Raw genomic sequence first — 72,089 nt, 5'->3', positions numbered from 1 at the left:
AAAATCGCAGTGAAACTCGGTTTGGAGGCAATTAATATCTGTCACCTCAGCCAAAGTGTTCCATTTTATTTTCCAAAACTCAAAAACTCACCTTGGTCGTGTTACCTGTAGATTTCTAAGCTTCAAATGCCTATTTGTTTTGTTTTTTATTTCATCATTGCTACTCTGTCCAAACTCTTGTTTGTATTGCGTCAGAATACAAAATTTGGGATTAAGAAGGAAAAACCGTGTCAGACCCAGAAAACATTTAGGAAATTGCCACTCAAGAAACCAAAAGTCAGCTGAGGAACTCACAACAATGACAGCAAGCCAGAATTGGAGAAAGACAACAGCTGTGCCCTGATTGAAAGAGAACCTTCCTGTTGTGCCCTGAACTCAATATGCCAGCCTCAAAAGCAAAGCTCACATCAGAAAATTCATTACAAACCATGATAAATAAGAAAAATGAGAAAAAAGCCAAAGAAATGCAGGAGTTCTTAGGGATATTGGGCTTGAATTATGGCCATGTAAACGGCTGTTTCCAGATACATCCACACCTCCCAACTGAGTGTCTTTGGTTTCTGAATGAATTAACAAAAAAATCGCAGTGAAACTCGGTTTTGGAGGCAATTAATATCTGTCACCTCAGCCAGAGTGTTCAATTTTATTTTCATAAACACAAAAACTTACCTTGCTCGTGTTACATGTACATATATAAGCTTCAAATGCCTATTTGTTGTGTTTTTTATTTCATAATGGCTACTCTGTCCAAACTCTTGTTTGTATTACGTCAGAATAGAAAATTTGGAAAGGAAGAAGGCAAAACCAACTCAGACCCAGAAAACATGTAGGAAATTGCCGCTAAAGAAACCAAAAACAGCTGAGGCACGCAAAACAATGACAGCAAGCCAGAATTGCAACAAGCCAACAGCTGTGTCCTGTTTGAAAAAGACCATTGATCCGGTGCCCTGAACTCAATATGCCAGCCTCAAAACCAAAGCTCACATCAGAAAATTCATTACAAACCATGATAAATCAGAAAAATGAGAAAAAAGCCAAAGAAATGCACGAGTACTTAGTGATATTTGGCTGGATTTAGACACAAGGAAACTGGCTGTTTAAAGATTCATCCCCCCCTTCCACTGACTGACTTTGGAATTCTGATTGATTTCACCTCAAAATTGCACTCACACTCAATTTGGAGGGAATTAGAATCTGTCCCCTCAGCAGAAGGGTTCCATGTCATTTTCCAAAACACAGAAACTCATCTTGATCACGTTGCCAGTAGATTTCTAATCCTGAAAGGGCAATTTCTGTGTTTTTTTTTTCTTTCATAATGGCTACTCTGTCGAAATCTTGCTTGTATTGCATCAGAATACAAAATATGGGAATAAGAAGGCAAAACCGACTCAGACCCAGAAAACATTAAGGAAATTGCCGCTCAAGAAACCACAAATCGGCTGAGGTTCCCAAAACAATGACAGCAAGCCAGAATTGGAGCAAGCCAACAGCTGTGCCCTGATTGAAAAAGAACCTTCCTCTTGTGCCCTGAACTCAATATGCCAGCCTCAAAACCAAAGCTCACATCAGAAAATTCATTACAAATCATCATAAATAAGAAAAAAGAGAAAAAAGCCAAAGAAATGCAAGAATCCATAATCATAGTGGCTTGAATTAGTTGCAAAGAAACCAGCTGTTCCCGGATTCATCCACCCCTCCAGCTGACTGCCTGTGGAAGTCTCACTGAATTAACCTGAAAATCGCAGTAAGACTCAGTTTGGAGGCAATAATATCAGTCACCTCAGCCAAAGTGTTCCATTTGATTTTCCAAATCACAAAAACTCACCTTGGTCGTGTTACCCTTAGATTCATAAGCTTCAAACGCTACTTTGTTTTTTTTTTTTTTTTTTTTTTTTTTTTATTTCATGATGGCTACTCTGTCCAAACTCTTGTTTGTATTGCGTCAGAATACAAAGTGTGGGAAGGAAGAAGGGAAAACCAACTCAGACCTAGAAAACATTTAGGAAATTGCCGCTCAAGAAACCACAAATCGGCTGAGGCACCCAAAACCTTGAAAGCAAGACAGAATTGGAGCAAGCCAACAGCTGTGCCCTGATTGAACAAGACCATTAATCCAGTGCCCTGAACTCCATATTCCATCCTCAAAACCAAAGCTCACATCAGAAAATTCATTACAAACCATGATAAATAAGGGAAATCTGAGAAAGCCAAAGAAATTCAACAGTCCTTTGTGGTATTTGGCTGGATTTAGACACAAAGAAACTGGTTGTTTAAAGATTCATCCCCCCTTCCACAGACAGACTTTGGAATTCTGATTGAATTCACCTCAAAATCGCACTCACACTCAATTTGGAGGGAATTAGAATCTGTCCCCTCAGCAGAAGTGTTCCATGTCATTTTCCAAAACACAGAAACTCATCTTGGTCGAGTTGCCTGCAGATTTCTAATCCTGAAAGGGCAATTTGCTGTGTTATATTTTCTTTCATAATGGCTACTCCGCCAAAATCTTGCTTGTATTGCATCAGAATACAAAATTTGGGAAGGAAGAAGGCCAAACCGACTGAGACCCAGAAAACATTTAGGAAATTGCCGCTCAAGAAACCACAAATCGGCTGAGGCACCCAAAACAATGACAGCAAGCCAGAATTGCAGCAAGCCAACATCTGTGCCCTGATTGAAAAAGAACCTTCCTCTTGTGCCCTGAGCTCAATATACCAGCCTCAAAACCAAAGCTCACATCAGAAAATTCATTACAAACCATGATAAATAAGAAAAATGAGAAAAAAGCCAAAGAAATGCAGGAGTTCTTAGTAATATTGGGCTTGATTTATTGCCATGTAAATGGCTGTTTCCAGATTCATCCACACCTCCCAGCTGAGTATCTGTGGTTTCTGACTGAATTAACCTGAAAATCGCAGTGAAACTCGGTTTGGAGGCAATTAATATCTGTCACCTCAGCCAAAGTGTTCCATTTTATCTTCCAAAACTCAAAAACTCACCTTAGTCTTCTTACCTGTAGATTTCAAAACTTCAAATGCCTATTTGTTTTGTTTTTTATTTCATAATGGCTACTCTGCCCAAGCTCTTGTTTGTATTGCGTCAGAATACAAAATTTGGCAAGGAAGAAGGCAAAACCAACTCAGACCCAGAAAACATTTAGGAAATTGCTGCTCAACAAACCAAAATTGAGCTGAGGCACCCAAAACAATGACAGCAAGCCAGAATTGGAGCAAGCCAACAGCTGTGCCCTGTTTGAAAAAGACCATTCCTCCAGTACCCTGAACTCCATATTCCAGCCTCAAAACCAAAGCTCACATCAGAAAATTCATTACAAACCATGATAAATAAGGGAAATGAGAAAAAGCCAAAGAAATGCAAGCCTGTGGAATCCTAACTGAATTAACTGAATTAATCTGAAAATCGCAGTGAAACTCGGTTTTGGAGGCAATTAATATCTGTCACCTCAGCCAGAGTGTTCAATTTTAATTTCGAAAACAAAAAATCATACCTTGGTCTTGTGACCAGTACATATATAAGCTTCAAATGCATATTTGTTGTGTTTTTTATTTCATAATGGCTACTCTGTCCAATCTCTTGTTTGTATTACGCCAGAATACAAAATTTGGGAAGGAAGAAGGCAAAACCTACTCAGAGCCAGAAAACATGTAGGAAATTCCCGTTCAAGAAACCACAAATGGGCTGAGGCACCCAAAACCTTGAAAGCAAGCCAGAATTGGAGCAAGCCAACAGCTGTGCCCTGATTGAACTAGACCATTAATCCAGTGCCCTGAACTCCATATTCCAGCCTCAAAACCAAAGCTCACAAAAAAAAAAATCATTACAAACAATGATAAATAAGGGAAATCTGAGAAAGCCAAAGTAATTCAAGAGTCCTTTGTGGTATTTGGCTGGATTTAGACAGAAGGAAACAGGCTTTTTCCGGATTCATCCCCCCCTTCCACAGACTGACTTTGGAATTCTGACTCAATTCACCTCAAAATCGCACTCACACTCAATTTGGAGGGAATTAGTATCTGTCCCCTCAGCAGAAGTGTTCCATGTCATTTTCCAAAACACAAAAACTCATCTTAGTCATGTTGCCTGTAGACTTCTAATCCTGAAAGGGCAATTTACTGTGTTTTTTTTTTTTTTTCTTTCATAATGGCTACTCTGTCCAAAATCTTGCTTGTATTGCGTCAGAATACAAAATTTGGGAATAAGAAGGCAAATCCGACTCAGACCCAGAAAACATTTAGGAAACTGCAGAAAAAGAATCCACAAATCAGCTAAGGAATCCAAAACAATGACAGCAAGCAGAACTGGAGCACGCCAACAGCTGTGCCCTGATTGAAAAAGAACCTTCCTCTTGTGCCCTAAACTCAATATGCCAGCCACAAAACCAAAGCTCACATCAGAAAATTCATTTCAAACCATGATAAATAGGAAAAATCAGAAAAAAGCCAAAGAAATGCAAGTTTTCTTAGTGATATTGGGCTTGATTTATTCCTAAGTAAACAGCTGTTTCCAGATTCATCCACAACTCCCAGCTGAGTGAATAGGGATTCTGATTGAATTAACCTCAAAATGGCAGTGAAATTCGGTTTGGAGACAATTAATATCTGTCACCTCAGCCAAAGTGTTCCATTTTATTTTCCAAAACACAAAAACTCACCAAAAGTCAGCTGAGGCACCCAAAACAAGGACAGCAAGCCAGAATTGGAGCAGGCCAACAGCTGTGCCCTGTTTGAAAAAGACCATTCCTCCGGTGCCCTGAACTCAATATGCCAGCCTCAAAACCAAAGCTCACATCCGAAAATTCATTACAAACCATGATAAATAAGAAAACGGAGAAAAAAGCCAAAAAATGCAAGAATCCATAATGATATTGGGCTTGAGTTAGTCGCAGGGAAACCGGCTGTTCCCGGATTCATCCACCCCTTCAGCGGACTGCCTGTGGAATTCTGACTGAATTAACCTGAATATCGCAGTGAAACTCAGTTTGGAGGCAATTAATATCTGTCACCTAGCCAAAGTGTTCCATTGTATTTTCCAAAACACAAAAACTCCCCTTGGTCGTGTTACCTGTAGATTTCTAAGCTTAAAACGCCTATTTGTAGTGTTTTTTTATTTCATAATGGCTACTTTAAACAAACTCTTGTTTGTATTGCGTCAGAATACAAAATTTGGGAAGGAAGAAGGCAAAATCAACTCAGACCCAGAAAACATGTAGGAAATTGCCGCTCAAGAAACCACAAATCGGCTGAGGCACTCAAAGCAATGACAGCAAGCCAGAATTAGAGCAGACTAACAGCTGTGCCCTGATTGAAAAAGAACCTTCCCCTTGTGCCCTGAACTCCATTTTGCAGCCTCAAAACCAAAGCTCACATCAGAAAATTCATTACAAACCATGATAAATAAGAAAAATGAGAAAAAAGCCAAAGAATTGCAAGAATCCATAATGATATTGGGCTTGATTTAGTCGCAAGGAAACCGGTTGTTCCCGGATTCATCCACCCCTCCAGCTGACAGCCTGTGGAATTCTGAATGAATTAACCTGAAAATCACATTGAAACTCTTTTTGGAGGCAATTAATATCTGTCACCTCAGCCAAAGTGTTCCATTTGATTTTCCAAAACACAAAAACTCACCTTGGTCGTGTTACCTGTAGTTTTCTAAGCTTCAAACGCCTATGTGTTGTGTTTTTTATTTCATAATGGCTACTCTACCCAAACTCTTCTTTCTATGGCGTCAGAATACAAAATTTGGGAAGGAAGAAGGCAAAACCAACTCAGACCCAGAAAACATGTAGGAAATTGCCGCTCAAGAATCCACAAATCGGCTGAGGCACTCAAAAGAATGACAGCAAACCAGAATTGGAGCAGGCCAACAGCTGTGCCCTGTTTGAAAAAGACCATTCCTCCATTACTCTGAACTCCATATTGCAGCCTCAAAACCAAAACTCACATCAGAAAATTCATTAGAAACGATGATAAATATGAAAACGAAGAAAAAAGCCAAAGAAATGCAAGAATCCATAATGCTATTGGGCTTGATTGAGTCGCAAAGAAACCGGTTGTTCCCGGATTCATCCACCCCTCCAGCTGACAGCCTGTGGAATTCTGACTGAATTAACCTGAAAATCGCATTGAAACTCTTTTTGGAGGCAATTAATATCTGTCACCTCAGCCAAAGTGTTCCATTTGATTTTCCAAAACACAAAAACTCACCTTGGTCGTGTTACCTGTAGATTTCTAAGCTTCAAACGCCTATTTGTTGTGTTTTTTATTTCATAATGGCTACTCTGCTGAAACTCTTGTTTGTATTGCGTCAGAATACAAAATTTGACAAGGAAGAAGGCAAAAGCAACTCAGACCCAGAAAACATTCAGAAAATTTGCGCTCAAGAAACCACAAATTGGCTGAGGCACCCAAAATAAAATGACAGCAAGCCAGAATTGGAGCAGGCCAACAGCTGTGCCCTGTTTGAAAAGGACCATTCCTCCGGTGCCCTGAACTCAAAATGCCAGCCTCAAAACCAAAGCTCACATCCGAAAATTCATTACAAACCATGATAAATAAGAAAGATGAGAAAAAAGCCAAAGAAATGCAAGAATCCACAATGATATTGGGCTTGATTTAGTCGCAAGGAAACCATCTTTCCCGGATTCATCCACCCCTCCAGCTGACTGCTTGTGGAATTCTGACAGAATTAACCTGAAAATCGCAGTGAAACTCAGTTTGGAGGCAATTAATATGTGTCACCTCAGCCAAAGTGTTCCATTTGATTTTCCAAAACACAAAATCTCACCTTGGTCGTGTTACCTGTAGATTTCTAAGCTTCAAACTCCTATTTCTTGTGTTTTTTTTTATTTCATAATGGCTACTCTGTCCAACCTCTTGTTTGTATGGCGTCAGAATACAAAATTTGGAAGGAAGAAGGCAAAACCAACTCTGACCCAGAAAACATTTAGGAAATTGCCACTCAATACACCAAAAATCAGCTGAGGCACCCAAAACAATGACAGCAAGCCAGAACTGGAGCAAGCAAATGGCTGTGCCCTGTTTGAAAAAGAACCTTCCTCTTGTGCCCTGAACTCCATATTGCAGACTCAAAACCAAAGCTCACATCAGAAAATTCACTACAAAGCATGATACATAAGAAAAATGAGAAAAAAGCCAAAGAAATGCAAGAATCCACAATGATATTGGGCTTGATTTAGTCTCAAGGAAATCAGCTCTTCCCAGATTCATCCCCCCCTCCAGCTGACTACCTGTGGAATTCTGACTGCATTAACCTGAAAATCACAGTGAAACTCAGTTTGGAAGCAATTAATATCTGTCACCTCAGCCAAAGTGTTCCATTTGATTTTCCAAAACACAAAAACTCACCATGGTCGAGTTACCTGTAGATTTCTAAGCTTCAAAAGCATATTTGTTGTGGTTTTTATTTCATAATGGCTACTTTAACCAAACTCTTTTTTGTATTGCGTCAGAATACAAAATTTGGGAAGGAAGAAGGCAAAACCAACTCAGACCCAGAAAACATTTAGGAAATTGCCGCTCAAGAAACCAAAAGTCAGCAGAGGTACCCAAACCAATTACATTAAACCAGAATTGGAGCAAGCAAAGAGCTGTGCCCTGATTGAAAAAGAACCATCCTCCTCTGCCCTGAACTCCATCTTCCAGACTCAAAACCAAAGCTCACATCAGAAAATTCATTACACACCATGATAAATTAGAAAAATGAGAATAAATCCAAAGAAATGCAAGATTCCATAATGATATTAGGTTTGATTTAGTCGCAAGGAAACCGGTTGTTCCCAGATTCATCCACCCCTCCAGCTGACTGCCTGTGGAATTCTGACTGAATTAACCTGAAAATCACAGTGAAACTCAGTTTGGAGGCAATTAATATCTGTCACCACAGCCAAAGTGTTCCATTTTAAATTCCAAAACACAAAAACTCACCTTGGTCATGTTACCAGTAGATGTCTAAGCTTCAAACGCCTATTTGTTGTGTTTTTTATTTCATAATGGCTACTCTGTCTAAACTCTTGTTTGTATTGCGTCAGAAGCAACATTTGAAGGAAGAAGGCAAAACCAACTCAGACCCAGAAAACATTTAGGAACTTGCCGCTCAAGAAAGCAAACTCAGCTGAGGCCCCCAAACCAATGACAGTAAGCCAGAATTGGAGCAAGCAAAGGTCTGTGCCCTGATTGAATATGGCCATTCCTCCGGTGCCCTGAACTCCATCTTGCAGAATCAAAACCAAAGCTCACATCAGAAAATTCATTACAAACCATCATAAATAAGAAAAATGAGAAAAAAGCCAAAGAAATGCAAGAATCCATAATGATATTGGGCTTGATTCAGTCGCAAGGAAACCGGCTGTTCCCAGATTCATCCACCCCTCCATCTGGCTACCTGTGGAATTCGACTGAATTAACCTGAACATCGCAGTGAAACTCAGTTTGGAGGCAATTAATATCTGTCACCTCAGTCAAAGTGTTCCATTTGATTTTCCAAAACACAAAAACTCACCTTGGTCGTGTTTTCTGTACATGTATAACCTTGAAATGCTTGTTTGTTGTGTTTTTTATTTCATAATGGCTACTCTGCTGAAACTCTTGTTTGTATTGCATCAGAATACAAAATTTGGGAAGGAAGAAGGAAAAACCAACTCAGACCCAGAAAACATTTAGGAAAATGCCACTCAAGAAACCACAAATCGGCTGAGGCACCCAAAACAATGACAGCAAGCCAGAATTGGAGCAAGCCAACAGCTATGCCCTGATTGAAAATGACCATTCCTCTTGTGCCCTGAACTCCATATGCCAGCCTCAAAACCAAAGCTCACATCAGAAAATTCATTACAAACCATGATAAATAAGAAAAAGGAGAAAAAAGAAATGCAAGAATCCATAATGATATTGGGCTTGATTTAGTCGCAAGGAAACCGGCTGTTCCCGGATTCATCTACCCCTCCAGGTGACTGCCTGTGGAATTCTGACTGAATTAACCTGAATATCGCAGTGAAACTCAGTTTGGAGGCAATTAATATCTGTCACCTAGCCAAAGTGTTCCATTTGACTTTCCAAAACACAAAAACTCACCTTGGTCGTGTTACCTGTAGATTTCTAAGCTTCAAACGCCTATTGGTTGTGTTTTTCATTCCATAATGGCTACTCTGTCCAAACTCTTGTTTGTATGCCGTCAGAATACAAAATTTGGGAAGGAAGAAGGCAAAACCAACTCAGACCCAGAAAACATTTAGGAAATTTCCACTCAAGAAATAAAAGTCAGCTGAGGCTCCCAAAATAATGACAGCAAGCCAGAATTGGAGCAAGCCAATAGCTGTGCCCTGATGGAAAAAGGCCATTCCTCCGGTGCCCTGAACTCCATATTGCAGCTTCAAAACCAAAGCTGACATCAGAAAATTCATTACAAACCATGATAAATAAGACAAATGAGAAAAAAGACAAAGAAATGCAAGAAACCATAATGATATAGGGCTGGATTTATTCGCAAGGATACCGGCTGTTCCCAGTTCATCCACCCCTCCAGCTGACTGCCTGTGGAATTGTGACTGAATTCACCTGAAAATCGCAGTGAAACTCAGTTTGGAGGCAATTTATATCTGTCACCTCAGCCAACGTGTTCCATTTGATTTTCCAAAACACAAAACCTCACCTTGGTCATGTTACCTGTAGATTTCTAAGCTTCAAATGCCTATTTGCTGTGTTTTTCATTACAAAATGGCTGCTCTGCCCAAACTCTTGTTTGTATTGCGTCAGAATACAAAATTTGGGAAGGAAGAAGGCAAAACCAACTCAGACCCTGAAAACATGCAGGAAATTGCTGCTCAAGAAACCAAAAGTCAGCTGAGGCACTCAAAACAATGACAGCAAGCCAGAATTGGAGCAGGCCAACAGCTGTGCCCTGTTTGAAAAAGGCCATTCCTCCGGTGCCCTGAACTGCATATTGCAGCCTCAAAACCAAATCTCACATCAGAAAATTCATTACAAACCTTGATAAATAAAAAATGAGAAAAAATCCAAAGAAATGCAAGAATCCATAATGATATTAGGTTTGTTTTATTCGCATGGAAACCGGCTGTTCCCAGATTCATCCACCCCTCCAGCTGACTGCCTGTGGAATTCTGACTGAATTAACCTGAAAATCGCAGTGAAACTCAGTTTGGTAGCAATTAATATCTGTCACCTCAGCCAAAGCGTTCCATTTTATGTTCCATAACACAAAAACTCACCATGGTCGTGCTACCTGTAGATTTCTAAGCTTCAAAATCCTATTTCTTGTGGTTTTTATTTCATAATGGCTACTGTGCCCAAACTCTTGTTTGTATGGCATCAGAAAAGATAATTTGGGAAGGCAGACAGCAAAACCAACTCAGACCCAGAAAACCCATAATGATATTGGGCTGGATTTATTCGCAAGGATACTGGCTGTGCCCAGATTCATCCACCCCTACAGCTGACTGCCTGTGGAATTGTGACTGAATTCACCTGAAGTCAGCCGCGGCACCCAAAACAATGACGGGAAGCAAGAATTGGAGCAGGCCAACAGCTGTGCCCTGTTTGAAAAAGACCATTCCTCTTGTGCCCTGAACTCCATATGCCAGCCTCAAAACCAAAGCTCACATCAGAAAATTCATCACGAACCATGATAAATAAGAAAAAGGAGAAAAAAGCCAAAGAAATGCAAGAATCCATAATGATATTCAGCTTGATTTCCTCACAAGGAAACCGGCTGTTCCCGGATTCATCCACCGCTCCTGCTGATTGCCTGTGGAATTCTGACGGAATTCACCTGAAAATCGCAGTGAAACTCAGTTTGGAGGCAATTAATATCTGTCTCCTCAGGCAAAGTGTTCCATTTGATTTTCCAAAACACAAAAACTCACCTTGGTCGTGTTACCTGTAGATTTCTAAGCTTCAAACGCCTATTTGCTGTGTTTTTCATTACAAAATGGCTACTCTGCCCAAACTCTTGTTTGTATTGTGGCAGAATACAAAATTTGGGAAGGAAGAAGGCAAAACCAACTCAGACGCAGAAAACATTTAGGATATTGCCGCTCAAGAAACCACTAATCGGCTGAGGCATTCAAAACAATGACAGCAAGCCAGAATTGGAGCAGGCCAAGAGCTGTGCCCTGTTTGAAAAAGACCATTCCCAGCTGGCTCCGCGGCTCATTAAGCTAATCCTCCACCTAGCGGCCCCAGCACACCAGGTTCTAGTCCCGTTCTGGGTGCGGATTCTGTCCCGGTTGCCCCTCTTCCAGGCCAGCCCTCTGCTGTGGCCAGGGAGTGCAGTGGAGGATGGCCCAAGTGCTGGGGCACTGCACCCCATGGGAGACCAGGAAAAGCACCTGGCTCCTGGTTCCTGCAATCGGATCAGCGCGGTGCGCCCGCCGCAGCACACTGGCCGCGGCGGCCATTGGAGGGTGAACCAACGGCAAAGGAAGAAATTTCTCCCTGTCTCTCTCTCTCACTGTCCACTCTGCCTGTCAAGAAAAAAAAAAAAAAAGGAAAAAGACCATTCCCCCGGATCCTGAACTCCATATTGCAGCTTCAAAACCAAAGCTCACCTCAGAAAATTCATTACAAACCATGATAAATAAGAAAAATAAGAAAAAGGCCAAAGAAATGCAAGAATCCATTATGATATTGGGCTTGATTCACTCGAAGGAAACAGGCTGTTCCAGGATTCATCCACCCCTGCAGCTGACTGCCTGTGGTATTCTGACTGAATTAACCTGAAAATCACAGTGAAACTCAGTTTGGAGGCAATTAATATCTGTCACCTCAGCCAAAGTGTTCCATTTGATTTTCCAAAACACAAAAACTCACCTTGGTCGTGTTACCTGTAGATTTCTAAGCTTCAAACGGTTATTTGTTGTGTTTTTTATTTCATAATACCTACTCGGTCCAAACTCTTGTTTGTATTGCATCAGAATACAAAATTTGGGAAGGAAGAAGGCAAAACCAACACAGACCCAAAAAACATCTAGTAAATTGACACACTAGAATCCACAAATTTGCTGAAGCACTCAAAACATTGACAGCAAGCCAGAATTGGAGGAGGCCAACAGCTGTGCCCTGATTGAAAAGAACCATCCTCTTGTTCCCTGAACCCAATATGCCAGCCTTAAAACCAGAGCTCACATCAGAAAATTTATTACAAACCATGATACATAAGAGAAATGAGAAAAAGCCAAAGAAATGCAAGAATCCATAATGATATTGGGCTTGATTTAGTCGCAAGGAAACCGGCTGTTCCTGGATTCATCCACCCCTGCAGCTGAATGCCTGTGGAATTCTGATGGAATTAACCTGAAAATCGCACTGACAATCAGTTTGGAGGCAATTACTATCTGTCACCTCAGCCAAAGTGTTCCACTTTATTTTCCAAAACACAAAAACTCACTTGGTCTTGTTACCTGTAGATGTATAAGCTTCAAACGCCTATTTGTTGTGTTTTTTATTTCATAATAGCTACTCTGTCCAAACTCTTGTTTGTATTGCATCAGAATACAAAATTTGGGAATGAAGAAGGCAAAACCAACTCAGACCCAGAAAATATTTATGAAATTACTGCTCAAGAAACCAAAAGTAAGCTGAGGCATGCAGAACAATGACAGCAAGACAGAATTGGAGCAAGCCAACAGCTGTGCCTTGATTGAAATGGAACCTTCCTCTTGTGCACTGAACTCAATATACCAGCCTCAAAACCAAAGCTCACATCAGAAAATTCATTACAAACCACGATAAATAAGGGAAATCTGAGAAAGCCAAAGAAATTCAAGAGTCCTTTGTGGTATTTGGCTGGATTTAGACACAAGGAAACTGGCTGTTTCAGGATTCATCCCACCCTTAAACAGACTGACTTTGGAATTCTGATTGAATTCACCTCAAAATTGCACTCACACTCAATTTGGAGGAAATTAGTATCTGTCCCCTCAGCAGAAGGGGTCCATGTCACTTTCCAAAACACAGAAACTCATCTTGATTGTGTTGCCTGTACAGTTCTAATCCTGAAAGGCCAATTTCCTTTGTTTTTTTTTTTTTCTTTCATAATGGCTACTCTGTAAAAATCTTGCTTGTATTGCATCAGAATACAAAATTTGGGAATAAGAAGGCAAAAGTAACTCAGACCCAGAAAGCATTTAGGATATTGCCACTCAAGAATCCACAAATCAGCTGAGGCACCCAAAACAATGACAGCAAGCCAGAATTGGAGCAACCCAACAGCTGTGCCCTGATTGAAAAACAACCCTCCTCTTGTGCCCTGAACTCAATATGCTAGCTTAAAACCAAAGCTCACATCAGAAAATACATTACAAACCATGATACAAAAGAAAAATGAGAAAAAGCCAAAGCAATGCAAGAATCCATAATGATATTGGCCTTGATTTAGTCACAAGGAAACCAGATGTTCCCGGATGCATCCACCCCTCCAGCTGACTGCCTGTGGAATTCCTACTGAATTAACCTGAAAATTGCAGTGAAACTCAGTTTGGAGGCAATTACTATCTGTCACCTCAGCCAAAGTGTTCCATTTGATTTTGCAAAACACAAAATCTCACCTTGGTCGTGTTACCTGTAGCTTCAAATGCCTATTTATTGTGTTTTTTATTTCATAATGGCTACTCTCCCCAAAATCTTGTTTGTATTGCGTCAGAATACAAAATTTGGGAAGGAAGAAGGCAAAACCAACTCAGACCCATAAAACATTTAGGAAATTGCCGCTCAAGAAACCACAAATCGGCTGAGGCACCCAAAACAATGACAGCAAGCCAGAATTGGAGCAAGCCAACAGCTGTGCCCTGATTGAAAAAGACCATTAATCCAGTGCCCTGAACTCCATATTGCAGTCTCAAAACCAAAGCTCACATCAGAAAATTCATTACAAACCATGATAAATAAGAAAAATGAGAAAAAAGCCAAAGAATTGCAAGAATCCATAATGATATTGGGCTTGATTTAGTCGTAAGGAAACAGGCTGTTCCCGGATTCATCCACCCCTCCAGCTGACTGCCTGTGGATTTCTGACTGAATTAACCTGAAAATCACAGTGAAACTCAGTTTGGAGGCAATTAATATCTGTCACCTCAGCCAAAGTGTTCCATTGTATTTTCCAAAACACAAAAACTCACCTTGGTCGTGTTACCTGTAGATGTATAAGCTTCAAACGCCTATTTGTTTTGTTGCTTATTTCATAATATCTACTGTAAACAAACCCTTGTTTGTATTGCGTCAGAATACAAAATTTGGGAAGAAAGAAGGCAAAATCAACTCAGACCCAGTAATCATTTAGGAAAATGCCGTTCAAGAAACCAAAAGTCAGCTGAGACACCCAAAACAATGACAGCAAGCCAGAAGTGGAGCAAGCCAACAGCTCTGCCCTGTTTGAAAAAGACCATTCCTCCGGTGCCCTGAACTCCATATTGCCGCCTCAAAAGCAAAGCTCACATCAGAAAATTCATTACAAACCAGGATAAATAAGGGAAATTTGAAAAAAACAAAGAAATGCAAGAGTCCTTTGTGAGACTTGGCTGGATTTAGACACAAGGAAACCGGCTGTTCCCGGATTCATCCACCACTCCAGCTGACTGCCTGTGGAATTCTGACTGAATTAACCTGAAAATCGCAGTGAAACTCAGTTTGGAGGCAATTAATATCTGTCACCTCAGCCAAAGTGTTTCATTTGATTTTCCAAAACACAAAAACTAACCTTGGTCGTGTTACCTGTAGATTTCTAAGCTTCAAACACATATTTGTTGTGTTTTTTACTTCATAATGGCTACTGTGCCCAAACTCTTGTTTCTATTGTGTAAGAATACAAAATTTGGGAAGGAAGAAGGCAAAACCAACTGAGAATCAGAAAACATTTAGGAAATTGCTACACAAGAAACCACAAATCGGCTGAGGCACCCAAAACAATGACAGCAAGCCAGAAGTGGAGCAAGCCAACAGCTGTGCCCTGATTGAAAAAGAACCTTCCTCTTGTGCCCTGAACTCAATATGCCAGCCTCCAAACCAAAGCTCAAACCAGAAAATTCATTACAAACCATGATAAATCAGGGAAATGTGAAAAAGCCAAAGAAATGCAAGAGTCCTTTGTGATAATTATCTGGAATTACACAATAGAAAACTGGCTATTTCCAGATTCATCCCCCCCTTCCACAGACTGACTTTGGAATTCTGATTGAATTCACCTCAAAATCGCACTCACACTCAATTTGGAGGGAATTAGAATCTGTCCCCTCAGCAGAAGGGTTCCATGTCATTTTCCAAAACACAGAAACTCATCTTGCTCATGTTGCCTGTAGATTTCTAATCCTGAAAGGGTAATTTGCTGTGTATTTTTTTCTTTCATAATGGCTACTCTGTCCAAAATCTGCTTGAATTGCATCAGAATACAAAATAAGGGAATAAGAAGGCAAAACCAACTGAGACCCAGAAAACATTTAGGAAATTACCACCCAAGAATCCACAAATCGCCTGAGGGACACAAAAAAATGACAGCAAAGCAGAATTGAAGTAAGCCAACAGCTGTGCCCTCATTGAAAAATACCATTCCTCTGGTGCCTTGACCTCAACATGCCAGCCTCAAAACCAAAAGTCACATCAGAAAATTCATTACAAACTATGATAAATAAGAAAAATCAGAAAAAAGCCAAAGAAATGCAAGAATCCATAATGATATTGGACTTCATTTAGTCGCAAGGAAACCGGCTGTTCCCGGATTCATCCACCCCTCCATGGGAATGCCTGTGGACTTCTGACTGAATTATCCTGAAAATCGCAGTGAAACTCAGTTTGGAGACTATTAATATCTATCACCTCAGCCAAAGTGTTCCATTTGATTTTCCAAAACACAAAAACAACTTGGTCATGTTACCTGTAGCTTCAAATGCCTATTTGTTTTCTTTTTTATTTCATGATGGCTACTCTGTCCAAATTATTGTTTGCATTGTGTTAGAATAAAAAATTTGGGAATAAGAAGGCAAAACCAACTCTGAACCAGTAAACATTTAGGAAATTGCCACTGAAGAAACCAGAAATCGGCTGAGGCACCCAAACCAATGACAGCAAGCCAGAATTGGAGCAAGGCAACAGCTGTTCCCTGATTAAAAAAGAACTGTCCTCTTGCACCCTGAACTCAATATGCCAGCCTGAAAACCAAAGCTCACATCTGAAAATTCATTACAAACCATAATTAATAAGAAAAATGAGAAAAAAAGCCAAAGAAATGCACGAGTTCTTAGTGATATTGTGCTGGATTTAGTCGCAAGGCAACCGGCTGTTCTCGGATTCATCCACCCCTCCAGCTTACTGCCTGTGGAGTTCTGACTGAATTATCCTGAAAATCGCAGTGAAACTCAGTTTGGAGGCAATTAATATCTGTCACCTCAGCCAAAGTTTCCATTGTATTTTCCAAAACAGAAAAACTCACCTTGGTCGTGTTACCTGTAGATTTCTAAACTACAAACACCTATCTGTTGCGTTTTTTATTTCATAATGGCTACTGTGCCTAAACTCTTGTTTGTATTGTGGCAGAATACAAAATTTGGGAAGGAAGAAGGCAAAACCAACTCAGACCCAGAAAACATTTAGGAAATTGCCGCTCAAGAAACCACAAATTGGCTGAGGCACCAAAAACAATGATAGCAAGTCAGAATTGGAGCAAGCCAACAGCTGTGCCCTGATTGAAAAAGAACATCCTCTTGTGCCCTGAACTCAATATGCCAGCCTCAAAACCACAGCTCACATCAGAAAATTCATTACAAACCATGATAAATAAGGAAAATCAGAAAAAAGCCAAAGAAATGCAAGAATCCATAATGATATAGGGCTTGATTCAGTCACAAGGAAACCGGCTGTTCCCAGATGCATCCACCCCTCCAGCTGACTGCCTGTGGAATTCTGACTGTATTATCCTGAAAATCGCAGTGAAACTCAGTTTGGAGGCAATTAATATCTGTCACCTCAGCCAAAGTGATCCATTTGATTTTCCAAAACACAAAAACTCACCTTGGTCGTGTTATCTGTAGATTTATATGCTTCGAACACCTTTTGTTGTGTTTTTTATTTCATAATTGCTACTCTGTCGAAACTCTTGTTTGCATTGTGTCAGAATGCAAAATTTGGGAAGGAAGAAGGCAAAACCAATTCAGACCCAGAAAACATTTAGGAAATTGCCACTCAGGAAACCTGAAGTCAGCTGAGGCACCCAAAACAATGACAGCAAGCCAGAATTGGAGCAAGCCAACAGCTGTATACTGTTTGAAAAAGACCATTCCTCCAGTGCCCTGAACTCCATATTGCAGCCTTAAAACCAAAGCTCACATCAGAAATTTCATTTCAAACCTTGATAAATAAGGGAAATGTGAAAGAGCCAAGGAAATGCAAGAGTCCTTTGTTATATTTGGCTGGATTTAGAGAAAAGGAAACTGCCTGTTTCAACATTCATCCCCCCTTCCATAGAATGACTTTGGAATTCTGATTGAATTCACCTCAAAATCTCACTCACACTGTATTTGGAGGGAATTAGAATCTGTCCCCTCAGCAGAACGGTTCCATGTCATTTTCCAAAACACAGAAACTCATATTGGTCGTGTTGCCTGTAGAATTCTAATCCTGAAAGGGCAATATGCTGTTTTTTTTTTTTTTTTTTTTTTTTTCATAATGGCTACTCTGTCCAAACTCTGCTTGTATTGCATCAGAATACAAAATTTTTGAAGGTAGAAGGCAAAACCAACTCAGACCCAGAAAACATTTAGGAAATTGCTGCTGAAGAAACCAAAAGTCAGCTGAGGCACCCAAACCAATGACAGCAAGCCAATTGGAGCTAGCCAACAGCGGTGCCCTGATTGAAAAAGAACCTTCCTCTTGTGCCCTGAACTCAATATGCCAGCCTCAAAACCAAAGCTCACATCAGAAAATACATTACAAACCATGATAAATAAGAAAAATGAGAAAAAAGCCAAAGAAATGCAAGAATCCATAATGATATTGGGCTTTTTTAGTCTCAAGGAAACCGGCTGTTCCCGGATTCTTCCATCCCTCCAGCTGACTGCCTGTGGAATTCTGACTGAATTAACCTGTAAATCGCAGTGAAACTCAGTTTGGAGGCAATTAATATTTGTCACCTCAGCCAAAGTGTTCCATTTGATTTTCCAAAACCAAAAAACTCACCTCGGTCTTGTTACCTGTAGATTTATAAGCTTCAAAGCCCTATTTGCTGTGGTTTTTATTTCATAATGGCTACTCTGTCCAAACTCTTGTTCGTATTGCGTCAGAATACAAAATTTGGGAAGGAAGACGGCAAAAGCAACTCAGACCCAGAAAACATTTAGGAAATTGCCACTCAAGAAACCACAAATTGGCTGAGGCACCCAAAACAATGATAGCAAGAAAGAATTGGAGCAAGCCAACAGCTGTGCCCTGTTTGAAAATGAACCTTCCTCTTGTGTCCTGAACTCAATATGCCAGCCTCAAAATCGATGCTCACATCAGAAAATTCATTACAAACCAGGATAAATAAGAAAAATGAGAAATGAACAAAGAAATGCGCCAGTTCTTAGTGATATTGGGTAGGATTTAGTAACAAGGAAACCAGCTGTTCCCGGATTCATCGAACCCTCCAGGTGACTGCCTGTGGAATTCTGACTGAATTAACCTGATATTCACAGTGAAACTCAGTTTAGAGTCTATTGAAATCTGTCACCTCAGCCAAAGTGTTCCATTTGATTTTCCCAAACACAAAAACTCACCTTGGTCGTGTTACCTGTAGATTTCTTAGCTTCAAATGCCTATTTGTTTTCTTTTTTAGTTCATGATGGCTACTCTGTCCAAACTCTTGTTTGTATTGCCTCAGAATACAAAATTTGACAAGGAAGAAGGCAAAACCAACTCAGACCCAGAAAACATTTAGGAAATTGCCGCTCAATAAACCACATATCTGCTGAGGCACCCAAAACCATGAAAGAAAGATAGAACTGGAGCTAGCCAACAGCTGTGCCCTGTTTGAAAAAGACCATTAATCCAGTGCCCTGAACTCAACATGCCAGCCTCAAAACCAAAGCTCACATCAGAAAACTCATTACAAACCATGATAAATAAGAAAAATGCAAAAAAAGCCAAGAAATGCAAGAATCCATAATGATATTGGGGTTGATTTAGTCGCAAGGAAACCGTCTGTTTTTGTTGTGTTTTTTATTTCATACTGGCTACTGTGCCCAAACTCTTGTTTGCATTGTGTCAGAATACAAAATGTGGAAAGGAAGAAGACAAAACCAACTCAGACCCAGAAAACATTTATGAAATTGCCGCGTAAGAAACCAAAAGTCAGCTGAGGCACCCAAAGCAATGACAGCAAGCCAAAATTGGAGCAAGCCAACAGCTGTGCCCTGATTGAAAAAGAACCTTCCTCTTGTGCCCTGAACTCCATATTGCAGCCTCAAAACTAAAGCTCACATCAGAAAATTCATTACAAACCATGATAAATAAGGGAAATGTGAAAAAGCCAAAGAAATGCAAGAGTTCTTTGTGATATTTGGCTGGATGAGACACAAGGAAACTGACTGTTTCCAGATTTGTCCCCCCCTTCCACAGACTGACTTTGGAATTCTGATTGAATTTACCTCAAAATCGCACTCACACTCAATTTGGAGGGAATTAGAATCTGTCGCCTCAGCAGAAGGGTTCCATGTCACTTTCCAAAACAAAGAAACTCATCTTGATCATGTTGCCTGTAGATTTCTAATCCTGAAAGGGCAATTTGCTGTGTTTTTTTTTTCTTTCATAATGGCTACTCTGTCCAAAATCTTAGAAACCTTGATAAATAAGAAAAATGAGAAAAAAGCCGAAGAAATACAAGAAGCTTTGTGGTATTTGGCTGGATTTAGTCGCAAGGAAACCGGCTGTTCCCAGATTCATCCACCCCTCCAGGTGATGGCCTGTGGAATTCTGACCTAACTAACCTGAAAATCGCAGTGAAACTCAGTTTGGAGGCAATTAATATCTGTCACCTCAGCCAAAGTGTTCCATTTGATTTTCGAAAACACAAAACCTCACCTTGCTCTTGTTACCTGTAGATTTCTGAGCTTCACAAGCCTATTTGTTGTGTTTTTTATTTCATAATGGCTGCTCTCCCCAAAATCTTGTTTGTATTGCATCAGAATACAAAATTTGGGAAGGAAGAAGGCAAAACCAACTCAGACCCAGAAAACTTTTAGGAAATTGAGGCTCAAAACGTAAAAGTCAGCTGAGGCATCCAAAACAATGACAGCAAGCCAGAATTGGAGGAAGCCAACAGCTGTGCCCTGATTGAAAAAGAACCTTCTTCTTGTGCCCTGAACTCCATATTGCAGCCTCAAAACCAAAGCTCACATCAGAAAATTCATTACAAACCATGATAAATAAGAAAAATGAGAAAAAAGCCAAAGAAATGCAAGAATCCATAATGATATTGGGCTTCATTGAGTCGCAAGGAAACCGGCTGTTCCCGGATTCATCAACCCTCAGCTGACTGCCTGTGGAATTTTGACTGTATTATCCTGAAAATCGCAGTGAAACTCAGTTTGGAGGCAATTAATATTTGTCACCACAGCCAAAGTGTTACATTGTATTTTGCAAAACACAAAACCTCACCTTGGTCATGTTACCTGTAGATTTCTAAGCTTCACAAGCCTATTTGTTGTGTTTTTTATTTCATAATGGCTGCTCTCCCCAAAATCTTGTGTGTATTGCGTCAGAATACAAAATTTGGGAAGGAAGAAGGCAAAACCAACTGAGATTCAGAAAACATTTAGGAAATTGCCGCTCAAAAAACTGAAGGACACTGAGGCACCCAAAACCTTGAAAGGAAGACAGAATTGGAGTAAGCCAACAGCTGTTACCTGATTGAAAAAGACCATTCCTCCGGTGCCCTGAACTCCATCTTGCAGGTTCAAAACCAAAGCTCACATCAGAAAATTCATTACAAACCATGAAAAATAAGAAAAATCCTAAAAAATCCAAAGAAATTCAGGAGTTCTTAGTGATATTGGGCTTGAATCATTCCCTTGTTAATGGCTGTTTCCAGATTCATCCATACCTCCCAGCTGAGTGTCTGTGGTTTCTGACTGAATTAACATGAAAATCGCAGTGAAACTCGGTTTGGAGGCAATTACTATCTGTCACCTTAGCCAAAGTGTTCCATTTGATTTTCCAAAACACAAAAACTCACCTTGGTCGTGTTACATGTAGATTTCTAAGCTTCAAATGCATATTTGTTGTGTTGTTTATTTCATAATGGCTACTCTGTCCAAACTCTTGTTTATATTGCGTCAGAATACAAAATTTGGGAAGGAAGAAGGCAAATCCAACTGAGACTCAGAAAACATTTAGGAAATTGCCGCTCAAGAAACCTAAAGTCAGCTGAGGCACCAAAAAAATGACAGCAATCCAGTACTTGAGAAAGCCAACAGCTGTGCCCTGATTGAAAAAGACCATTAATCCAGTGCCTGAACTCCATATTCAAGCCTCAAAACCAAAGCTCACATCAGAAAATTCATTACAAATCGTGATAAATAAGAAAAATGAGAAAAAAGGCAAAGAAATGCAAGAGTCCTTTGTGATATTGGGCTTGATTTAGTTGCAAGGAAACGGGCTGTTCCCGGATTCATCCACCCCTCCAGCTGACTGCCTGTGGAATTCTGACTGAATTAACCTGAAAATCACAGTGAAACTCAGTTTGGAGGCAATTAATATCTGTCACCTCAGCCAAAGTTTCCATTTTATTTTCCAAAACACAAAAACTCTCCTTGGTCGTGTTACCTTTAGATTTCTAAGCTTCAAACTCCTATTTCTTGTGTTTTTTTTTTATTTCACAATGGCTACTCTGTCCAACCTCTTGTTTGTATTGAGGCAGAATACAAAATTTGGGAAGGAAGAAGCCAAAACCAACTCAGACCCATAAAACATTTAGGAAATTGCCGCTCAAGAAACCAAAATCAGCTGAGGCACCCAAAACAATGACAGCAAGGCAAAATGGGAGCAAGGCGACAACTGTGCCCTGTTTGAAAAAGACCATTCCTCCTGTGCCCTGAACTCCATATTCCAGCCTCAAAACCAAAGCTCACAGCAGAAAATTCATTACAAAGCATGATAAATAAGGGAAATGTGAAAAATCTAAAGAAATGCAGGAGTCCTTTGTGATATTTGGCTGGATTCAGACACAAGGAAACTGGCTGTTTCCAGATTCATACCCCCTTCCACAGACAGACTTTGGAATTCTGATTGAATTCACCTCAAAATCGCACTCACACTCAATTTGGAGGGAATTAGGATCTGTCCCCTCAGCAGAAGGGTATCATGTCATTTTCCAAAACACAGAAACTCATCTTGGTCGAGTTGCCTGTAGATTTCTAATCGTGAAAGGGCAATTTCCTGTGTTATTTTTTCTTTCATAATGGCTACTCTGTCAAAATCTTGCTTGTATTGCATCAGAATACAAAATTTGGGAAGGAAGAAGGTAAAACCGACTCAGACCCAGAAAATATTTAGCAAATTAACGCTCAGGAAACCACAAATCGGCTGAGGCACCCAAAACAATGACAGCAAGCCAGAATTGGAGCAAGCCAACAGCTGTGCCCTGATTGAACAAAACCATTAATCCAGTGCCCTGAACTCCATATTCCAGCCTCAAAACCAAAGCTCACAAAAAATAATCATTACAAACAATGATAAATAAGGGAAATCTGAGAAAGCCAAAGTAATTCAAGAGTCCTTTGTGGTATTTGGCTGGATTTAGACAGAAGGAAACAGGCTGTTTCTGGATTCATCCCCCCCTTCCACAAACTGACTTTGGAATTCTGACTCAATTCACCTCAAAATCGCACTCACACTCAATTTGGAGGGAATTAGTATCTGTCCCCTCAGCAGAAGTGTTCCATGTGAATTTCCAAAACACAGAAACTCATCTTGGTCGTGTTGCCTGTAGATTTCTAATCCTGAAAGGGCAATTTACTGTGTTTTTTTTTTTCTTTCATAATGGCTACTCTGTCCAAAATCTTGCTTGTATTGCGTCAGAATACAAAATTTGGGAATAAGAAGGCAAATCCGATCAGAACCAGAAAACATTTAGGAAACTGCAGAAAAAGAATCCACATATCAGCTGAGGCACCCAAAACAATGACAGCAAGCAGAATTGGAGCACGCCAACAGCTGTGCCCTGATTGAAAAAGAACCTTCCTCTTGTGCCCTAAACTCAATATGCCAGCCACAAAACCAAAGCTCACATCAAAAAATTCTTTTCAAACCATGATAAATAGGAAAAATCAGAAAAAAGCCAAAGAAATGCAAGTTTTCTTAGTGATATTGGGCTTGATTTATTCCTAAGTAAACAGCTGTTTCCAGATTCATCCACAACTCCCAGCTGAGTGAATAGGGATTCTGACTGAATTAACCTCAATATGGCAGTGAAATTCGGTTTGGAGACAATTAATATCTGTCACCTCAGCCAAAGTGTTCCATTTTATTTTCCAAAACAAAAAAACTCACTTTGGTCATGTTACCTATAGATTTCCAAGCTTCAAACGCCTATTTGTTGTGTTTTTTATTTTATAATGGCTACTCTGTCCAAAATCTTCCTTGTATTGCATCACATACAAAATTTGGGAAGGTAGAAGGCAAAGCCAACTCAGACACAGAAAACATTTAGGAAATTGCCACTCAAGAAACCAAAAGTCAGCTGAGGCACCCAAAACCATGACAGCAAGCCAGAATTGGAGGAGGCAATCAGCTGAGTCCTGATTGAAAAAGGCCATTCTTCCGGGACCCTGAACTCCATATTCCAGCCTCAAAACCAAAGCTGACATCAGGAAATTCATTACAAACCACGATACATAAGAAAAATGAGAAAAAAGCCAAGAAATGCAAGAATCCATAATGATATTGAGCTGGATTTAGTCGCAAGGAAACGGGCTGTGCCCGGATTCATCCACCCCTCCAGCTGACTGCCTGTGGAATTCTGACTGAATTCACCTGAAAATCGCAGTGAAACTCAGTTTGGAGGCAATTACTATCTGTCACTTCAGCCAAAGTGTTCCATTTTATTTTCCATAACACAAAAACTCACCTTGGTCGTGTTATCTGTAGATTTCTAAGCTTCAAACACCTATGTGTAGTGTTTTTTATTTCATAATGGATGCACTGGCCAAACTCTTGTTTGTATTGTGTCAGAATACAAAATTTGGGAAGGAAGAAGGCAAAACCAACTCAGACCCAGAAAACATTTAGGAAATTGCCGCTCAAGAAATCACAAATCAGCTGAGGCACCCAAAAAAATGTCAGGATGCCAGAAGTGGAGCAAGCCAACAGCTGTGCCCTGATTGAAAAAGAACCTTCCTCTTGTGCCCTGAACTCAATATGCCAGCCTCAAAACCAAAGCTCACATCAGAAAATTCATTACAAGCCAAGATAAATAAGAAAAAAGAGAAAAAAGCCAAAGAAATGCAAGAATCCATAATGATATAGGGCTTGATTTAGTCGCTAGGAAACCGGCTGTTCCTGGATTCATCTACCCCTCCAGCTGACTGCCTGTGGAATTCTGACTGAATTAACCTGAAAATCACAGTGAAACTCAGTTTGCAGGCAATTAATATCTGTCACCTCAGCCAAAGTGTTCCATTTTATTTTCATAAACACAAAAACTCACCTTGGTCATGTTACCTGTAGATTTCTAAGCTTCAAACGCCTATTAGTTGTGTTTTTTCTTTCGTAATAGCTATTCTGTACAAACTCTTCTTTGCATTGCATCAGAATACAAAATTTGGGAAGGAAGAAGGCAAAGCCAACTCAGACCCTGAAAACATTTGGGAAATTGCCACACAAGAAACCACAAATCGGCTGAGGCACTCAAAACAATGACAGCAAGCCAGAATTGGAGCATGCCAACAGCTGTGCCCTGATTGAAAAAGAACCATCCTCTTGTGCCCTGAACTCCATATTGCAGCCTCAAAACCAAAGCTCACATCAGAAAATTCATTACAAACCATGATAAATATGAAAAAAGAGAAAAAAGCCAAAGAAATGCAAGAATCCATAATGATATTGGGTTTGATTTAGTTGCAAGGAAACCGGCTGTTCCCAGATTCATCCACCACTAAAGCTGACTGCCTGTGGAATTCTGACTGAATTAACCTGACAATCTCAGTGAAACTCAAGAAACCAAATATCAGCTGAGGCACCCAAAACAAAGACAATAGCCAGAATTGGAGCAGGCCAACAGCTGTGCCCTGTTTGAAAAAGACCATTCCTCCGGTGCCCTGAACTCAAAATGCCAGCCTCAAAACCAAAGCTCACATCAGAAAATTCATTACAAACCATGATAAATAAGGGAAATGTGAAAAAGCCAAAGAAATGCAAGAGTCCTTTGTGATATTTGGTAGGATTTAGACACAAAGAAACTGGCTGTTTCCAGATTCATCCCCCCCTTCCACAGACTGACTTTGGAATTCTGATTGAATTCACCTCAAAATCGCTCTCACACTCCATTTGGAGGGAATTAGAATCTGTCACCTCAGCAGAAGCGTTCCATGTCATTTTCCAAAACACAGAATCTCATCTTGGTTGTGTTGCCTATGGATTTCTAATCCTGAAAGGTCAATTTGCTGTGTTTTTTTTTTTTTCTTTCATAATGGCTACTCTCCAAAATCTTGCTTGTATTGCATCAGAATACAAAATTTGGGAAGGAAGAAGGCAAAACCAACTCAGACCCAGAAAACATTTAGGAAATTGCCACACAAGAAACCACAAATCAGCTGAGGCACCCAAAACAATGACAGCAAGCCAGAAGTGGAGCAAGCCAACAGCTGTGCCCTGATTGAAAAAGAACCTTCCTCTTGTGCCCTGAACTCAATATGCCAGCCTCAAATCTAAGCTCACATCAGAAAATTCATACAAACCATGATACATAAGGGAAATGTGAAAAAGCTGAAGAAATGCAAGCCTGTGGAATCCTAACTGAATTAACTGAATTAACCTGAAAATCGCAGTGAAACTGAGTTTGGAGGCAATTAATATCTGTCACCTCAGCCAAAATGTTCCATTTCATTTTCCAAAACACAAAAACAACTTGGTCATGTTACCTGTAGATTTGTATGCTTCAAACACCTATTTGTTGTGTTTTTTATTGCATAATTGCTACTCTGTCCAAAATCTTGCTTGTATTGCATCAGAATACAAAATTTGGGAAGGAAGAAGGCAAAGCCAACTCAGACCCAGAGAACATTTAGGAAATTGCCACACAAGAAACCACAAATCAGCTGAGGCACCCAAAACAATGACAGCAAGCCAGAATTGGAGCAAGCCAACAGCTGTGCCCTGATTGAAAAAGAACCTTCCTCTTGTACCCTGAACTCAATATGCCAGCCTCAAAACCAAAGCTCACATCAGAAAATTCAATACAAACCATGATAAATAAGAAAAAAGAGAAAAAAGCCAAAAAAATGCAAGAATCCATGATGATATAGGGCTTGATTTAGTCGCTAGGAAACCAGCTGTTCACGGATTCATCCACCCCTCCAGCTGACTGCCTGTGGAATTCTGAATGAATTAACCTGAAAATCGCAGTGAAACTCAGTTTGGAGGCAATTAATATCTGTCACCTCAGCCAAAGTGTTCCATTTTATTTTCCAAAACACAAAAACTCACCTTGGTCATGTTACCTGTTGATTTCTAAGCTTCAAACGCCTATTAGTTGTGTTTTTTATTTCATAATGGCTACTCTGTCGAAAATCTCGCTTGTATTGCATCAGAATACAAAATTTGGGAAGGAAGAAGGCAAAGCCAACTCAGACCCAGAGAACATTTAGGAAATTGCCACACAGGAAACCACAAATTGGCTGAGGAACCCAAAACAATGACAGCAAGCCAGAATTGCAGCAAGCCAACAACTGTACCCTATTTGAAAAAGACAGGTCCTCCAGTACCCTGAACTCCATATTGCAGCCTCAAAACCAAGCTCACATCAGAAAATTCATTACAAACCATGATAAATCAGGGAAATGTGAAAAAGCCAAAGAAATGCAAGAGTCCTTTTTGATATTTGGCTGGATTCAGATACAAGGAAACTGGCTGTTTCCAGATTCATCCCCCCCTTCCACAGACTGACTTTGGAATTCTGATTGAATTCACCTCAAAATCACACTCACACTCAATTTGGAGGGAATTAGAATCTGTCCCCTCAGCAGAAGGGTTCCTTGTCATTTTCCAAAACACAGAAACTCATCTTGGTCGTGTAGCCTGTAGATTTATAATCCTGAAAGGGCAATTCGCTGTGTTTTCTTTTTCTTTCTTTCATAATGGCTACTCTCCAAAATCTTGCTTGTATTGCATCAAAATACAAAATTTGGAAATAATTTGGGAAGGCAAAACCGACTCAGACCCAGAAAACATTTAGGAAATTGGCACTCAAGAAACCACAAATCGGCTGAGGCACCCAAAACAATGACAGCAAGCCAGAATTGGAGCAAGCCAACAGCTGTGCCCTGATTGAAAAAGAACCTTCCTCTTGTGCCCTGAACTCAATATGCCAGACTCAAAACCAAAGCTCACATCAGAAAATTCATTACAAACCATGATAAATAAGGGAAATGTGAAAAAGCCAAAGAAATGCAAGAGTCCTTTGTGATATTTGACAGGATTTAGACACAAAGAAACTGGCTGTTTCCAGATTCATCCCCCCCTTCCACAGACCGACTTTGGAATTCTGATTGAATTCACCTCAAAATCGCTCTCACACTCCATTTGGAGGGAATTAGAATCTGTCCCCTCAGCAGAAGCGTTCCATGTCATTTTCCAAAACACAGAATCTCACCTTGGTTGTGTTGCCTATGGATTCCTAATCCTGAAAGGTCAATTTGCTGTGTTTTTTTTTTTTTCTTTCATAATGGCTACTCTGTCCAAAATCTTGCTTGTATTGCATCAGAATACAAAAATTGGGAAGGAAGAAGGCAAAACCAACTCAGACCCCGAAAACATTTAGGAAATTGCCACACAAGAAACCACAAATCAGCTGAGGCACCCAAAACAAGGACAGCAAGCCAGAAGTGGAGCAAGCCAACAGCTGTGCCCTGATTGAAAAAGAACCTTCCTCTTGTGCCCTGAACTCAATATGCCAGCCTCAAAACCAAAGCTCACATCAGAAAATTCATTACAAACCATGATAAATAAGAAAAAAGAGAAAAAAGCAAAAAAAATGCAAGAATCCATAATGATATAGGGCTTGATTTAGTCGCTAGGAAACCGGCTGTTCCCGGATTCATCCACCCCTCCAGCTGACAGCCTGTGGAATTCTGACTGAATTAACCTGAAAATCACAGTGAAACTCAGTTTGGAGGCAATTAATATCTGTCACCTCAGCCAAAGTGTTCCATTTGATTTTCCAAAACACAAAATCTCACCTTGGTCATGTTACCTGTAGATTTCTAAGCTTCAAACGCCTATTTGTTGTGTTTTTTCTTTCATAATGGCTATTCTGTACAAACTCTTCTTTGCATTGCATCAGAATACAAAATTTGGGAAGGAAGAAGGCAAAGCCAACTCAGACCCAGAAAACATTTGGGAAATTGCCACACAAGAAACCACAAATCGGCTGAGGCACTCAAAACAATGACAGCAAGCCACAAGTGGAGCAAGCCAACAGCTGTGCCCTGATTGAAAAACAACCTTCCTCTTGTGCCCTGAACTCAATATGCCAGCCTCAAAACCAAAGCTCACATCAGAAAATTCATTACAAACCATGATAAATAAGAAAAAAGAGAAAAAAGCCAAAAAAATGCAAGAATCCATAATGATATTGGGTTTGATTTAGTTGCAAGGAAACCGGCTGTTCCCAGATTCATCCACCACTAAAGCTGACTGCCTGTGGAATTCTGACTGAATTAACCTGACAATCGCAGTGAAACTCAAGAAACCAAATTTCAGCTGAGGCACCCAAACAAAGACAATAGCCAGAATTGGAGCACACCAACAGCTGTGCCCTGTTTGAAAAAGACCATTCCTCAGGTGCCCTGAACTCTATATTGCAGTCTGAAAACCAAAGCTCACATCAGAAAATTCATTACAAACCATGATAAATAAGGGAAATGTGAAAAAGCCAAAGAAATGCAAGAGTCCTTTGTGATATTTGGCTGGATTTAGACACAAAGAAATTGGCTATTTCCAGATTCATTCCCCCCTTCCACAGACTGACTTTGGAAATCTGATTGAATTCACCTCAAAATCGCTCTCACACTCCATTTGGAGGGAATTACAATCTGTCCCCTCAGCAGAAGCGTTCTATGTCATTTTCCAAAACACAGAAACTCATCTTGGTCGTGTTGCCTGTAGATTTCTAATCCTGAAAGGGCAATGCGCTTTTTTTTTTTCTTTCTTTCATAATGGCTACTCTCCAAAATCTTGCTTGTATTGCATCAGAATACAAAATTTGGGAATAAGAAGGCAAAACCGACTCAGACCCAGAAAACATTTAGGAAATTGGCACTCAAGAAACCACAAATCGGCTGAGGCACCCAAAACAATGACAGCAAGCCAGAATTGGAGCAAGCCAACAGCTGTGCCCTGATTGAAAAAGAACCTTCCTCTTGTGCCCTGAACTCAATATGCCAGCCTCAAAACCAAAGCTCACATCAGAAAATTCATTACAAACCATGATAAATAAGAAAAAAAGAAAAAAGCCAAAGAAATGCAAGAGTCCTTTGTGATATTTGGCTGGATTTAGACACAAAGAAACTGGCTGTTTCCAGATTCATCCCCCCCTTCCACAGACTGACTTTGGAATTCTGATTGAATTCACCTCAAAATCGCTCTCACACTCCATTTGGAGGGCATTAGAATCTGTCACCTCAGCAGAAGCGTTCCATGTCATTTTCCAAAACACAGAATCTCACCTTGGTTGTGTTGCCTATAGATTTCTAATCCTGAAAGGTCAATTTGCTGTATTTTTTTTTTCTTTCATAATGGCTACTCTGTCCAAAATCTTGCTTGTATTGCATCAGAATACAAAAATTGGGAAGGAAGAAGGCAAAACCAACTCAGACCCCAAAAACATTTAGGAAATTGCCACACAAGAAACCACAAATCAGCTGAGGCACCCAAACCAATGACAGCAAGCCAGAAGTGGAGCAAGCCAACAGCTGTGCCCTGATTGAAAAAGAACCTTCCTCTTGTGCCCTGAACTCAATATGCCAGCCTCAAAACCAAAGCTCACATCAGAAAATTCATTACAAGCCATGATAAATAAGAAAAAATAGAAAAAAGCCAAAAAAATGCAAGAATCCATAATGATATAGGGCTTGATTTAGTCGCTAGGAAACCGGCTGTTCCCAGATACATCCACCCCTCCAGCTGACAGCCTGTGGAATTCTGACTGAATTAACCTGAAAATCACAGTGAAACTCAGTTTGGAGGCAATTAATATCTGTCACCTCAGCCAAAGTGTTCCATTTGATTTTCATAAACACAAAAACTCACCTTGGTCATGTTACCTGTAGATTTCTAAGCTTCAAACGCCTATTTGTTGTGTTTTTTCTTTCATAATGGCTATTCTGTACAAACTCTTCTTTGCATTGCATCAGAATACAAAATTTGGGAAGGAAGAAGGCAAAGCCAACTCAGACCCTGAAAACATTTGGGAAATTGCCACACAAGAAACCACAAATCGGCTGAGGCACTCAAAACAATGACAGCAAGCCACAAGTGGAGCAAGCCAACAGCTGTGCCCTGATTGAAAAACAACCTTCCTCTTGTGCCCTGAACTCAATATGCCAGCCTCAAAACCAAAGCTCACATCAGAAAATTCATTACAAACCATGATAAATATGAAAAAAGAGAAAAAAGCCAAAAAAATGCAAGAATCCATAATGATATTGGGTTTGATTTAGTTGCAAGGAAACCGGCTGTTCCCAGATTCATCCACCACTAAAGCTGACTGCCTGTGGAATTCTGACTAAATTAACCTGACAATCGCAGTGAAACTCAAGAAACCAAATTTCAGCTGAGGCACCCAAAACAAAGACAATAGCCAGAATTGGAGCACACCAACAGCTGTGCCCTGTTTGAAAAAGACCATTCCTCAGGTGCCCTGAACTCTATATTGCAGTCTCAAAACCAAAGCTCACATCAGAAAATTCATTACAAACCATGATAAATAAGGGAAATGTGAAAAAGCCAAAGAAATGCAAGAGTCCTTTGTGATATTTGGCTGGATTTAGACACAAAGAAAGTGGCTGTTTCCAGATTCATCCCCCCCTTCCACAGACTGACTTTGGAATTCTGATTGAATTCACCTCAAAATCGCACTCACACTCATTTTGGAGGGAATTAGAATCTGTCCCCTCAGCAGAAGCGTTCTATGTCATTTTCCAAAACACAGAAACTCATCTTGGTCGTGTTGCCTGTAGATTTCTAATCCTGAAAGGGCAATGCGCTGTGTTTTTTTTTTTTTCTTTCTTTCATAATGGCTACTCTCCAAAATCTTGCTTGTATTGCATCAGAATACAAAATTTGGGAAGGAAGAAGACAAAACCAACTCAGACCCCGAAAACATTTAGGAAATTGCCACACAAGAAACCACAAATCAGCTGAGGCACCCAAAACAATGACAGCAAGCCAGAAGTGGAGCAAGCCAACAGCTGTGCCCTGATTGAAAAAGAACCTTCCTCTTGTGCCCTGAACTCAATATGCCAGCCTCAAAACCAAAGCTCACATCAGAAAATTCATTACAAACCATGATAAATAAGGGAAATGTGAAAAAGCCAAAGAAATGCAAGACTCCTTTGTGATATTTGGCAGGATTTAGACACAAAGAAAGTGGCTGTTTCCAGATTCATCCCCCCCTTCCACAGACTGACTTTGGAATTCTGATTGAATTCACCTCAAGATCGCTCTCACACTCCATTTGGAGGGAATTAGAATCTGTCACCTCAGCAGAAGCGTTCCATGTCATTTTCCAAAACACAGAATCTCATCTTGGTTGTGTTGCCTATGGATTTCTAATCCTGAATGGTAAATTTGCTGTGTTTTTTTTTTCTTTCATAATGGCTACTCTGTCCAAAATTTTGCTTGTATTGCATCAGAATACAAAATTTGGGAAAGAAGAAGGCAAAACCAACTCAGACACAGAAAACATTTAGGAAATTGCCACACAAGAAACCACAAATCAGCTGAGGCACCCAAAACAATGACAGCAAGCCAGAAGTGGAGCAAGCCAACAGCTGTGCCCTGATTGAAAAAGAACCTTCCTCTTGTGCCCTGAACTCAATATGCCAGCCTCAAAACCAAAGCTAACATCAGAAAATTCATTACAAACCAAGATAAATAAGAAAAAAAGAAAAAAGCCAAAGAAATGCAAGAGTCCTTTGTGATATTTGGCAGGATTTAGACACAAAGAAACTGGCTGTTTCCAGATTCATCCCCCCCTTCCACAGACTGACTTTGGAATTCTGATTGAATTCACCTCAAGATCGCTCTCACACTCCATTTGGAGGGAATTAGAATCTGTCCCCTCAGCAGAAGCGTTCCATGTCATTTTCCAAAACACAGAATCTCACCTTGGTTGTGTTGCCTATGGATTTCTAATCCTGAAAGGTCAATTTGCTGTGTTTTTTTTTTTTTCTTTCATAATGGCTACTCTGTCCAAAATCTTGCTTGTATTGCATCAGAATACAAAATTTGGGAAGGCAGAAGGCAAAACCAACTCAGACCCCAAAAACATTTAGGAAATTGCCACACAAGAAACCACAAATCAGCTGAGGCACCCAAAACAATGACAGCAAGCCAGAAGTGGAGCAAGCCAACAGCTGTGCCCTGATTGAAAAAGAACCTTCCTCTTGTGCCCTGAACTCAATATGCCAGCCTAAAAACCAAAGCTCACATCAGAAAATTCATTACAAACCATGATAAATAAGGGAAATGTGAAAAAGCCAAAGAAATGCAAGACTCCTTTGTGATATTTGGCAGGATTTAGACACAAAGAAAGTGGCTGTTTCCAGATTCATCCCCCCCTTCCACAGACTGACTTTGGAATTCTGATCGAATCACCTCAAGATCGCTCTCACACTCCATTTGGAGGGAATTAGAATCTGTCACCTCAGCAGAAGCGTTCCATGTCATTTTCCAAAACACAGAATCTCATCTTGGTTGTGTTGCCTATGGATTTCTAATCCTGAATGGTAAATTTGCTGTGTTTTTTTTTTCTTTCATAATGGCTACTCTGTCCAAAATTTTGCTTGTATTGCATCAGAATACAAAATTTGGGAAAGAAGAAGGCAAAACCAACTCAGACACAGAAAACATTTAGGAAATTGCCACACAAGAAACCACAAATCAGCTGAGGCACCCAAAACAATGACAGCAAGCCAGAAGTGGAGCAAGCCAACAGCTGTGCCCTGATTGAAAAAGAACCTTCCTCTTGTGCCCTGAACTCAATATGCCAGCCTCAAAACCAAAGCTAACATCAGAAAATTCATTACAAACCATGATAAATAAGAAAAAAAGAAAAAAGCCAAAGAAATGCAAGAGTCCTTTGTGATATTTGGCAGGATTTAGACACAAAGAAACTGGCTGTTTCCAGATTCATCCCCCCCTTCCACAGACTGACTTTGGAATTCTGATTGAATTCACCTCAAGATCGCTCTCACACTCCATTTGGAGGGAATTAGAATCTGTCCCCTCAGCAGAAGCGTTCCATGTCATTTTCCAAAACACAGAATCTCACCTTGGTTGTGTTGCCTATGGATTTCTAATCCTGAAAGGTCAATTTGCTGTGTTTTTTTTTTTTTTCTTTCATAATGGCTACTCTGTCCAAAATCTTGCTTGTATTGCATCAGAATACAAAATTTGGGAAGGCAGAAGGCAAAACCAACTCAGACCCCAAAAACATTTAGGAAATTGCCACACAAGAAACCACAAATCAGCTGAGGCACCCAAAACAATGACAGCAAGCCAGAAGTGGAGCAAGCCAACAGCTGTGCCCTGATTGAAAAAGAACCTTCCTCTTGTGCCCTGAACTCAATATGCCAGCCTCAAAACCAAAGCTCACATCAGAAAATTCATTACAAACCATGATAAATAAGGGAAATGTGAAAAAGCCAAAGAAATGCAAGACTCCTTTGTGATATTTGGCAGGATTTAGACACAAAGAAAGTGGCTGTTTCCAGATTCATCCCCCCCTTCCACAGACTGACTTTGGAATTCTGATCGAATCACCTCAAGATCGCTCTCACACTCCATTTGGAGGGAATTAGAATCTGTCACCTCAGCAGAAGCGTTCCATGTCATTTTCCAAAACACAGAATCTCATCTTGGTTGTGTTGCCTATGGATTTCTAATCCTGAATGGTAAATTTGCTGTGTTTTTTTTTTTTTCTTTCATAATGGCTACTCTGTCCAAAATCTTGCTTGTATTGCATCAGAATACAAAATTTGGGAAGGCAGAAGGCAAAACCAACTCAGACCCAGAAAACATTTAGGAAATTGCCACACAAGAAACCACAAATCAGCTGAGGCACCCAAAACAATGACAGCAAGCCAGAAGAGGAGCAAGCCAACAGCTGTGCCCTGATTGAAAAAGAACCTTCCTCTTGTGCCCTGAACTCAATATGCCAGCCTCAAAACCAAAGCTCACATCAGAAAATTCATTACAAACCATGATAAATAAGAAAAAAGAGAAAAAAGCCAAAAAAATGCAAGAATCCATAATGATAAAAGGCTTGATTTAGTTGCTAGGAAACCGGCTGTTCCCGGATTCATCCACCCCTCCAGCTGACTGCCTGTGGAATTCTGAATGAATTAACCTGAAAATCACTGTGAAACTCAGTTTGGAGGCCATTAATATCTGTCATCTCAGCAAAAGTGTTCCATTTTATTTTCATAAACACAAAAACTCACCTTGGTCATGTTACCTGTAGATTTCTAAGCTTCAAACGCCTATTTGTTGTGTTTTTTCTTTCATAATGGCTATTCTGTACAAACTCTTCTTTACATTGCATCAGAATACAAAATTTGGGAAGGAAGAAGGCAAAGCCAACTCAGACCCTGAAAACATTTGGGAAATTGCCACACAAGAAACCACAAATCGGCTGAGGCACTCAAAACAATGACAGCAAGCCAGAATTGGAGCAAGCCAACAGCTGTGCCCTGATTGAAAAAGAACCATCCTCTTGTGCCCTGAATTCAATATGCCAGCCTCAAAACCAAAGCTCATATCAGAAAATTCATTACAAACCATGATAAATAAGAAAAAAGAGAAAAAAACCAAAAAAATGCAAGAATCCATAATGATATAGGGCTTGATTTAGTTGCAAGGAAACCGGCTGTTCCCAGATTCATCCACCACTAAAGCTGACTGCCTGTGGAATTCTGACTGAATTAACCTGACAATCACAGTGAAACTCAAGAAACCAAATTTCAGCTGAGGCACCCAAAACAAAGACAATAGCCAGAATTGGAGCAAGCCAACAGCTGTGCCCTGTTTGAAAAAGACCATTCCTCCGGTGCCCTGAACTCTATATTGCAGCCTGAAAACCAAAGCTCACATCAGAAAATTCATTACAAACCATGATAAATAAGGGAAATGTGAAAAAGCCAAAGAAATGCAAGAGTCCTTTGTGATATTTTGCTGGATTTAGACACAAAGAAACTGGTTGTTTCCAGATTCATCCCCCCCTTCCACAGACTGACTTTGGAATTCTGATTGAATTCACCTCAAAATCGCTCTCACACTCATTTGGGTGGGAATTAGAATCTGTCCCCTCAGCAGAAGCGTTCTATGTCATTTTCCAAAACACAGAAACTCATCTTGGTTGTGTTGCCTGTAGATTTCTAATCCTGAAAGGGCAATGCGTTTTTTTTTTTTTTTCTTTCATAATGGCTACTCTCCAAAATCTTGCTTGTATTGCATCAGAATACAAAATTTGGGAATAAGAAGGCAAAACCGACTCAGACCCAGAAAACATTTAGGAAATTGGCACTCAAGAAACCACAAATCGGCTGAGGCACCCAAAACAATGACAGCAAGCCAGAAGTGGAGCAAGCCAACAGCTGTGCCCTGATTGAAAAAGAACCTTCCTCTTGTGCCCTGAACTCTATATTGCAGTCTCAAAACCAAAGCTCACATCAGAAAATTCATTACAAACCATGATAAATAAGGGAAATGTGAAAAAGCCAAAGAAATGCAAGAGTCCTTTGTGATATTTGGCAGGATTTAGACACAAAGAAACTGGCTGTTTCCAGATTCATCCCCCCCTTCCACAGACTGACTTTGGAATTCTGATTGAATTCACCTCAAAATCGCTCTCACACTCCATTTGGAGGGAATTAGAATCTGTCCCCTCAGCAGAAGCGTTCCATGTCATTTTCCAAAACACAGAATCTCATCTTGGTTGTGTTGCCTATGGATTTCTAATCCTGAAAGGTCAATTTGCTGTGTTTTTTTTTTTTTCTTTCATAATGGCTACTCTGTCCAAAATCTTGCTTGTATTGCATCAGAATACAAAATTTGGGAAGGAAGAAGACAAAACCAACTCAGACCCCGAAAACATTTAGGAAATTGCCACACAAGAAACCACAAATCAGCTGAGGCACCCAAAACAATGACAGCAAGCCCAAGTGGAGCAAGCCAACAGCTGTGCCCTGATTGAAAAAGAACCTTCCTCTTGTGCCCTGAACTCAATACGCCAGCCTCAAAACCAAAGCTCACATCAGAAAATTCATTACAAACCATGATAAATAAGAAAAAAGAGAAAAAAGCAAAAAAAATGCAAGAATCCATAATGATATAGGGCTTGATTTAGTCGCTAGGAAACCGGCTGTTCCAGGATTCATCCACCCCTCCAGCTGACTGCCTGTGGAATTCTGACTGAATTAACCTGAAAATCACAGTGAAACTCAGTTTGGAGGCAATTAATATCTGTCACCTCAGCCAAAGTATTCCATTTTATTTTCATAAACAAAAAAACTCACCTTGGTCATGTTACCTGTAGATTTCTAAGCTTCAAACACCTATTTTTTGTGTTTTTTATTTCATAATGGCTATTCTTTTTTTTTTTTTTTTTTTTTTTTTTTTTTTGACAGGCAGAATGGACAGTGAGAGAGAGAGACAGAGAGAGAAAGGTCTTCCTTTGCCGCTGGTTCACCCTCCAATGGCCGCCGCTGCAGCCGGCGCACCGCGCTGATCCTTGCAGGAGCCAGGAGCCAGGTGCTTTTCCTGGTCTCCCATGGGGTGCAGGGCCCAAGCACCTGGGCCATCCTCCACTGCACTCCCTGGCCATAGCAGAGAGCTGGCCTGGAAGAGGGGCAACCGGGACAGAATCCGGCGCCCCAACCGGGACTAGAACCCGGTGTGCCAGCGCCGCAAGGTGGAGGATTAGCCTATTGAGCCACGGCGCCGGCTTTTTTTTTTTTTTTAAACTTTTATTTAATGTATATAATTTTCCAAAGTATGACTTATGGATTACAATGGCTTCCCCCCCATACCGTCCCTCCCACCCACAACCCTCCCCTTTCCCACTCCCTCTCCCCTTCCACATAATGGCTATTCTTTACAATCTCTTCTTTGCATTGCATCAGAATACAAAATTTGGGAATAAGAAGTCAAAACCGACTCAGACCCAGAAAACATTTAGGAAATTTCCACTCAAGAAACCAGAAATCGGCTGAGGCATCCAAAACAATGACAGCAAGCCAGAATTGGAGCAAGCCAACAGCTGTGCCCTGATTGAAAAAGAACCTTCCTCTTGTGCCCTGAACTCAATATGCCAGCCTCAAAACCAAAGCTCACATCAGAAAATTCATTACAAACCATGATAAATAAGGGAAATGTGAAAAAGCCAAAGAAATGCAAGAGTCCTTTGTGATATTTGGCAGGATTTAGACACAAAGAAACTGGCTGTTTCCAGATTCATCCCCCCCTTCCACAGACTGACTCTGGAATTCTGATTGAATTCACCTCAAAATCGCTCTCACACTCCATTTGGAGGGAATTAGAATCTGTCCGCTCAGCAGAAGCGTTCCATGGCATTTTCCAAAACACAGAATCTCACCTTGGTTGTGTTGCCTATGGATTTCTAATCCTGAAAGGTCAATTTGCTGTGTTTTTTTTTTTTCTTTCATAATGGCTACTCTGTCCAAAATCTTGCTTGTATTGCATCAGAATACAAAATTTGGGAAGGAAGAAGGCAAAACCAACTCAGACCCCGAAAACATTTAGGAAATTGCCACACAAGAAACCACAAATCAGCTGAGGCACCCAAAACAATGACAGCAAGCCAGAAGTGGAGCAAGCCAACAGCTGTGCCCTGATTGAAAAAGAACCATCCTCTTGTGACCTGAACTCAATATGCCAGCCTCAAAACCAAAGCTCACATCAGAAAATTCATTACAAACCATGATAAATAAGAAAAAAGAGAAAAAAGCCAAAGAAATGCAAGAATCCATAATGATATAGGGCTTGATTTAGTTGCAAGGAAACCGGCTGTTCCCAGATTCATCCACCACTAAAGCTGACTGCCTGTGGAATTCTGACTGAATTAACCTGACAATCCCAGTGAAACTCAAGAAACCAAATTTCAGCTGAGGCACCCAAAACAAAGACAATAGCCAGAATTGGAGGAAACCAACAGCTGTGTCCTGTTTGAAAAAGACCATTCCTCCGGTGCCCTGAACTCTATATTGCAGTCTCAAAACCAAAGCTCACATCAGAAAATTCATTACAAACCATGATAAATGAGAAAAAATAGAAAAAATCAAAAAAAATGCAAGAATTCATAATGATATAGGGCTTGATTTAGTCGCTAGGAAACCGGCTGTTCCCAGATACATCCACCCCTCCAGCTGACAGCCTGTGGAATTCTGACTGAATTAACCTGAAAATCACAGTGAAACTCAGTTTGGAGGCAATTAATATATGTCACCTCAGCCAAAGTGTTCCATTTTATTTTCATAAACACAAAAACTCACCTTGGTCATGTTACCTGTAGATTTCTAAGCTTCAAACGCCTATTTGTTGTGTTTTTTCTTTCATAATGGCTATTCTGTACAAAGTCTTCTTTAAATTGCATCAGAATACAAAATTTGGGAAGGAAGAAGGCAAAGCCAACTCAGACCCTGAAAACATTTGGGAAATTGCCACACAAGAAACCACAAATCGGCTGAGGCACTCAAAGGATTGACAGCAAGCCAGAAGTGGAGCAAGCCAACAGCTGTGCCCTGATTGAAAAAGAACCATCCTCTTGTGCCCTGAACTCCATATTGCAGCCTCAAAACCAAAGCTCACATCAGAAAATTCATCACAAACCATGATAAAAAGAAAAAAGAGAAAGAAGCCAAAGAAATGCAAGAATCCCTAATGATATTGGGTTTGATTTAGTTGCAAGGAAACCGGCTGTTCCCAGATTCATCCACCACTAAAGCTGACTGCCTGTGGAATTCTGACTGAATTAACCTGACAATTGCAGTGAAACTCAAGATACCAAATTTCAGCTGAGGCACCCAAAACAAAGACAATAGCCAGAATTGGAGCACACCAACAGCTGTGCCCTGTTTGAAAAGGACCATTCCTCTGGTGCCCTGAACTCTATATTGCAGCCTCAAAACCAAAGCTCACATCAGAAAATTCATTACAAACCATGATAAATAAGGGAAATGTGAAAAAGCCAAAGAAATGCAAGAGTCCTTTGTGATATTTGGCTGGATTTAGACACAAAGAAACTGGCTGTTTCCAGATTCATCCCCCCCTTCCACAGACTGACTCTGGAATTCTGATTGAATTCACCTCAAAATCGCACTCACACTCATTTTGGAGGGAATTAGAATCTGTCCCCTCAGCAGAAGCGTTCTATGTCATTTTCCAAAACACAGAAACTCATCTTGGTTGTGTTGCCTGTAGATTTCTAATCCTGAAATGGCAATGCGCTGTGTTTTTTTTTTTCTTTCATAATGGCTACTCTCTAAAACATGCTTGTATTGCATCAGAATACAAAATTTGGGAATAGGAAGGCAAAACCGACTCAGACCCAGAAAACATTTAGGAAATTGGCACTCAAGAAACCACAAATCGGCTGAGGCACCCAAAACAATGATAGCAAGCCAGAAGTGGAGCAAGCCAACAGCTGTGCCCTGGTTGAAAAAGAACCTTCCTCTTGTGCCCTGAACTCAATATGCCAGCCTCAAAACCAAAGCTTACATCAGAAAATTCATTACAAACCATGATAAATAAGAAAAATGAGAAAAAAGCCAAAAAAATGCAAGAATCCATGATGATATTGGACTTGATTTAGTCTCAAGAAAACCGAATGTTCCCGGATTCATCCACACCTCCAGCTGATGCCTGTGGAATTCTGTCTGAATTAACCTGAAAATCATAGTGAAACTCATTTTGGAGGCAATTAATATCTGTCACCTCAGCCAAAGTGTTCCATTTGATTTTCCAAAACACAAAAACTCACCTTGGTCGTGTTACCTGTAGATTTATATTCTTCAAATGCCCATTTGTAATGTTTTTTATTTCATAATGGCTACTCTGTCCAAACTCTTGTTTGTGTTGCGTCAGAATACAGAATTTGGGAATGAAGAAGGCAAAGCCAACTCAGACCCAGAAAACATTTAGGAAATTGCCACACAAGAAACCACAAATCGGCTGAGGCACCCAAAACAATGACAGCAAGCCAGAATTGAAGCAGGCCAACAGCTATGCCCTGTTTGAAAAAGACCATTCCTCCTGTGCACTGAACTCTATATTGCAGCCTCAAAACCAAAGCTCACATCAGAAAATTCATTACAAACCATGATAAAAAGAAAAAAGAGAAAGAAGCCAAAGAAATGCAAGAGTCCTTTGTGATATTGTGCTTGATTTAGTTGCAAGGAAACCAGCTGTTCTCGGATTCATCCACCCCTCCTTGCTGACTGGCTGTGGAATTCTGATTGAATTCACCTGAAAATCGCACTCACTCTCGATTTGGAGGAAATTAATATCTGCCCCTCAGTGGAAGGGTTCTATGTCATTTTCCAAAACCCAAAAACTCATCTTGGTCATGTTGCCTATGATTTCTAATCATGAAAACCCAATATGTTCTGTTTTTCAATTTCCTGATGGATCCTCGTTCTAAACCCTTGTTTGTATTGCATCAGAATACACAATTTGAAAAGGAAAAAGGCAAAACCAACTCAGACCAACAAAGCATTTAGGAAAAAGTCGCTCAAAATGAAAAATTGCCTGAGGCACCCAAAGCAATTACAGAAAGCCAGAATTGGAGAGAAACAACAGCTGTGCCCTAATTGAAAAAGACCATTCCTCTGGTTCCCTGAACTCCTTAAGCCAGCCTCAAAACCACAACCCACATCAGAAAATTTATTACAAACCATGATAAATAAGAAAATGTGAAAAATGCAAAAAAGAAAAAGAAATGCAAGAGTCCTTCGTGATATGGCGCTTGTTTTAGTACAAGGAAACCAGCTGTTTCCGGATTCATCCACCCCTCCCAGCTGACTGACTGTGGAATTCTGATTGTATTCACCTGAAAAGAGAGAACATTTATAAGTATATTGGGACTGTGGAACCTGTCATTTACCAATCACATGTTAGACTGAATCATAGACCAAATATAGGGAAGAAATCCTATGCATGTAAACCTTGTGGGAATTCATTCAGTATTAAATACCCTCCATCACAGCACTCATATTGTGGAAAACCCTCATGTGTGTAATGATTGTGTGGAAACCACTCACCAGAAGTCAGATCTCATTAGACATCAGAGAATTCACACAGGGTTGAAATCTTACAAATCTAATGACTGTGGGAAGTTCTTTGGCCAGAAGAAACACCTCATAAATCATCAGAGAATTCACACAGGTGAGAAACCTTTTGAATGTAATGACTGTGGAAAATCCTTTGGCCAGAAGGCAAACCTCATAAATCATCAGAGAATTCACACAGGTGAGAAACCTTATGAATGCAATTACTATGGAAAATCCTTTGGCCAGAAGGCAAACCTCATAAATCATCAGAGAATTCACAGAGGGGAGAAACCTTATGAATGCAATCATTGTGGAAAAGCCTTTGCTGAGAAATCAAAGCTCACAAAGCATCAGACAATTTGTACTGGGGGAAACCTTATGATTGCAATGACTGTGGAAAAACCTTTGCTGAGAAGTCAAACCTCAGAAAGTATCAGAGCCTTCACACCATGGAGAAAGCTTATAAATGAAATGACTGTGGAAAAGCCTTTGGTCCCATCCTTGCATACCAAGGATAAATCCCACTTGGTCTGGGTGGATGATCTTTCTGATGCATTGTTGGATTCAATTGGCCAGAATTCTGTTGCAGATCTTTGCATGTATGTTCATCAGGGAAATTGGTCTATAATTACTTTCTTTGTTGCACTTTTTTCAAGTTTAGGAATGAAGGTGATGTTGGCTTCATAGAAAGAATTTGGGAGAATCGCCTCTCTCTCAATTGTTTTGAATAACTTGAGAAGAATTGCAGTTAGTGCTTTAAATGTCTGTTAGAATTCAGCAGTGAAGCCTTCCAGTTTTGGGGTTTTCTTGGTAGTGATGGTCTTTATTACTGGTATCATTTCCATCTGGTTATGTGTGTGTTTAGGTTTTCTATATCTTTGTTGCTCAATTTAGGTAGGTTTTATGGATGGAAGGATGGTGGAAAGCCTCTTTGCTGTACTTCATAACTCATAAGATATCAGAGTATCCACACAGGGAATTTTCTACTTGACCTTTTTGTGCAAGTTATATCTCATGAAATATTAGAGAATTCACCAAGGGGAGAAATGCATGAATATAATACATGTGAATAGCCTTTGTGGTGCAAATCAGACCTCATCAAACATAAAAGAATTCTCATGGGGAGCAATTTTATGAATGTAATGACTCAGAGCCTTTTACCATAATTCAGCCCTCATTGTACATCATCAAATTCATATAGGGAAAAACTCCTTTGAAAGTAAAATCCCTTTAATTAGAAGCCATACCTCATAAGACAACAGGGAATTCACGTGGGAGAGAAACCTTATGGGTGTAATGAGTGTTGGAAAGCTCTGCCCAAATCTCTCCTTATATCAGAATGCACAACATATATATCTAATGAATGAAATAAATGTGAGAAAGTCATTTCACATAGGTAATGCCTCATAATCCATCATGGAATTTGAACAAGGGAGAGACCTTAACAATATAATGAATGTGGAAGAGCTTTTCTCCAAAATTCATGTAAGTATTGTGACAAAACCTTTTGCTGGAAATCACATCCTATCCAACAGAGACTCATGTAAAGGAGAAAGCTTATAAATATTATTAGAGTCAGAAGTCAATGGTACATCAGAGAATTGACACAGGTGGTTTCTTAGGCGTATACTGATTGTGCAAAAACATTTTCTTTATTTCAGGCTTGTATAGACACAGAATTCACAAAAGGTGATAGTCTTTGCATGCTGTAAATACAATAAAACCTTTAGCCAGAAATTAGACATCAACAGACTTCAGAGAATTCATAAGGAACAAAAGTCTATGCAATGAATTTGGAAAATGTATTTCTGTTATAAATCAGTCTTCAATTCCCATGAATAGACTCACAAATGAGAAAACATGCATGCATAGAAAAGTTTTGTACCATAAATTATCTCTAGATGGTAAACTAATATATCACCCAAAAGAAAAATCATGAGTGTAATGGAATTGGGAAACCCTTTGCTATAAGGCAGATTTCCAGAAAGCTTAGCAAGATTACAGAAAAGTCTCTGAAAATGTAACATGTCTGAAAGATTTGTTGGCATCACAAACTGGAGGATAGCTCAAGTGCATGTGTTTTTGTGCCTGGCATCCAAATTGATATCTCTTTTTCTTTGATGAATTCCTTGTTTATTTATTTAGCAGATTTAGAGACAAAGGATTCCTGTCCATTGATTTACTACTATATGCCCACAATTGCCATGGTAAAGTATATGGCAAAAACTGAGTGCTGGGGGCTGTGAATCTGATTCATCACTGATAACATTGAAGACATTGGTTCCTGGTTCTTATGCTGCTATGCATGGAAATGTTTCTCTAATTTCATTTTCAAATAGTTCATTGTTAATATAAAGAAATGCTTCTAATTTTTAAAATTTCATTGAAATAATTTGTGATTAATGTGTCCTAGTCATGCATTATTACAGGGTGTAGTGCAATATTTGCACACATTTATGCAGTAAAAAGTGATCAAGCTAAGCAACTACAGTTTTATTAAGTTTTTAAAGAGTTATTTATTTGAAAGACAGAGTTACAGAGAGAAGTAGCAGCAGAGAGAGAGAGAGGTCTTCCTCTGCCGGTTCACTCCCCAGATGGCCACAATGGCCGGAGCTCTGCCAATCTGATTCCAGGAACCAGGAGCTTCTTCCAGATCTCCCACTTGGGTGCAGGGACCCAAGGACTTGGGCCATCTTCTACTGCTTTCCCAGGCCATAGCAGAGAGTTGGATCAGAAGAGGAGCAGCCAGGACTAGAACTGGTACCCACATGGGATGCTGGTGCTTCAGGCCAGGGTGTTAGCCCACTGTGCCACAATGCTGGCCCCCAAGCAACTACAGTTTCTAATTCTTCTCCATGATTTGAGACTACCAGCTCCTCTCCTTCAGTTCTTTACACAGAACCTAATATGGTTGAATGTAGTCATCTCATTATATTATGGAACACCAGAAGTTCTTTCTGCCTCTTTGATTTTTGATACCTATTATCCAATCCCCCTCTATCCCTAGCTGCTTCCCTTCTCAGCCTCTAGTAATCACAGTTCTGTGTTCAGATCCATTATTTTCTTTCACTTCCACATGCGACAAGGACCAGGTGACATTTGTGTTCCTGCTTCTGGCTTATTTCAATTAATTTAATAATATTTTGTTCTTTTTTTGTATCTAAAAGAGGTTGCCCTGTCCATTGTTTTTCATTGATGGACAGCTAGATTGGTTTCACATCCTGGCTGCAGTGAACTGTGTTATAGTGGCTGTGTTATGGGAAAATTGCTGTATCTTTGATATGCTCTCCTCCTTTCCTTCTAATAAAATTTCCTTATTCTATATAGCCAAGAGCAAGATAACTCTCACATGGTAGGTCAATTTTTATCTTAGTTTAATTTTTGTTATTTATTTGAAAGAGTTACAATAGAGGTAGAGACACAGAGAGGTCCTCCATTAGCTGGTTCGCTCTACAGATGACTACAAAGGCCAGAGTTATGCCATTCTGAAACCTGGAGACAGGAGCTTCCTCTGGGTCTCCCTCATGGGTGCATGGGCCCAAGGACTTGGGCCATCTTCTACTGCTATCCCAGGAGATAGCAGAGAGCTGTATTGGAAGAAGAGCAGCTGGAACTAGAACTGGCACCCAAATGGGATGCTGGCCCTTCAGGCCAGGGCTTTAACTCACTGCACAACAGCGCCAGCCCCAATTTTTATCCTTTTTAAGGAATGACCATACTGTTCTGCATAACATCTGTACTAACTTGTGTTTTCACCTACCATATATGGTGGTTTTCTTTTCCCATGTGCTCTCTAGCATTTGTTATTTTTTATCAGTTTGGCATAAAAATGATATAGTATTGTTCATGTTTTTGTGTATTTTGAAATCAGTTAATTTGTTTATTAAATCTTTATTATTTGAAAGGTGGATTTAGAGAGAGAGGGAAAGACATAGATAGCTTTCATCTGCTGGCTCACACCCCAGAGAGTTTCAACAGTTGAGCCTGGGGCATGCTGGAGTCAGGAGCTTCATCCAAGTCTCCCACATGAGTGGCAAGGACCTGAGTCCTTCGTCCATCTTCTGCTGGTTTCCCAGGTGTTTAGCAGTGAGCTAAATTGGAAGTGGAGATTCCTAAACTCAAAGTGGAACTCAGATGTTATGCTGGCCTCACAGATTGCAGCTTTCCCCACTTGGCCACAATGCCAGCCCCTCTATCAATTTAATTCCTCAAAAATAGCTCAGTAATGTTGGCATCTATCTCATTTTGTTTTTTCTCTGTTATTATTCAACTTATTGATGTCTTATTTTTGTTCACATTATTCCTCTCAATTGCTCTACCTGAGGTGAGTAGGGCTGCTGTGTTGCTTAAATGAAGTGTATGCTTTAGATTACTCATTTAATGAGTGCATGTCATTCACATAGCACTTCACTGAAGTTCTACTATGTCCCAAATCCTCTTCTAGGCACAGAATTTAGACCACTTTTCTCTTAGGCCCAGATCTTGCCTTTAACATACTACTTGGAATTTAGTAGCTCATGAAATCTGCAGACTGCATAAATGAATGAATATTTTGAGGGCTGTGCTTTTGTGGAGGAACTTCATAGGAGACCGAAGGAATAAAATAAATCAAAAGTATCCACAGTATATAGAATGTATACTATTTTACAAGTCACAGAGAAGAAGAAGAAGAAGGAAAGTAGTAAGACTAGAAAGTTTGTGGCAAGACTAACAGGCGCTGGTCAAGAACTTAATAAGCACATTAGGAAAGCAGTAAGGTTTCTTTTTTTTTTTTTTTGAGGAAAAGTTTTTATTTCTAGTGATGAAATTGGCTACAGAACATTATGAAAGTTTAAAAATACAAAGAGAAATTGTCTATAATTAATAGATTCAAAATTTGACAATCAGTGAATATCATTATTAGTCATTACCAACAACAGTTATTGATTTGAAAGGCAGAGTGACAGGAAGAGGGAACCACTGCTTCACTCCCCAGACACTTGCAATAGCCAAAGCTTGACCAAGCCAAAACCAGGAACTGGGAATTCATTCTGGATGTCCCATTTGGGTGCAGGGACCCAAGCACTTCTGCCATCCTCCGTCTCCTCCCAGGGTGCACACTAGCAGAAACTTGCCTCAAAGCAGAGAAGCTACCACTCAAGCCAGGCATTTGTATATGGGATGTGGGTGTGTGGTGGTGATAGCAAGCCCTCATGGATAAAAAAAACAAAAAAAAAAAAAACAAAAAAAAAAAACAAAACAAAACAAAAAAAAAAAAAAACAAAGTTATTTCTATGCCAAGGAAATTACTCTGTAGTCTTTCTCTTATAAACTACGTATTGCTGAACCTAGATAATTTTTCCTTTATTTAACAATGACATGAAAATGTCAGTTGAGTTGGCTTTCCTGAAGACCTTGTTTCTTGAATATTAGTGGCTAGCTGAGATAAATTCTTTTCATCTCTTTCTCGCTTCGGCAGCACATGTGCTCGCTTCGGCAGCACATATACTAAAATTGGAATGATACAGAGAAGATTAGCATGCCCCTGCGCAGTAAGGTTTCTTTACCTCCCTGTAGGCTCTGCTCTCCAGAGGTGAACAGGGTCCTCTAAACCCACTTGCTGCACACACAAACACCTGAGTGTTGTATTCTCCCACAGGTGTTGGAGACTGATATGGTGTTCTGATTTATATTTACATAATGGCTAGTGACATCGGGCATATTCACATGTTTTGACCATGTACATTTCTTCTGAGAAATGTCTATTCAGATCCTTGCCTGTTTCTTCACTGTATTTTTTGGAGTTTTTCCAATTCATGTAAATGTTCTGGAAATCTGTAAACATTCAGAGTTTTAATTTTTCCTGCCATCTGTTCATTGTATCTACACTCTGATGTTTACTTTGTTGTGAAGAAGTATCTTAGTTGGATATACTCAAATGTCTCTGTTTTTATTTTTGTGACTATTGCTATTGGAATCTTACCCAAAAGCTATTGTGTGTTGACAATATTTAGAGTTTCCCTATGTTTACTTGGGTTTGGGTCTTATGATTACATTTTAATTCACTGTGAGTTCACTTTCACATAGTGTAAGAGATGTTGGAGTCTCTTTTCAGGCTTCTACATATGGATAATCAAGTTCCTCTGCACCACTTGTGAAAGAGATTCTTCTTTCTCCAGTTCATTTTAGTTCCTTTGTTAAATATGAGTTGCTGGTAGAAATTTGGGTTTATTTCTATGCTACCAAGTCTTTTCCATTGAACTATGTGTCTGTTATTATATCAGTGCTAACACTTCTTCTTTTTTTTTTGCAGTATATTTATTTGAAAGGCAGAGTTACAGAGAGGTAGAGGCAGAGAGAGAGAGAGGTCTTCCATCCACTGGTTTACTCCCCAAATGGTCACAATGGCCGGAGCTCTGTTGATCTGAATCCAAGTGTCAGGAGCTTCTTCCAGGTCTCTATGCAGGTGCAGGGGCCCAAAGACTTTGGCCATTTTCTACTTTTTTCTCAGGCTATACCAGAGAGGGGTATAAGAAGTGGAGCAGCTGGGAAACATACTGGCACCCATATGAGATGCCGGCACTGCAGACGGTGACTTTACCTGCTTTGTCATAGTGCTGACCCCTGTAATATGTCTTAAAATATGGTGTGATGTCTCCAGCTTTTTTTTGCTTTATAATATTGCTTTAGATGTTAAGCATCTCTCATGTTTCTATGTGAATTTTAGCATCATTTTTTCTAGCTCTGAGAACATCGTTGGTATGTTGATTGGGATTACATTGAATTTGCAAATTGCTTTTGGTAGTATGGATATTTTGGTATTATTCTTCCCATTCACAAACATAAGTTTTCTGTGAGACTTTCAAAAAGCCTTGACAAAAATTGGACTTTATTACACAAAAATTCATCACTTTTTGGGATCATTTAAATCCATAATTTTGCACTAATATTTGATAAATAATTAAAGACTTTGAGCATTTTAGTAGGAGAAATTAAAATATTTATCAATTTATTCAAATATTGTTTAGATGTGATATTCAAATATTGTTTAGAGCCATTGTCTATATTCCCTCTAAATTACGATCTTTTTGTTTTTTGCCTGTTAAACTTGTCCCTTGATTCAAGAACCCTTTTTAATGTAAATTAAACTGAAAATGTCATTTCATAAGCTAAAAAAAATGACAAAGAAGGAAAAAGAAGGGAGGGAGGTTGAGTATATAATTATGTTCTCCGAATTTTTTCTATAAAACATATTGAATCATTTAAAAGCTAATTAAAATTAAACTCAAAATTGGACCATTATGACCAATACTTAAAACAAGTGATTAAAAACTGTAGATGTCTTCAATTTTGATTATCATTCTTCTTTAGAATATCTGAAAGAAATCCGGCTTCTCACTTTAAAATATACCAGTGTGTTAGAATTCAGTATTAAATGACTTTGTTTAAAAGTGTTATTTAATCTATTGCTTTAAGTAGTAATACTATGGCCATTGTAAAACAAAATCCTTATCATTTTTCATAAAACAGAAAGGGCCTTTAAAACATCATCACTAAAAATATTAAGAGACCTAAAATATAACATTCTTAAAACCCAAGTGATACCATTCAAAATTTTCAAATATGCAGGGATAGTTCATGTCAAGTAACTAAATAATTGTTAAGTGTATATATGGAATAGCTTCTATAAATTCTTTTGGCAAGGGCTGGCACTGTGGCATAGTGGGTGAGGCTGCCACCTGCAGTGCTGGTATTCCATAGGGGCATCAGTTCAAGACCTGGCTGCTCCACTTCCTATCCAGCTCTCTGCTATGGCCTGGGAAACACTATAAAATGGTGCAAGTCCTTGGGCCCCTGCACCTGCATAGGAGACCAGGAAGAGGCTCCTGGCTCCTGCCTTCCAGTCAGCACAGCTCCAGCCATGGAGGCCAACTGTGGAGTGAACCAGTGAATGGAAGACCACTCTCTCTGCCTGTCCTTCTCTCTCTGTGTAATTCTGACTTTCAAATAATATAAATAAATCTTTAAAAATTCTTTTGGCAAATAGATGAAGCTACTTGTTATACATTTCAAATAAATAGCAAACATACTAGAAAAATATATTGAATAAAATTTAAGCAACTCATAGCTATACACAGAAATTTCTCACCATAACAACATAGCAACCACTAAATTTCCAAATTCAATTTTCCACAACTTAGAATCTTTAACTCCAGAAGGAGTACAAAATTGACAGAACAGTGGCCTATGTATCAGGATACCTAATGCTAATACAGAATTATCCCTGCCACAACTTACCTATGTGACCTTGAACAATTCACTTTACTTCTCTGGGCTTGGCATTTAGCATCCTCATGTGATAAAGGAGGCTTGGATAAGATCAGTTGTACTCTATCTTGAGACTTCAATGATCTCTCAGTTTCCAAACAGGCACCTTAAGGGAAAGTAAACCTTTAGATCAAAGCTTACATTTTTAAATCTAAATATATTTTAAACTGTTTCTACAACTAGTACAAAACAACACATTCAAATGTGTACCATGCCACTTTTCAATATTTGGGAATAATTAATGCATCATTTTAGAGCATTGTCTTGAGGCCAGTGCTGTGGTGTAGCTAGTAAAGCCACTGCATGCAGTGGGGGCATCCCATATGGAGGCCGGTTCAAGTCCAGGCTGCTCCATTTTCCATTCAGCTGTCTGCTATAGCCTGGGAGAGCAGTAGGAAGTTGGCCCAAGTCCTTGGGCCCCTGAATCTGCATGGGAGACCCTGAAGAGGTCCTGGCTCCTGGTTTCAGATTGGCATATCTCTGACCTTTTAGGCCATCTGGGGAGTGAACCAGCAGATGGAGGACCTCTCTCTCTCTCTCTCTTCCTCTTGTTCACTATCTGTGTAACTCTGACTTCCAAATAAATAAATAAATAAATCTTTTAAAAAATCAAAAGAATATTGTCTGGCACACAGTGAACCACTAAGTACAAGATATTATTAGGAATATTAGATTGAAATATTGAAATAAACTAGGCAATAAGCCTTAAGATGCAAATTAATACCAAGAAATATAATCTCAAATTTCTGTGTTCAACAAGGTAGTCTCTTTTCACTACTAACTTTATACTAAATAAGATATTTTGATATTTTGTTAAGAGTAAATTTATCGGGGGCCAGCGCCGTGGCTCACTTGGTTAATTCTCCACCTGTGGTGCTGGTATCCCTTATGGGCAAAGTGTTCTAGTCCTGGTTGCTCCTCTTTTAGTCCAGCTTTCTGCTATGGCCCGGGAAGGCAGTAGAGGATGGCCCAAGTGCTTGGGCCCTGCACCCGGATGGGAGACCAGGAGAAAGCACCTGACTCCTGGCTTTGGATGGGCACAGCTCCAACTGTGGCAGCCATCTGGGGACTGAACCAATGGAAGGAAGACCTTTCTGATTTCTCACTGTATATAACTCTACCTGTCAAATAAAAAAAAATTATTAGTTTTTCATAAAAACTGCAGTATTGAAAAAGTTCTAAAATCCCTCTAATTCTAAATGTCTGTGACTGCTAACTCATTAGCACATATTGCATTCTTTACATCTGGGTAATCATGACAATTCACTTTTAAATGATTAACAGATCTGCTGTTATATATAAATACATGCTTTTCCGAAAATCATACAATAAGCAGGCTACATACTTTACTTCAAGTAGAACTGCCATATCCAGTCCTACAATTGTAAATAAGACAGTTTCAATTGTTCAGCATTATCAATTATAAATTCCAATCGTGTAGCAATACTCATAAGAATTTAGGGGGCCGATGCTGTGGAGTAGCAAGTAGAGCTGTGGCTTGCAGTGCTGACATTCCAATTGGGTGCCAGTTCAAGTCCTGGCTACTCAAATTACTATCCATCTTTTTAGGCAAGTAAGACTTACTATCCAGCAGTAGAGGATGGCCCAGGCCCTTGGGCTCCTGCACCTGCATAGGAGACCCAAAAGAAGCTGCTGGCTCCTGGCTTTGGATTGGCAGAGCTCCAGCCATTGTGGCCAAATGGGGAGTGAACCAGCGGTTGGAAGACTGCTCTCTCTCTCTCTCTCTCCTTCTCTGTGTAACTCTGATTTTCAAGTAAAATAAATGAATCTTTTTTTAAAAAGGATGAAATAAAAAGGAAGATGAAGATTACAAAATTGTTTAATTTTTTTAATAAATATAAATTTCCAAAGTACAGCTTTTGGATTACAGTGGCTTCCCCTCCCCCAAAACATCCCTCCCACCCATAATCCTCCTATTTCCTGTTTCCTCTCCCATCCCAGAAGATTACAAAATTGTATGAAGGACATTTGTACAGTAAACAAATATACTGATTTCCAATGCAATATTTGAATACTTGAAGCAGGAAGGCTAAGTACTTCTTTGCCAAAATAACATGTTTTCTCCAGTGTAAAACCCATTTGCCATCCCAATACACAAAGGGATTTGGGGCAAGAAGGAAAAAAGAAGTCCACACATGCAGAAATTTTAAGCAAAACAAAATAGAGAATGTATTTAGTTTCATGTAAATCACATGAGAATTAATAGTATTCTACCAATTTGCAACAAATATTTTTAACTTTAATGAATGAATGAACTTTCAGTTACATAGCAGGAAACTTCTACCCTCTCCCATAAAACTGAAAGAGAAACTTTTTAAAAGTAAAAACTGATGAAAGAATTCTGCAATACATGTTAATGTTAAGTAGCCCAGCAGAGTTTATTTAGAAATACAAACACACACACAGAAAATAAATACATTAAAATCTTACTGAATAGTCCAGTAATAATTCAGGATCCAATATGTGTGCAAAAGATTCTGGATTTCCCAGTCACTTTGTATAGGAAATGATGTGCTTTCCTATGTAGCATGTAACTTTAGATTCCTGAACACCTCCACTTTGCTTCTTACCCTGAGTCCCAGCAAATACAGGAACACAGCTGTTGAGTCATTCATTTTCTGGATTTGGGAATATCAAAGAATTAATGAGTATAGAAAGTTGTACAGCAAAGACCAAGAATATCCAAGGGAGGTCAGGAAAATCAATTGAACAAGTCAAAATACTATGAATGTATACTGAATGCTCTGTTTTTAATATGTCTTACTTACCTAAAAAGACATGAGGGCTATTGCTCTCTCTCTTAATACAACTAAGGAGAAGATATCACCAATGCTCAAGAAAAATGAATACACAGCAGAGCTAATACAAAATCCCCAAATTCCAAAATAGAAAAACTGGATATGCACTCCTTACACACACCCTGAAGTGGCAATGAAGTAGAACAAATCTAAAATTAGAAAAAAATCTTTTTTTAAAGATTTATTTATTTATTTGAAAGTCAGAGTTGCACAGAGAGAGGTAGAGAAGAGAGAGGGGTCTTCCATCCACTGGTTCTCTCCCCAGTTGGCTGCAATGGCCAGAGTTGTGCCAATCCAAAGCCAGGAGCAAGGAGCTTCTTCCAGGTATCCCACATGGGTGCAGGGGCCCAGGACTTGGGCCATCTTCTACTGCTTTCCCAGGCTATAGCAGAGATCTGGATCCATATGAGCTGCCAGCACTGCAAGTGGTGGCTCTACCCACTATGCCACACCACTGGCCCCGAAAATTCTTGTCAAATTAAGAACATTTAACCTTTGTTTTAGAGTGCATTATTAAAATATCTAAACTGGGGGAATACATAATTTCTTTCTTTAGAAATCAGAAGAGAAAAAGAACACTTCAAGCCTACTGTGACACCACACAGAAGGAATGGAGAATCATGATCTCAATTAGCCTAGGGACAGAATAAAAGGGAGGGAAATAGGAACAACAGAATTAAGATGAATAAGCTTTGACAGCTGAGGGAATCTGAATGTAAAGAAAAGGCATGCAGTTAACTGAAACAATAGAGATAATTCTGAGAGGAAAAAACATTGTTAAGTCATATTAATGGGGCCAGAGCTGTGACTTAGTAAAGTAAAAAAAAAAATCTAAAATTTGTTTTTGAATTATATAATTAAAAAAGATTAAAAAAAGATGTTCAATCTTAAGTCTCTACAGCATAAGATATACATCAATTTTCCCAGGTTCTATTTGCATTTATTAACAAAGTTTCATGGGTGTAATCACTAAAGTGGCTCCAATAAGTCTTTTTATAAAAATTATTTTTTATTTTGACAGGCAGAGTGGACAGTGAGAGAGACAGAGAGAAAGGTCTTCCTTTTTCTGTTGGTTTACCCCCTAGTGACCGCTGCCGCCAGTGTGCTGCGGCTGGCACATGGCGCTGATCCAAAGCCAGGAGCCAAGTGCTTCCTCCTGGTCTCCCATGCAGGTACGGGGCCCAAGCACTTTGGCCATCCTCCATTGCACTCCTGGGCCATAGCAGAGAGCTGGACTGGAAGTGGAGCAACTGGGACAGAATCTGGCTCTCCCAGCAGGACTAGAACTTGGTGTGCCTGCACCGCAGGTGGAGGATTAGCTTATTGAGCCATGGAGCCTGCCTCCAATAAGTCTTAACCTGGGATGCAACTAAATTTAACAAGGATACTCAATAGGAATTTTAGAAGAATTCCAAAATATGTATCAGAATAAAAATAAATACTTTACTTGGTACATCTCATTTTAACTATACTATTGTCTAAATTTCCAAATGTCAGATGTACTAAAAAAATCCCCAAAGCAGCAGAGTTGGTCCGACATGATGAGGAATAAAATAAAGAAAATGAGAATTCGCAGATCCCAGATTAAAATAACCAAGAAGGCCCAATAAAAGAAAACTCAATGTCTTCATACACTAACATTTATTACCTCAGATTTATTTAACAAAAAGGTGATTATTCCAGCTACATCCCATTAGGTAGCCCAATTTTACCTGCTAAATCCATTTAAAAAAAGCACCTCATGATATATTACTAAAATCATATTGCTATATGCCATCCACCATGTCCACTGTACCTTATACCTAATGTTAACAGATCTGATGAAAATCAGTAGATAAATGATGTGTCTTAACCACGTGTGGGAAATGTCTTTTGTTCAACGTTTTTCCAAAAACCCCTCAGTCTCAGTTTGCCTTCACCTTGAAAAGACACTTCTGAGGTTTACTAATCAGTCCAGCTTCTTCGGGCCTCCCTCCAATGAAAGGGGCTAAAATCCATCAAAATAAACTCTAGGCACTGTCCTTGTGCTCCCAGTGACTTTTTCACTCTAGGGGCTCACAAACCTTCTAAATTCTTTAGATCACCTGTGATGTCCATTAGTTCTCAAAGACTATGATGCAAGTAATTTCCCCTCTTGGAACCTTGTTATTAACTGTGCTGTATGAGAAATGAAGTCTCCTACACACCTTGTGCTTATGATTCTCCAAACCATGTTGCCTGCTAGGACTTTGGCCATGAATATAGGACAGCAATACCTGAACATGATTACTGAGATCTCCTTAATAAAGGATAGACTGGGGCCAGCACTGTGGTGCAGTGGTGTAATCCTTTACCTGCAATGCTGGCACCCCATATGAGCACCAGTTCTAGTCCCCATTTCTCCTTTTCCCAGCCAGCTCTCTGCAATAGCCTGGGAAAGCAGTAGAAGCTGTTCCAAGTGCTTTGGTCCCTGCCAAAATATGGGAGACCTGGAAGCTCCTAGCTCAGATTGGCCCAGCTGCAGACATTGCAGTCATTAGGGGAGTAAATGAGCATATGGAAGACCTTTCTGTGTCTCTTCTTCTCACTCTCTGTAAGTAAACCTGTCAACTACATAAATAAATTCCTTATATATATATTTACATTTATTTATATATTTATGTATATAAATATATTCATATATAAAATATATTATAATTTATCATACAATATATTATATAATATATAATTATAAACAGATAATATTATATAATTTATTATATGTATTTTATATATATATATATATATATATTATTGAGATGACTTCAATAGCCAGAGTGTGGCCAGGTTGAAACCAGGAGCTTTTCCTCTGATGTGTGTCCCAGGAACCCAGGTACTTGGAGCATCTTTCACTGCTTTTTCAATCCATTGGTAAGGAGCTGGATCAGAAATAATTATTTATATATAAATAACAAATTCATATATAATAATTATATACAATTATATATTTATAATAATTATATGCAATTCTATATTATGTATAGAAATATATAGTATAATATATAATATATATTATAATATATAAATATATATATGATGGACCAAAATATGGTATTCTCCATTTGGCAGAAGGGACAGGCTCCAATATCTACTGTCTATGTCAGTATGTCAGCATAATGCAGGAGGTAACCCCTCTACCAAATAAGAAAAGCTATTTCAGTTCAGCTGGACATCATTCTGCTGACTGTTGACCTTATTACTGTTAGTCTGGATGCTTTCATTGGTTGCAATCCAGAGACCCAATTTTCCCATAGATATAAACATCAGCAAACATGAAAATTTGGTAAGAAAAGCTTAAACTGAGAGTTATGATTAATAACTATTTTTTTAATTTTTATTTAATGCATATAAATTTACAAAGTACGACTTATGGATTACAATGGCTTCCCCCCCATACCGTCCCTCCCACCCACAACCCTCCCCTTTCCCACTCCCTCTCCCCTTCCATTCACATCAAGATTCATTTTTGATTATCTTAATATACAGAAGATCAGCTTAGTATACATCAAGTATGGATTTCAACAGTTTGCTCCCACACAGAAACATAAAGTGAAAAATAATAGATGATTTTTTTTTAAAATGATGATGAAATCAGAGCAGACCTATTGTCATGTTTAATCCCAGTGAGAGTCAAGTTGGGAATTGATAATTTCTTTTTTTTTTTTAACAGAGGATCAGTTTAGTATGCATTAAGTAAGGATTTCAACAGTTTGCACCCCCATAGAAACACAAAGTGAAATATATTGTTTGAGTACTCGTTATAGCATTAAATCTCAATGTACAGCACATTAAGGATAGAGATCCTACATGAGGAGTAAGTGCACAGTGACTCCTGTTGTTGACTTTACCAATTGACACTCCTGTCTATGGCATCAGTAATCTCCCTATGCTCCAGTCATGAGTTTCCAAGGCTATGGAAGCCCTCTGAGTTCTCCGACTCTTATCTTGTTTAGACAAGGTCGTAGATAACCTACGGTTCGACCCAGCCATCCCACTCCTTGGAATTTACCCAAAGGAATTTAAATTGGCAAACAAAAAAGAGGTCTGCACCCTAATGTTTATTGCAGCACAATTCACAATAGCTAAGACCTGGAACCAACCTAAATGCCCATCAACGATAGACTGGATAAAGAAATTATGGGATATGTACTCTTTAGAATACTATACCGCAGTAAGAAACAACGAAATCCAGTCATTTGCAACAAAATGGAGGAATCTGGAACACATCATGCTGAGTGAAATAAGCCAGTCCCAAAGGGACAAATACCATATGTTCTCCCTGATCAGTGACGACTGACTGAACACCAAGAGGGAAACCTGTTGGAGTGAGGTGGACACTATGGGAAACGGTGGCTTGATCAGCATAGCCCTGACTGTTAATGAACAACTTAATACATTATCCCTCTTAGTAGTTTTTTTTATCTGTTCTACTTAATATGACTGGTTTAGATCTGTAATTGATGCACAGTTATTCTTAAGTGTTGAAAATTAACTGAAATGTGATCCCTGTTGAACATGGTGGTGGGAATGGGAGAGGGAAGAGATGTATAATTTGGGACATGCTCAGGCTGACTTGCCCCAAGTGGTGGAGTTGGAAGCATACCAGGGGATTCCAATTCAATCCCATTGAGGTGGCATGTACCAATGCCATCTCACTGTTCCAGGTGATCAGTTTCAGTTCACAGTTGGTCATGGTGGAGGGACTGGGAGTCAAAGGGAGCACATAGACAAGTCTAGTACCTGCTAACGCTAACCGATGGAGTAAATAAAGGGGAGAGTGATCCAACATGGGAAGTGAGATACTCAGCAGACTCATAGAATGGCAGATGTCCTAAATAGCACTCTGGCCTCAGAATCAGCCCTAAAGGCATTCGGAGCTGGCTGAAAAGCTCATGAGAGTATTTCAGGCATGGAAAGCCAAGACACTCTGGCAAAAGATCTCTGCGAGTGAGATCCCAGTGGACAGAACAGGTCATCAAAGAAGGAGGTACCTTTCTCTGAAGGGAGGAGAGAACCTCCACTTTGACTATGACCTTGTCTAAACAAGATTAATAACTATTTTAACAAAATTTCTCAGAACCCATCTAATCCAAACCTTGGACAATTGGAAGACATTGTACTTGGCCCACCCATAATCAAAATGGATTCTAAATCCTTCAACTGCAAGGAGAGTATCATAGACATTAATGCTCCAAACGGATCCAGTTCTCTGCTAATGTGTCTGGAAAAGCAGCACAGGGTGACTCAAATATTGGGGCTCCTGCACCCTTGTGAGAGACCTGGAAGAAGCCCCTGGCTCCTGATATCAGTCTGGCCTAGCCGCAGTCATTGCAGCCATTTGAGGAGTGAACAAACCAGGAGGAAGATCAATCTCTCCCATTCTCTCCATCTAGTGCTGCCTTTCAAATTCATAAAAGGATCTTTAAGAAAATAGATCACTTCAATAAATTTGCCATTGCTCAGTCATGATGACTTTTACTACCTTCAGTTCTTTTTCAAAAGATTTATTTATTGGAAAGGCAGATAGAGGAGCTGGTGGTTGTGGTGCAGTGGACAAAGCTGCTATCTGTTACATTGGCATCCTGTATGTGCACCAGTTTAAGTACCAGCTATTCCATTTCTGATCCAGCTCCTTACCAATGGACTGAAAAAGCAGGGAAAGATGGCCCAAGTGCCTGGGATGCTGCCACGCACATTGCAGGAAAAGCTCCTTGCTGCCATGCACATCGGAGGGAAAGCTCCTGGCTTCAACCTGGCCACACTCTGGCTATTAAAGTCATCTCAAAAATGAATTAGGTGGTGGAAGATTTCTGTCTCTCCCTCTCTCTGTAACTCTTTCAAGTAAGTAATTAAATATTTTAATATGATAAAAAAGGCAGAGACACACAGAGACAAAGAGAGAAGGAAAGAGAAGCAGAGAGATCTCCCATCTGCTGGTTCACTTTCTATATGGCTACCACTGTGCAAGACCAGGTTCTCAAGTCCCCATTGAGGTTACAGTTCTCCAATTTGACGACAGGAATGAAAGAATTTGAGCTATTATACATTGCTTCCCAGGGATATTAACATGAAGCTGATTTGGAAGTGTAGTACCCAAAACTCAGATTAGCACTGCAATATAGGATGTGGGCATCTGTTGTGACTGCTAACAAATTGGAAATCCTAGAGTAAAAATCAACAGATTCCTGGACATACACAATATACCAAAATTGAGTCATGAAGACACATAGAAAAGCTAAACAAATCAAAAACCAAGACAGAGATTGGATGAGTAATAAAGACCCTCCCAACAAGCAAAAGTCCAGGATCAGACAGCCTCACTATTGAATTCTACAGGACTTTTAAAGAACTAATGCTTCTCAAACTATTCAACACAATTGAAAGAGAGACAATCCTCTCAAACTCCTTCTATTAATCCTGCATCACCTTAATTCTTCAACTAGAAAAAGATACAGTGGAGAGAGAGTACTATAGAAAAATATCCCTGATGGGGGCCAGTGCCATAGCACACTGGGTTGATCCTCCACCCGTGGAGACGGCATCCCATATGGGTGCCAGTTCTGGTCCCGGTTGCTGCTATTCCAGTCCAGCTTTCTGCACTGGACTGGGAGGGCAGTGGAGGATGGCCCAAGTGCCTGGGTCCCTGCACCCGCATGGGTGACCAGGGAGATGCTCCTGACTCTGGCTTCCGATTGGACCAGCACTACCTGTTGGGCCATATGGAGCATAAACAAGCAGATAAAATACTTCTGTCTCTCTGCCTCTGCCTCTCCATCTCTGTAACTCAATCTTTCAAATAAATAATTCTTTTGAAAAGGTCAACAAACAATAAAGGCTGGTGGAGAGGGAGAGAAAAAGGTACCCTAATCCACTGTTGGTGGGAATGAAGCTAGTGCAACCATTATGGAAGGCAGTATCAAAGTTCCTCAGAAATCTGAAAACAAACATACCATGTGATCCTGCCATCTGACTACTGGGAATTTATCCGCATGAAATGAAATAGAATATGCACAGGCATGAGTTATCTGTACCCTCATGTTTATTACAGCTCAATTCACAATAGCTAACATGGAATCAACCCAGATGTCCATCAACTGGTGACTGGAACAAAAATATGAGCTATATATACAGTGTAAAATACTATTCAACCATAATTGAGAATAAAATCCCATCTTCTGTAACTAAATGGATGAACTGGAAACAAGTATGCTTCATGAAAGAAGCCAGTCCCCAAAAGACAAATACCATATGTTTTCTCTGACTGGTGGTAATTAATATATAGACAACAAAAAGCAGCATATGAGTTAAATTGACATTTTGAGATTTGAATATTGTTCATTGCACTTTTCTGTACTCTTTGATAGAGTACACAACATATACTCATTGATATTTCTGCTACTACTTGCTGAATTCTTTATTTTGTAGAGGGTTAAAGCTTGTGATTCTAAAATAAAATCAAAGCATGCAGCTGTCAAAATTAAAAGAAAATAAAACAAGAAGGAGGGAGTTGGAAATATGAGAACAAGGGAAGATAGGATAGGATGTTATCAGTTTGCTCTTCAATCTGTATATATAAATTACATGAAATTTGTTCACTTAATATGCATTTAAAAATATAAACTTAACACTGGAAGAAAAAGACCTGAGATCAGTGTTTTCTGGATTACCACTAATAAAATTTAGTCTTCATTTATGTCTGACCATATTTAATTTCTTATTTATTTATTTTATAAGAAAATTAACATCACCATTCCTAACAAGTCCATCCTGCTTCATGCATATCTATCAGTTCCCACTATGCTAATAATTTCTCATGAACTTAAATCCATATCATCTTAAAAAGATGCAATGTGGGGCTGGCGCTGTGGCATAGCAGATAAAGTTGTTGCCTGCAGTGTTGGCAAGCCATATGGGTGCCAGTTCAAGTCGCGGCTGCTCCACTTCTGAACCAGCTCTCTGCTATGTCCTGGGAAAGCATTAGAAGGTGGCCCAAGTCCTTGGGGCCTTGCACACATGTGAAAGACCCTGAAGAAGCTCCTGGCTTCAGATTGACACAGACCAGTCATTGCGGCCAACTGGGAGTAAACCAGCCGATGGAAGACCTCTCTGTCTCTGTCTGTCTGTCTCTCTCTCTCTACCTCTCCTCTATTTGTGCAACTCTTTCAAATAAATAAATTAATATTTAAGAAAAAAGCCTGATTCATGTTATTATTTATGTGTTTTAGAGGCTTTGCAGATGTTGATTACATGTGCCATGAAAACCCATTAAAATGCAAATCCTATAAGAGGCAACTCCATGTGCACTAAACTGGTAAAATCCAGTGCATGTGTTGAGAAAAACACACTAGCAATACATTTCAAAAAGCTGTGAAATATTATAAGTGGCTGTCAAAAGCTAAAAATCTGACAATGACTCATTATGTCATTTATTTATATATAATGCTGAGAAAATCAGAAGTATTTGTTAAAACTTCTGCTAAAATGCACTAGATTTATAATTTTTAAATGCATCTTTCCTAGATGTAATGCAGTCCTGTACTACTTTAGAGTATCAGAAATTTAAAATGTTGGACCGGTGCTGTGGTGGAGCAGGTTAACACCCTGGTCTGAAGCGCCAGCATCCCATATGGGGGCCGGTTCAATACTCAGCTGCTCCACTTCTGATCCTGCTCTCTGCTATGGCCTGGCAAAGTAGTAGAAGATGGCCCAAGTCTTTGGGCCCCTGTACCCATCTGGGAGACCGGGAACTAGCTCCTGGCTCCTGGCTTCAGATCAGCACAGCTCTGGAAGTTGCAATCAATTAGGGAGTGAACACCAGATGGAAGACCTCTCTCTTTCTCTCTGTCTCTCCTCTCTGTCTGTAACTCGACTTGTACATAAATAAATAAATCTTTAAAACAATTAAGAAATTTAACATGTGAAAGGTTTTTAAAAAATGTATTTCTTTATTGTGAGGCAGAGTTACAGATATAGAGAGGAAGAGAAAGAGAGGTCTTCTATCGACTGGTTCACCCCTAAATGGCCAGAATGGCTGGAGCTGGGCCGATCTGAAGCCAGGTGCCAGAAGCCAGGAGTCAGCAGCTTCCTCCAGGTCTCTCACATGGGTGCAGGGGCCCAAGAACTCAGGGCATATTGCACTGCTTTCCTAGGCCATTAGTAAAGAGCTGGATTGGAAGTGCAGGAGCAGGGACTCAAACTGGTGCCCATGTGGGATGCTGGTGCTGCAGGTGGATGCTTAATCTACTATGCCACAGAGTGGGCCCAGTGAATGGTTTTAGGAAGACATCTTTCATGTAGACTAGGCTGCAATATTGCAAGGTAAGGTTTAGCTTTTATTCCCACACATCAGTATTCATCTTTTAGCAACTATAAATACTGAATATCATACATATAGACATAAATATAGGTAACTGAAGATTTTGTTGTCATTCTTTCTAATTCTCTTTTTAATGTCTGCTAATAGGTCATCTTATGGATTATTATATTGATGTTACCCGTACACAACCATCAGGCATTTCCACTGTTGAATGTGTTTATGAGTACAGGTAGATTTGTGTGTACATGAATGCACATTTGATGGAGATAGCACTGACAGTAATACTGTGAGAAATCCTAACGCTGATTCCAAACTTTCTGTCCTCCGCAGAGATGGCTGTCATTGAAGTAGACCACAGGGCCCCTTTTGCTGTTATGGACTGAAATGTGCCTCCCTAAAACTCTAACACGGAAGTGCTAACCAGCAACATGACTCTACCTGAAGAAAGTGCTTTTAAGCAGATCAAATGGTAGATGTGTCTGTCACATCGGAGAAAGGCTTCTGGAAAAATCGAGCCTATTTAAGCACCTTGATCTGATATTTTCAAGCTCTACAACTCTGAGAAGTAAAATTCCATGATTTAAATCATATTCTCTGTGGTATTTTCTTAGCAAATTAATATATCCTCATTTCTGCCAGCATTTTCTATTGTCATCCAGAAGGTCCTAGTGATTAGCAGAGAAATATAGAAACTAAAAACTGTGATTTTAGATTACCAAGTATCTACTAACACAAAAAGATCCCAGAAGCCACCTACTACCATCGTCCAGGACCCAGAAAAAAAACAGGAAGGAGTCAAGTTGCAGGGCAGTAGAAAAAAGTGAATAATGAAAGATCACAGCAGAAGTAAATAAGGAAGTGTTTGGTGCTGTGGTGTAGTGGATTAAAGCCTTGACCTGCTGTGCATGCATCCCATATGTTGCTGCTAGGAGACCAGGTGCTCCACTTCCAATCCAGCTCCCTACTAATGCACCTGGGAAATTGGTGGAAGATGGACCGTGTTCTACGTTGCTGGCACCCACATGAGAGACTTGGAAGAAGCATCTGGCCTTTCCAATAAATAAATAAATCTTAAAAATATAGAAACAGTGTTAGCACTGTTGGAAAACAGACTCATAGTTCAGTGTAAAAGTATAGGCAGCTGAAATAAACCGACTTTTCTACAGGCAACTCCTATTTAACAAAGGAAAGAAAACAAACAGGAGAAAGAAGAACCCCTTTAGCATATGGTTTAAAGGAAAGTGATTATCCATATGTAGAAGCCTGAAAATATACCCAAAACCTCATACACTATGTAAAAGCAACTCAAGGTGAATTAAAAGTCTAAATATAAAACCAGAAACTAAGTAAACATATGAGAAACTATAAAACATAAGCATAGACAACAGTTTTGGGTAAGATTCCAAAAGCACAAGTAACAAAAATAAAATATAGAAATTTGAGCATATCATATTAAGATACATCTTCACAACAAAGTAATCAACAGAGTGAACATACAATGGACAGAATGGCAGGAAACATTGAAAACTCTGATTATGACAAAAGATTGATAGCCAGAACATACATATATAGAACTGGGAAAATCTCCAAATAAGAAGCAAAATGTACAGCTAAGAAATGGGCAAGGATCAAAACAGATGTTTCTCAGAAGAAGAAATCTCAATGGTCAAGACATAGATGAACATGCCCAATATCACTAGCCATTAGGGAAATGTAAATCAAAACCAATAGCAGACTCCATCTGTGGGAGAAGACAATGCTTGGGTTTTCATTTGTGCAACAAGTGGGTTTAGAGGACCCTGTTCACCATAAGAGGGCAGAGTCTACATGGAAGTAAGGAAACCTTAATGTTTTCCTAATGGGCTTGTTAAATTCTTGACCAGTGCCTATTACCTTTGCCGCAAACTTTCCAGTCTCACTACTTTCCTGCTTCTTCCTCTTCGCTGTGGCTTGCAAAAACAGTGTACCTTCTATATACGGAGGATACTTTTGTTTTGTTTTATTCCTCCTATCTCATGATGTTCCTCTAAGAAATCACAACCCTCCAAGTATTCATTCATTTATGCAGTCTGCAGTTTTCATGGGCTACTACATGGCAAAGTACTAGGTTAAAGGAAAGGTATAGGTCAGGAACTGAGCAAAGTTCACAATGATGAAGCCATTGGGGAAATGAACCTGATGGAAGACCTCTCTCTCTCTCTCTCTCTCTCTCTCTGCCTCTCCTTCTCTCTCTGTGTAACTCTGATTTTCAAATAAATAAATAAATCTTTAAAAACTAACAAAATATACTAAAAACCTGGTGGCAACACCTTTCTATCAGAACATGTGAAGCACTCAAACACAGTTTGTCCCAGAAAGTCAACCATAAGGGCATATCGTCTACTGCACTTGTGGACATCTCTGAGGGAGGTAAGGGGCACTTATTTCTTCCCCTCTTCTTTCTTACCACTCTCACAGTTATAACTTCTATCGATGCTTCCAAAGACCAGTCTCTATGAAATTGTAGAACTAATATCCTCCCATGTCAAAAGTGTCATGGGTTTAAACACAGAACCCAAAATAAGATAAGTAACTGGCCTTCTTAATTACACAGTGTGGAATGTAAGATTCTCAGTGGAGCACTGGGTAATATAAAGTGCTGGGCAGAGAAAAACTGTTACTTATCTGTATTTATGATGCTGTAATTCTCCTCTTTATGCAAACTCAGATTAAAAGAGCTCCCGTTAGTGGGCAGCACTGTTGCATAGTGGGTAAAGCTACTGCTGCCTTGTCAGCATCCTATATGGGTGCCGGTTGGGATCCTGGCTGCTGCACTTCCCATCCAGCTCTCTGCTGTGGACTGGGAAAACAGTAGAAGTTGGCCCAAACCCCTCATCTCCTGCACCCACCTATGAGACCTGGACAGAGTTCTGCCTTTCAAATAAATAAATAATTATTTAAAAAAACAGCTTCATCTCAGAAGGAGCTCCTGGCTACTGGCTCCAAATTGGCATACCTCCAGCTATTGCTGCCAATTGGGGAATGAACCATCGGATGGAAGACCTCTCTCTCTTTCTCTCTCTCTCTCTCTCCTCTCTGTGTAACTCTTTCAAATGAATAAATAAATCTTTAAAAAAGTAGCTCCAGTTATTGACAACACAGTAGACTTGCATTAATTTTGGTTCCCTTCTCACTTTGCAAAGGGATCAGTGGCAGGTCAAAACAGTTGACAGCCTTGCTAACAGGAGAAGAGATAGCTGAAGACAGAAAATGAAAAGCAGCCAAATACATCATCAAAGAAAGAGAAGTGGACCCCATCCAACACAAACCTTTAAAAGTGGATGCTCACAATTAATGAGTGAAACAGCTGCCCACTGAAATCTTGTCTAGGGAGGGAAGATGTCCTAAGTTCTGCTTTTGTAAACTCCAGTAATAAATCTGTCCTAATAAATCTGTCCCTGGCATCTCTTTTACAAACATACTGGACCCACTGACCATTGGAAATGTGGTTCTAATCATGTAGGCTGCCATTTAAACCCACCAATGCTGTAACAGCTAAGAAACTTGAATTTGATGCTCAATTCTCAGGAAATCATTCCAGCTGAGCCTAGGGCCATTAATAGAAACTCCTTGGATCCTCCACTGTCTCTGTGCCTGTTTGAAAGAAGGGAGATTTCCCACCCCATGTTTCTGGAACAGCTTCAAATTCCACATTGGAAAAATTTGATAATTAATACTTGAGAGGGATCAACACACAAAGCAGCTATTCACGCTTCACACTGCTCCCCACCAGGAAGATGAGGTGCAGGATGAGAGCAGTGGGGCAGATCCTAGACAGATCCTCCTGCCCACCCCTCTGCTGCCCCAGGCTCCCTCCTGAGGGCCATCCAGCCCCACCCTGCAGGAACCAGCCCAGGAAACATCAAGAGACCAGGCCAGACTGCATTCTGAGACCACCCACAGTGGGAACCCGGCTTATTTAACTGTGGAGATCAGGAGTCTTTCTGCCTTCCTTCCCTGTGAGTGCAGGTTCCCAGAACACTGCCCCCTCTCTCCTGTAACCACTAAATAAAGCACATTAGGGACAGTTTAGGTGAGGTACTGCAGGAGAGAGTCCGGGCACTTTGAGCCTGGGAAATAGAGGTGGGAGACAGAGCAGCCCGGGTCCCAGCCCTGACCTCGGGAGAAGCTGCCAGGATCGCTGGCACACTTCTCCCACATGTGTCTCCGCCCCTTCCTGCATGCCAAACCTGCAGCAGAAAGTCCCTGGAGCAGGTACCCTTTCTTCCAGATATACGGGGAGTGAAATTGGGAGTGTGGAGAAGAGAGTCCCTGGCATGTGGGACCCACAGTTGGTGGATGAAGAGGGAAGAAGCAGCAGGAGGCAGGCTCAGGGTGAGCACTCGGAAACTGCCTGGGATCGCACGTGCAGAGCAGGAGTTGCAGTAAATGCCAGAGAAGGAGCAGCATAGCCCCCAGGGTTGACACTGATCAAGGAATGAACTCCCCTGGTCCAACTCTGAGCCCCAGGGACTGGCAGTGGCAGGTGCATGCCCACAGGTATTTGGAAAGCAGAATACCTTGGAGCTACTGGGAACTCTGGGAAATGGAGTCCAGGCTGCAGCATCCCTAGAGACACCAGCTGTTCCTCCGAAAAGCTGCAGTCAGGAGTGGGTGCCCACAACCAGAGGGCATTTGCTTTTGTTAAGTCCCTCCTTCCTTTCCTTCCCACACCAAAATCTCAGGGATCAGTTGCTGTTCCTTTCCTGCATCAAATCTGAAAGAGTGACACTCACTTCTGCTAACTGACCCCAAATCCTGGCTCCCTCATAACCTCTGTCTCTTCCAGAAAAATCTTATTTACTACTTTGGCCCTAGAAATCATAAATGACTATGATAGAATGTAACTTTTAACAGAGGTGTAGAAGGCATGGTTTAATATCCAGTTTTGAGAATACAATTTTCATTTGTGTTTTATTGATGTTTATACTTCTTTTAAGATTCATTTTTTTATTTAGAAGTCAGAGTAACAGAGAAGGAGAGGCACAGAGAGAGAGAGAGAGAGAGAGAGAGAGGTGTTTTCCATCTCCTGCTTCACTCCTCAATTGGCAGCAGCAGCACAGCGCTGACCCCTTATAGTTCTTTACAAATCATTTTACACTGTCTTTTTATTCATCTAGTAAAGAGACAGAAGAATGGACACAGAGCTAACTCTATCCAAAATCTTGCTTGTATTGCATCAGAATACAAAATTTGGGAAGGAAGAAGGCAAAACTGACTCAGACCCAGAAAACATGTAGGAAATTGCCACTCAAGAAACCAAAAGTCAGCTGAGGCACCCAAAACAAGGACAGCAAGCCAGAATTGGAGCAAGCCAACAGCTGTGCACTGATTGAAAAAGACCATTCCTCTTGTGCCCTGAACTCAATATTGCCGCCTCAAAACAAAAGCTCACATCAAAAAATTCATTACAAACCATGATACATAAGAAAAAAGAGAAAAAAGCCAAAGAAATGCAAGAATCCATAATGATATTGGGCTTGATTTAGTCGCAGGGAAACCGGCCGTTCCCGGATTCATTCACCCCTGCAGCTGACTGCCTGTGGAATTCTGACTGAATTAACCTGAAAATCACAGTGAAACTCAGTTTGGAGGCAATTAATATCTGTCACCTCAGCCAAAGTGTTCCATTTGATTTTCCAAAACACAAAAACTCACCTTGGTCATGTTGCCTGTAAATTTCTAAGCTTCAAATACCTATTAGCTGTCTTTTTTAATTCATAATGGCTACTCTGTCCAAACTCTTGTTTGTATTGCGTCAGAATACAACATTTGGGAAGGAAGAAGGCAAAACAAACTCAGACCCAGAAAACATTTAGGAAATTGCCGCTCAAGAAACCACAAATCGGCTGAGGCACTCAAAACAACGACAGCAAGAGGCACCCAAAACATTTAGGAAATTGCCGCTCAAGAAGCCAAAAGTCACTGAGGCACCCAAAACAATGACAGCAAGCCAGAATTGGAGCAAGCCAACAGCTTTACCCTTTTTGAAAAAGAACCTTCCTCTTGTGCCCTGAACTCCATATTGCAGCCTCAAAACCAAAGCTCACTTCATAAAATTCATTACAAACCATGATAAATTAGAGAAAAGAGAAAAAAGCCAAAGAAATACAAGAAACCATAATGATATTGGGCTTGATTTAGTCGCAAGGAAACCGGCTGTTTCCGGATTCATCCACCCCTCCAGCTGACGGCCTGTGGATTTCTGACTGAATTAACCTGAAAATCGCAGGGAAACTCAGTTTGGAGGCAATTAATATCTGTCACCTCAGCCAAAGTGTTCCATTTGATTTTCCAAAACACAAAACCTCACCTTGGTCGTGTTACCTGTAGATTTCTAAGCTTCAAACGCCTATTTGTTTTGTGTTTTATTTCATAATGGCTACTCTGCCCACAGTCTTGTTTGCATGGCGTCAGAATACAAAATTTGGGAAGGTAGAAGGGAAAAGCAACTCAGACCCAGAAAACATTTAGGAAATTGCTGCTCAAGAAACCAAAAATCGGCTGAGGCACCCAAAACAATGACAGCAAGCCAGAATTGAAGCAGGCCAACAGCTGTGCCCTGTTTGAAAAAGACCATTCCTCCGGTGCCCTGAAGTCCACATTGCAGCCTCAAAACCAAAGCTCACATCGGAAAATTCATTACAAACCATGATAAATAAGAAAAAGGAGAAAAAAGCCAAAGAAATGGAAGAATCCATAATGAAATCAGAGTTGATATAGTCGCAAGGAAACCGGCTGTTCCCGGATTCATCCACTGCTCCAGCTGACTGCCTGTGGAATTCTGACTGAATTAACCTGAAAATCGCAGTGAAACTCAGTTTGGAGGCAATTAATATCTGTCACTTCAGCCAAACTGTTCCATTTCATTTTCTAAAACACAAAAACTCACCTTGGTCGTGTTACCTGTAGATTTCTAAGCTTCAAACGCCTATTAGTTGTGTTTTTTATTTCATAATGGCTAATCTGCCCAAACTCTTGTTTGTTTGGCGTCAGAATACAAAATTTTGGAAGGAATAAGGCAAAACCAACTCAGACCCAGAAAACATTTAGGAAATTGCCGCTCAAGAAACCAAAATTCAGCTGAGCCACCCAAAGCAATGACAGCAAGCCAGAATTAGAGCAAGCCAACAGCTGTGCCCTGTTTGAAAAAGAACCTTCCTCTTCTGCCCTGAACTCAATATGCCAGCCTCAGAACCAAAGCTCACATCAGAAAATTCATTACAAACCATGATAAATAAGAAAAAGGAGAAAAAAGCAAAAGAAAAGCAAGAATCCATAATGATATTGGGCTTGATTTAGTCAAAACGAAACCGGCTGTTCCCGGAATCATCCACCCCTCCAGCTGACTGCCTGTGCAATTCTGACTGAGTTAACCTGAAAATCGCAGTGAAACTCAGTTTGGAGGCAATTAATATCTATCACCTCAGCCAAAGTGTTCCATTTGATTTTCCAAAACACAAAAACTCACCTTGGTCGTGTTACCTGTAGATTTCTAAGCTTCAAATGCCTATTTGTTGTGTTTTTTATTTCATAATGGCTACTATGCCCACAGTCTTGTTTGTATGGCGTCAGAATAGAAAATTTGGGAAGGAAGAAGGCAAAACCAACTCAGACCCAGAAAACATTTAGGAAATTGCCGCTCACAAACCACATATCGGCTGAGGCACCCAAAACAATGACAGCAAGCCAGAATTGGAGCAGGCCAACAGCTGTGCCCTGTTTGAAAAAGACCATTCCCCCGGTGCCGTGAACTCCATATTTCCGCCATAAAACCAAAGCTCACATCAGAAAATTCGTTACAAACCATGATAAATAAGAAAAATGAGAAAAAAGCCAAAGAAATGCAAGAATCCATAATGACATTTGGCCTTATTAGTCACAAGGAAACCGGCTGTCGCTGGATTCATCCTCTGCTCCAGCTCACTGCCTGTGGAATTCTGACTGAATTAACCTGAAAATCGCAGTGAACCTCAGTTTGGAGGCAATTAATATCTGTCACCTCAGCCAAAGTGTTCCATTTGATTTTCCAAAACACAAAAAGTCACCTTGATCGTGTTACCTGTAGATTTCTAAGCTTCAAATGCCTATTTGTTGTGTTTTTTATTTCATAATGGCTACTCTGCCCAAACTCTTGTTTGTATGGCGTCAGAATAGAAAATTTGGGAAGGAAGAAGGCAAAACCAACTCAGGCCCAGAAAACATTTAGGAAATTGCCACTCAAGAAACCAAGTCAGCTGAGGCACCCACAACAATGACAGCAAGCCAGAATTGGAGCAAGCCAACAGCTGTACCCTGTTTGAAAAAGAACCTTCCTCTTGTACCCTGAACTCAATATGCCAGCCTCAGAACCAAAGCTCACATCAGAAAATTCATTACAAACCTTGATTAATAAGAAAAAGGAGAAAAAGACAAAGAAATGCAAGAATCCGTAATGTTATTGGGCTTGATTTAGTCACATGGAAGCCGGCTGTTCGCGGATTCATTCACCCCTCCAGTTGACTGCCTGTGGAATTCTGACTGAATTAACCTGAAAATCGCAGTGAAACTCAGTTTGGAGGCAATTAATATCTGTCACCTCAGCCAAAGTGTTCCATTTTATTTTCCAAAACACAAAAAATCACCTTGGTCATGTTACCTGTAAATTTCTAAGCTTCAAACGCCTATTTGTTGTGTTTTTTATTTCATAATGGCTACTCTGCCAAAACTCTTGTTTGTTTGGCGTCAGAATACAAAATTTCAGAAGGAAGAAGGCAAAACCAACTCAGACCCAGAAAAAATTCAGGAAATTGCCGCTCAAGAAACCAAAAGTTAGCTGAGGCACCCAAAGCAATGACAGCAAGCCAGAATTAGAGCAAGCCAACAGCTGTGCCCTGTTTGAAAAAGAACCTTCCTCTTCTGCCCTGAACTCAATATGCCAGCCTCAGAACCAAAGCTCACATCAGAAAATTCATTACAAACCATGATAAATAAGAAAAAGGAGAAAAAAGGAAAGAAAAGCAAGAATCCATAATGATATTGGGCTTGATTCAGTCGCAAGGAAACCGGCTGTTCCCGGAATCATCCGCCCCTCCAGCTGACTGCATGTGTAATTCTGACTGAATTAACCTGAAAATCGCAGTGAAACTCACATTGGAGGCAATTAATATCTGTCACCTCAGCCAAAGTGTTCCATTTGATTTTCCAAAACACAAAAACTCACCTTGGTTGTGTTACCTGTAGATTTCCAAGCTTCAAACGCCTATTTGTTGTGTTGTTTATTTCAAAATGGCTACTCTGCCGAAACTCTTGTTTGTATGGCGTCAGAATACAAAATTTGGGTAGGAAGAAGGCAAAACCAACTCAGACCCAGAAAACATTTAGGAAATTGCCGCTCACAAACCACATATCGGCTGAGGCACCCAAAACAATGACAGCAAGCCAGAATTGGAGCAGGCCAACAGCTGTGCCCTGTTTGAAAAAGACCATTCCCCCGGTGCCCTAAACTCCATATTGCAGCCACAAAACCAAAGCTCACATCAGAAAATTCATTACAAACCATGATAAATAGGAAATCAGAGAAAAAAGCCAGAGAAATGCAAGAATCCATAATGACATTTGGCCTTATTAGTCACAAGGAAACCGGCTGTTCCCGGATTCATCCACCCCTCCAGCTGACTGCCTGTGGAATTCTGACTGAATTAACCTGAAAATCGCAGTGAAACTCAGTTTGGAGGCAATTACTATCTGTCACCTCAGCCAAAGTGTTCCATTTGATTTTCCAAAACACAAAAACTCACCTTGGTCGTGT

The 72,089-nt window shown here is 40.0% G+C and overlaps 1 pseudogene; it reads left to right on the top strand.

Annotated features, from left to right (window-relative positions):
* The first annotated feature begins 47,263 nt into the window (after positions 1-47,263).
* LOC138848061 (U6 spliceosomal RNA) lies at positions 47,264-47,331 on the top strand (annotated as a pseudogene).
* Positions 47,332-72,089: the final 24,758 nt, after the last annotated feature.

Source organism: Oryctolagus cuniculus, unplaced genomic scaffold (genome assembly GCF_964237555.1).
Source record: "Oryctolagus cuniculus unplaced genomic scaffold, mOryCun1.1 SCAFFOLD_51, whole genome shotgun sequence".
Lineage (NCBI taxonomy): Eukaryota > Metazoa > Chordata > Mammalia > Lagomorpha > Leporidae > Oryctolagus > Oryctolagus cuniculus.
The sequence above is the reverse complement of the archived record's forward strand: the minus strand, read 5'-3'. Positions and strand labels throughout refer to the sequence as shown.